Consider the following 72,089-nt stretch of genomic DNA (forward strand, 5'->3'; position numbering starts at 1 on the left):
GTGGGAGTTCATTATATATTCTGGGTACCCATTCTTTTGCAATCATGTGTTCTATAAATATTACAACTGAGGTTCTGGTTTACCCATTCATTTATCTTATTAATGATGTTCTAAGATGAGAAGAGGTTTCCAGTTTAAAAATAAATCTAGTTTATCAGTGCAACCTACAGAATCAAAAATAGATTTTTGTTATATAACATACAATTTTGTGGTTGATTAGATGTATAATAATTTATAAACATGAAAATGAGGTTTAAGAAGAGCCCTGAACTCTGTCTCAGCCATTTCCTAAGAAGTACCGGACAGGTAGAGAACTGAAAATTTTTACAAGCATAAATATAGATCATGGCTTTCTCATATATTCCCCCATCCATGCATGAATACTAAGGAATCTAAATCCTTCATGCATTATGCAAGGACTGATACAGAAAATCTTAAAACCTCACAAGAATGGAGTTCCACTTTATAATTTTGATTACTACTTTTAAAGAGCTGGCTCTTGAAAATTTGCTTGACATATCCAACAAAACCTCTTCAGTGTGAAAAATCAGTTGACTGAAATTACATGAACCACAAAAAAAAATGGAAACTAGAGTTATATAATTATGGTTGTCCTGGTTGTAATGTAAAACAATCAATTAAAAAGATTGCAAGAGTGTCTTTTCTCCTGCACACCAGGGAATAATACTTAATGATATGATAGACTCTTACAGAGGGTATTAACTAATGTCAATGAGGACTGTGATTTTTTTTTTTTTTTGCTGAGAAGACAATTACAAACCATAAATGTGTGTTTGACTCACTTTTATTTTAATACAAAGAGATTAACATAATAAAAACATTTTGTACAGAAATTATTTTGTTTTTTTCAAGATCCATGACTTTTGGAAAAGAGAAATAACAAATCTTAAGAACAGAATGGTAACTTAAAATTCAGGAATAGAAGAAAAGAATCCAATAACTTTCTCTCAAATTCATAATCATAAGAATGGACAGTCTAGTTATGAAATTATATTATGAGGATTCATTTTTAAAGAGTATCCCTTTGGTTTTTAGCCTGAAAAGGTATGACAGGTTCCATGTCCATTTGTCCATTTTCCACAAATACTTAGATAATACCTACTATATGTCAGATATATGCCAGTTCTGAAATAATAACAGAAGAAAACTAAGAAATTCCTTGCCCTTATGGAGCTCACTTTACAATGGGAAGAAATAGTTAATAAACAATGACATCTAGAAGGCATAAGGGGTTTAAAGAGAAATGAATCAGGGCATGGAGTTAGTGAGTACTGGAAGAAGAAAGAGCTCGATTTTGCTTAGGTTGGCCTTAAAAAGACCTTTCTTTTAAGGCATTTAGGCCTTAAAAATATTAAGAACAGAATGGTTGGCCTTAAAAACACTTTTCTTTGAGGACATATTTAAAGAAGTCATTCAACTTGCTTAAGGAAAAGTGATCAAAAATGGAAGTGAAAAGGCAAAAGCAGTGGGACATGATTATACAGCCATCTTCTAAGAATCAAGTGAAGCTGAAGCAGAGGAAAATTCTAGAGATATAGCTGGGGGAAAATAAGATAGTTTTTTTCTAGAAAACTGTAGACTTTTTTCTCTCATTGAAGCAGACAGACATGAGATGATTTGAGCAGAGAAGTGACATGATATGACTTTTATAATTCACTCTTGTTCTCTCCATGACAAAGATCATAGACAGTAAGAATGGAAGGAGTAACACCTGTTAGAGGACCATACAATCCAGCTGAGAGGTAATTTTGCTTTAGATCAGAAGGGATAACATTAGAAATGATGAGTAGATGGCTGGATAGCAAATCTGGAATTCAAGGGAACAGAATGGGGGGTCAATTTGAAAGGCCATGCCATAGAAATGATATTTAAAACCTCAAAAGTAGGTGAAATCAATTTTTTAAGTGGATAGAAAAGAAGACAGAGAAAGTTAAGAAACTAAGAAGTAAAGCCAGAGAGGCTGCAAGTGTATCAGGAAGAAGGAAAGTAATCAGCTGTCAAATGTTGCTGATAGATTAAGGCAGATAAGAATTGAGAAACGAACATTGGATTTGTCGATATGAAGGCCATCGGTGACAGGAGTAATTTTGATGGTGTGACAGGATTGAAGTCAGGAAATATAGACAATATTTTCTTGGACTTTGGTACAAAAGGGAACTGAGGAATAGAGATGGCAATTATAGATGAAAACGGATCAAGTAGGGGAATTTTAATATAAGAAATTACAGCAGGTTTGTAAGAAGATAGAAGTGGTAACAAAGAATGATTGATGACCTATCAAAGGAAAACCCAATCATAAACAATTTTCTAAATATACACTAATTTGCTTCCCTGTGTCCTGTCTTCAGAGCTAATCTTTGCCCTTTATTCATTCACCTTTGTGCAACCACTGCTGAACTTTATTAGATGCTTCTAGCTTTTGATCTCTGCCTCTATACCTGAACCCTGCTCTCTTACCTCAGTAAAGCTCACCTTCTTCCTTTACTAGACAATTCCAAAATATTTTCTTTTTACTTAGGTAAATACTCCCATTTATGAAATAAAATAGACATCAGTAAAACATATAGTAAGACACATTTAACTTAATTGTGCGCTTACATACTTCTGCATTATTTATAAGAAAACACTGGGTTATATTCCCACTAACTGTGGGAGCCAAGTAAAGAACATTTCTTTCTTTACTAGACAATTTTGAAATATATTAGACCATCTTTGGGAATACACAGTAGATTTCCCACTTTTCTTAAATACAATTTCTCCAACAGGAAGTGAGAGACGTAATCACTTATCCTCTCCATAGTATTATTAGTCCACCCTTGTTTCCTAATATATTTCATCTCTTCTCTTTTTTGAAAAACAGAACAAACAAAAAAAAAACTTTCCTGAGAGTAAAAGGAATAGGCCTTCACTGTGAAAAAAGGCACTAGAGAATTATAGGGTGGACTACAGAAAGAATTAGCCGAATTTCTACCATTCAATATTTTAAATGAATGCTTCTATTAATATGCAAACTGCTTAGCAAACAAGAAATCACACCTATAATTTGGACTTAAATGGTGAAACTATTATTTTCTAGTGATTATAAAATATTATGTGTTTTATAAGTTTTATATTACTTCATTGTACAAATACACCATAGTTGAGTTTGAAACGTTAAGGTATCTGCTGATTTGTTTGTCATTATAAAACAAACATTTTAAAGTCTTGTTTTATTGATCTGCTCTTAGAGATATTCCTTAGAGTATATATTCACAAATAGCAAGTGAATATGGTTAGGTTCTGAGTCATAACAGTTTCCAAAAAACCTTGTTTTCCAATTTATATCTCCATTTGCATCAAGTAGTAGGGTAATTATTAGTGTTTTACATCATTTTAATTTGTTGTAAATGGTATATCATAGCTATGATTTACCTACTCATTATTAATTTCTTTTAAATGTTAGACATTTGTCTTTCTATTTTTGTGAACAGTTCATGTACCTTGTCCAATTATCTGTGGCTGCATTTTGGACATTTTCCCCTTTATGAAATGGTATAATGTCTTTGTTAATTAAGAATAGTAACAATCTGTCACATTGCAAATGTATTTCAAATACATTTCCATAATTTTTCATTTTTTAACATTATTGATTTGAAGGAATTTACATAAAGCAAGATATATTGGTCATTTTTAGGCAATTTTATTCAGATTTATAAAACTTGTCTCCATTCACAAATTATTCATTTACATTTTCTGTTTTTTTTAGTTTCATCTTTTACATTTCATTTTTTTATCCTTTTATAATTTATTTTGATGAAATAAGGTAAAATCAAAATGGATTTTTATACTAGTTCATCAATAGTCTCACCAATACAATTTGACTGATCCATTTCTTTCACCTGATTCATCAGGATTCATTTATCATGCATTATATTATAGGGTCTGATTCTGGCAGAGCTATTCTAGTCCATTGATCTGCCAGTCTACTTTTCACCCTCTAATTACTACTGCTTAATCATTTAAATTACACATTTAATTATTCTAGTCTTCTAAAAAAATTTTTATCTTGTAGTACTAATCTTTATTCTTTTCAAAAAAATTCAAAACAGCTTACATCTGTTTGTTCTTTAAAAGTCTCCATTTCTGTTGTGGTTATATACAGTGATTAACAATATTAGCATTAAATCCAGTCTGCATAGTTTCAAAATGCCAGCTCCATACATCTAGCTCTATAAACTTAGATAAGTTATGTGAATTCATTAACATAAATATGTGGATATTTTCTCTCAAAATGCCTCTAGTATTTATCCAGGATTGTACATTCAATGATTCTACACTAATTGAAGTTTCAGCTCCAGAAATAGCATCACCAATGTGTAATGAAATAGGAATTAAACTGTCCATTTTTCTAATTGGCCAGCATAGGTATCTTTTCTTGCATATATTACCTTCCTTTTATTGGTTACTCTCCTCTCTTCTCCAATCATCAGCACTCTATTTTAATGAACCCCACATGTCAGTGAGATCCATGGTATTTTGAGAACCATTCCAGGGATTAATGTTTCAGAAAGTTGAGAAAAAGTGCAAATATTGAGTAAGAATTATGAGAGAAATGGGCTTCCAGAGAAGTATTAATCATGTTTAACTTGCAACAGTTAATATTCCTCTGATATGATAGGCTTCATGTGTATGATAAACTTTTATAGACAGAAAATTATGCCAGGCTTTTTTCCAAAATTTGGTTATCATTCACTGAGTTTCCCTTAATGGTTTAATATTTGCTTAGAGTTTTACAGTCCCATTCATTGGGTTATGTTGGAAATATTCATCTTTACATGATACTTAAGGATGGTAGTTTTTAATACATTCAGTTATCTGGGCAGTGATAAAATGGTCTTAACTAATAACATCCATCATCCTCAACTGACTGAAGGCAGGTGGTTTAGTGAATGAATTGTACATTTCACTGACCAATTTGCTTCACTTAGGAACAACCTCAGCGGTAACATGAAGTTTGTGGAGCAAAACTGCAAAGAAATACAGAATGGGCCAAAGACAGATGTGAAAAAAAAAAAAAAAAACCATAAAGCCAACATCTGAGAACAAAAAAGTGGTATTCAGCAAATAAAAAGAATCTAAGGTGTGAAAGAAATTGACTTCCAATAAGAACAAACTTTTTTAGGCCATTTTTAAGACACTTGTATGATTCACTTGTATGATAATTTCCACCACGTCGAGAACACAGTTAGGAACCAGCAATTGACAATATTCTAAGATTACTGTAAGATGACTGGAGTACCGTTTAGAGGGCATAATATGACATTTTAATATGCTTAAAATTGTTCTCCTAAATGGAAAACTTCGCTCTGAAGTTTGCCATAGCTGAGTCACTCATCTCTACAATAATCTCTTACTCTGAGTCACAGTGCTGCTCTTTACTCTCTTATTCTGACACTGTACGTCTGCTATCCTAGAAGTCTAGGGAAAATTTAGGGCTGAAGCATAAAGCTGTTAACCCATGAGCATGACTTTGTGACAAGATCAACTTCTAGCTATTTAAGGTACTGTGAGTATAACCCCAGGTTATAACCCCAGAAATCCAGGTTCAACTTCAAGTTCTTTGGTTTCCTAAATGTGTAATCTTAAACAAATATTATCCTCCCTTGAAGCCTCAGTTTCCTCATTGTGAAGCAGTGATAGTTGCAACTGGCTCCTAGGATTAAGTGTGACACTCTGCGAAATTATGTTGTCCTCCAATGTTTGACACACAGCAAGTATTCAGAATCATAGATGAACCTACATCTAATGTCAAAGAGATTCCAGAGTTCCTTTTTCAATTTCTACTCTCACTCAACCTAAGAGTTAATGTCCATACCAACATGGAGAGTATTGTTTATGCAGGGGATACACAGTTTCAGTAAATGACTTGTTTGTTACACATTAGGGATCTGCATAACCCTGACCTATATTTAGTATGTAGTCCACTTAGTGACAGGAGAATTCCTTTAATAAATGCTTCTGGTTTAAAAATAAGAGCAAACACAATGTGCCAGGCACTGTTTTAAGTGCATCACCTGTATTAATTTATTTAACCCACCCAATAAGGAAAAAAGAATAAATTTATTTTTTGTGTGCCTAAAAGCACTGACAGAGAATAGAATCCCTTATGTCTTACAAATGCTTCTAAATAATGAGAAGCCTGATTTTGTGCAGCTGTTCTTTGCATCCCCTTAGCTCCAATTTGTTTAAAGAATACAAGGAACCACTCCAAATCCAGGATGCAGGATTCCATAGAAATGGCCCAGGTGGCTGGCTGTTCAAGAGGTTAAAACACACACACACACACACACACAGAGAGAGAGAGAGAGAGAGAAAGAGAGAGAAAGAGAGAGAGAGAGAGAGAGAGAGAGAGAGAGAGAGAGAGAGAGAGAGCTAGAACTATAAACTTTTGCAGTTAAGAAAAGAAAAAGTCAACTTAATCCAATCACAATGCTATTAATCAAAACATTTTTCCATAATTCAGTGGGGATTAGAAAGAATAAAAGGAAAATTTTCTTCCTTTCACATTTTAATTTTGATTTTTTGCATGCAACAAATCAAGAACTTTATTTCTTTTTACATTGAAGGTTGGTATACTCTTTTCTCAGGTTTTCCAAGATGGTTAGAAGTATTAAAATATCTCATTTGAAGATCTCAAAGAAAGAGACAATAAGGATAGACTCGTGTTCAGAGAATTTAGTGGCATTTGTGACATGTTTACCTCTGAATGGCTGTGATTCTTGTGCATTTTTCTTGCTAACATTGTAGCCATTATATAAATGTTTGCTGTTTTATTTTTTTTACTTTAAGCTAAGAAATTTTTAAAAATTATGGTATCGCCCTCCTGCAACAGGCAACAAAGTATGCAGATAACTGTATTCTTTGAAACATAAGATATTCAAAGACATTCACCAGAATATGCAATGATTTTTAAAATCCAAATTTTTAAAAGCTTGTACATATTTTACAATATAAGGACATATCGTTTCTTTCTCTGTTATAATACCTCTTGATTCCTCCTATCACATTCTTTTTTTGCGATGTAATATTAATAGTCATTGTGCTGTACATTATATCCCCCAAGCTTATTATTTTATAACAGGCTTTCTTTATCCATTTCTTACACACACACACCCCCAAGTTCCTTGCTATATATTTTCAAAATATCTATCTCATTTTAATGCCTTTTTCATTGTAATACCTTAATACAAATCCAAGAATAATATTACTATTTTGTCAATTCCTACATTTCCACATATATCGGATTATCTCTCATTTGTATAATTAATTTTAATGGGGAAATTATGTACCTACCTGTAGCAGTAGGAAGAGCACATAGCAGACAGGGTGAAGGAGAGTCCTGGAGCCCACGGTGGCTTTTTCAGGCTTTTATTGAGTTTACCAGGTACATGGCAGGCAGGGGTGCTGGGGGGCTGGGAGGCTGGCTGGCCCCCAGCACAAGTCAAGGCCCCCAGCAAGTCTTCACTCTTTCTGGGTTCTCTGGCATTCTCTAGTGGCCTCTGCTTCTCTGCTGGTTCTCCTCTTCTGGTGTTTCTTTTGCTCTGCCACTCTTCCTGCTTGTTTTCTTCCATGACACTGCCCTTATAAGCCCAGTGTCAGCCCAGGTGTACTCACTTACGCAGGCCCACACCCCACTCCAGGTGCCCGCCCATAGGCATGCATTCTGGACCACAAGGATCCATCATCCATCCTAATGGCAGGAGGGCAGAAAAGCCTGACCATCATTTACCCTACACTACCTCTCTAAGGTTATCTATTTTTGCTAAAGATATTTGCATTCTATTGTTTTAAATCATTTTTAGGGAAAAATAATTTGCTATAATAAAGTGATTTTCAGTTGCTTAAATTATTCTGTATCAATATTGTAGGGTACAGTAAAAGGTATCAGGCTTTTCTGTCCTCCCGCCATTAGGATGGATGGCGGATCCTTGCGGTCCTGAATGCATGCCTGATGGCGGGCACCTGGGTAGGGTGTGGGCCTAGGTAGATGGGATTCGACTGGGCTTTTAAGGGCGGCGTCACAGGGACACCAGCAGAATCCAAGAGAGAAGCAAGAGAAGCAGAAGCCGAGAGAAGGCCAGAGAGCCCAGAGTAAAGACCTGCCGGGGCTGGGAGGCCTGCCAACCTCCTGGCCCCCCAGCGCCCCTGCCTGCTGTGTACCTGGTAATCCCAATAAAAACCTGCAAAACCACGGAGGACTCTGACTCCTCCTTTACCCGGTCTGCTGGATCCTAGAAAACCTGCACTGTGGTCTTCCTGCCCCTACAAATATGATATGTAAGACTCTAGCCACAACTCATTTCAAGCATAATTCTGAAATCAAGAATTATGCTGAATTTTGCTATATTTGGGTATGCAATTTTCTTTCAAATCCTGAAATACTTATATAAACATTAGTATTATTTTGATTAATAAATGGGAAATATTGAAAATTGAAAGAAAAATTTTTGAGTACTAGAAGAGAAAGAGGAAATGAGAAGCCTAATATACCCTAATATACAAAGGGACATTTTTAAAGCGTGTGGAAAGAAAGCATAACCTCAGTTAGGGGAACTGAAAACATTTCTATTTTGCAAATAGAAAGCAAAGACTAGAAGGAAAGATTTCAAGTTGGATAACTATAAAACAAAAGTTAGGATAAAGGTAAAATAGGGAGGCTTTTAGAGATTCTATAACCATTCAAGGAGTTTGAAGTTCGTCTTAAGTCTTAAGTGGTTATCAATTTGAGTGTGAACTGGAAACACCTGGAGGGTTTGATAAAACAGGATTGTGGACAACCCCTCTCCCCAGAGTTTCTGAGGTAATAGGTGTAGGGTGGAGGCTGAGAACATTCACTCTGAGGCAAAACATAGAATGAAGAATGAAGGGGTACCATGGTACCTCCAAATTTGCATAACCTAAATGATTCTGCCATCCACTGCAAAAAGACAAAGCATACTCTTAGTGTGAAAGGAATTTAATAGAATGAGTGTAGGTAGAAAGTAGAGAAGAAAGGATAATAGTTTCCCAATGAAACACCCAAAGTTACCTATCCCCTCATGGGTAAATGATCAGCCAAACAGGGTTGGCCCAAAGTGGGGCCGCTGAAACCCAAAAACTTGCCACAAGTTAAGGCACTCTCTGGCAGGGAACAATAGGAAAGGGGCAGAAGGAGTCAGGCAGGGGGATGAAAGGAGCACAATGGTTCTCTCACCATGCCTCTTCCAAGAATATCTAAATGTTTTGGCTCCACGTGTCTTCTTCCACATCCCCAAGTCTCTGGTGGAATTCCAAAGCTTACAAGCAAGCAGGACTTCTTCACATGTCTCTCTGCTCCATGTGCCTCCTCCAAGTCTTTTCTCCAAATCTCTTCCCCAAGTCTCCTGTTTTTGTTTCCCTCCGTCACTCAGACCACCTTTCATTAGGTGAGGCAGGGGACACAGAACCTCCCCTTTTAATGAAGATCCCTCTCTGTAACATTGAGATCAGACTAAGTTGCAAATACTCCTGTAATGTTCCCTTGGACAAGCAAAACAGAGGCAAGGATCTACTTACAGTATCAGATCATAAACTTATGGCACAAACAAAGCCTGGGTGAGCCCATGATGTCTGAAGCAGCAGAAGCACGGTTCTCAAGAGATGTGAGAAGAGAGGAGTAGAAGGGATAGCCCTAAAAGCTAGGCAGAGATGCAATGGGTCCCAGAGAGGTCAGCCATCAGAGAGCAGTCCCTTAGAAATGATCCAGCTGTGATTCAAGGCCAGGGTTCTCATGTCCCCAGAAGAGCAGTAGCAAGAACAAAGCAATGATTTAGTGTTAAGCAATAAGGATATTAGATCACCTAAATAAGGGCTATGGAGAAGGCAGGAGTGCAAGTAATAGAAGAGGTGAACTCATTGGTGGTAGATTTCAAGGAAGCTCAAAAACCTGATTATCTAGGCTGATACCCAAAGTCAGAAGGGCATCATCAATAAGAGAAGAAAATGCTGAGCTGTACAAAACTGGGGGAAAGCCAGGTCTTAGATCATGATAGACCACAGGGCCTAAGACATTTAGCCAAAGGTTATACATTCCAGGTGAGGCTAAAGGAGGATTTTAGTGGCTGGCAATCAAGCAGGGTATAATATTTACACATTTTTACACTAACACCTCTTAATTGTCCTGTTTCTCCTCCTTGTGAACTGCCACTATCTACAGGCATACATTGTTTGTTCTCAGAATAAAGAAGAAAGACAGTTTGCTAAAATGCATTTTTATGTTACGTTGCTTGTGTTCACTAATTAGTAGAGTCCATATAAAACTAAAATATAGTAAAACATAGGCTCTGTCAAATCCTAAATACAAAGAGAGAGCTTGAGTGCCCTAATGTTAAATCTACTCATTGGAATTATCAGAAATAATCAGTGTACCTTGTAGACCACATAGTAAATGAATTCAATGAAAGAAATTACAAAATTACCTGAATTAGTAACATCTTGAGTATGATGAGGAAACAGAACAATTTTGTTTTTTATATAGAGCCCTGTTTTTAGACTATTTCTACACTGAAATCCCTTATCCTTAACCAAAAACAAACAAACAAACAAACAAAAAAAACATGAAAAGTATATTGGTCTATTTCTTGTGCTGAAACATCATTTCATCCTCCTTATTTATATTTATTGCACTTACAAATACAAATAAAGTTAACTGGTTTTAAAGCAATAGACAATGTCAAGAATCAACTCTATGGTAATAATTGCGTGAAGGCTGTGATCTTATATGACTAAATCATGTACCCTGTTGCAAATCAATGTTACCCCAATTTAAAAAATTTAAAAGAAAGAACATAAGCTATCTATCTGAAAGAACTTACAAGGACCCAAGGATTTCAGACTGCTGCCATAGTAGTAAAAAAATAAGTGTTTTATTTTACCTAGCACTTTTTTTCTCTAGTACTCTGTTGTTTTTACCTAATTTTAGAGACTGTTTCTTTAAAAAGGAAAAAAATAAGTCATTCTTGCTTGGTTTCTATAGTAACAAAAACTAATTTCTAGGTTTCTCATGAGCTATGATCATGTTGAAATCAAACAGGACTCATGGGTCTTGCAAAATTCATAAAGTCCTGAACAAATAGGACTGCCATCTTCTGGAATTTTTCTGAAATGACAGATAATTGTCTCTGTTGAATGCTGCCCTGAAGATTTTCCTCCTTATATTTCTTCCAGTTATTTCTAACACAGCACAAAGACATGGCACACACACACACACAGTTCTCATCGAGTTGCAAATTAGCTTTTTTACCCAAAGGGGACATGAAGAAGAGAGACTATCTTAATGCAAATATTTGTTCCAGAAAGTTGGAAGATAAAAACCTTGAGTTCTGAAAGGATCAAAATCTTTCAACTTCAAGAGGTTACTTAATTGCTTTCGATTCAAAACAATTCAAAGCAGAAGAGGTTCAAATTCTACGTGTGATTATTATGACAGTTTTTCTCTCCTAGGAGAGAACAGAAGGCATACTAATGGAAGAGGGCATATAGGATCTGGGGACATCCCCCCACCCTTTCAGTTGACAACAGTGAGTTATGAGGTGTTGCTGAGTAAAACAGAGTTACCGTAAGAGCTGTCCAAATAACTTATGGCACTGAATCACAACACCATCTTTGGGAGATAATTCATGTCAACACTGAATGTTCAGTAATATGGATTTTCTCCAAAACACCATATTTAACAGGCAATGCCATTGAGAGGTGAATTTAATGGCAAAGTGAATTATTTAATAGAATTGAACTATACTCCAACATGGAACAAGGCTGATTAAAATGTATGCATAGTTGATAAAGTCATTTAAACTAAATACTGGTAGTGAGTAGCAAATAATAATCAATCCAAAATGTTAAGATGCCAGCCAAATCAAAGATTAAAGAGAGTAAAGAATAATCGAATTAGGATTTGTATATATTTCGATACTGACTTTTTATTATTTCAGACATAACAGTAAATTAAACTTTAAATGCATAAGGCAGATATTTATTCTGCCAGAATAGTTCACTGTTCAACATCTTTTCTTTACAATATTAGGCACAATAAATTACTTGAGTGAATGATTACTTATTCTTATATTGAGAAGATATTACCAATCCTAAAAGAAAATATTCCATTACTAAGTACCATGCAATTGTGGAATTTCACCAAGTTAAAATCATTCCATGAAATCTTTCATTTATGAATTGCAAGATTATGTATAGACTGTCCCAAATGTGAGGTACAGTCTATTCATCAATAATATATTAAGTGAGATAACTAGAAAATATTATAATATGCGATGGTGGTTGCAGTAGTTATTGATTCCTTTTAAACAATATTACTACCATTTGCCTCAAGTAAAATTGACTCAAAAAGACCAAAATGAGACTTTAAAGCACTTTCTGCCAGATCACATTTCTATGAGAAGAATTGAAATATTATCAGTCATTTTTGCTCTATGATCAGTGTGATATTCTGTCCCAGTATGAATCCATAACTCCAATCCATTTCTAAATGCATCTGGTCACTTTTCCCTACATGACTATGGACATTTCTCTGCAATAGCTGAGGCTATTGAATTTCTTTTCACTATGTAGACTTCACGGTCAGAGTGCCCTTGCTCTCTTTCCAGATCAAGTAATTTTCCACTTCACAGACTCTTTCAATAAAAGAGCTAATTGTACCAGTGAGAAGTCTTAATGCAATTATTAAAATACAGAGTAAGTACTTAGTACAACTCTGAATAACCTGCTGAACATCTTGTGTGCTCGATTTATATTTAAAGTATCTTTTTTACTCACCCCTTCTTTTATTCTCACATCCAATACCAAAGATCAGGTCTTTTCATCTGCTCTATTCCAGGAAATAGTCTCCAACTTGCTTCCTAATAAACCATCTTCTATACTACTTTCATATTAGTGAGCTGATGGAATAACACTGACTAAAACATCCCAATATCTCAAACTTGGCGATCAGCCTTACCTTGCACACAGAATCCAGTCATCACATACCTTTCAAACTCTGCACTATCTGATATCAACTCACCTTCCTAATTCTCATTTCTACAATTCCATCTGCAAGCTTATGCTCCCGCCAAAATAAACTCATTACCATTTCTAAAACGCACCTGTTATATACTATTCCTTACACCTGACATTTCCTCATCCCAAATGTAAACTTATTAAATCCTTGTTTCTATCATGGTCCCACATAAATACTACCAGGTCTACAAGCCTCTTCTGATAGCCAAGCATCAGGGTACTCTCGATTCCTAAAATTCCTTTTTTTGTACATCTCCTACAATATCTAATAAATTTATCACAATATTATAATCATCCACACTTAGTTTTAGCCCCACCCAAAGGGTGATGAATTCCTTAAGTGAGCTACAAAATTCTCATTTACCCTTTTGTATATAAAATCAACAAACATTTATTGAGGACATACTAAATACCAATTCCTATGATGTGTACTGAGGAGTAATACTTTAGAGTTATGCATGAACCAAAGAAAATTCTTGCCTACATGAAATTCATATTCCAGTGAAAAAACAAACTGAAAATCCACATTCCATTGGGCAAAAAAGTAATGGATGAATGAATAATAAGCAGCCTAGAGGCTGGGAATAAGCAGTATTTACTCCTACTTAACCAGGATGGGAGCTTCTGGGTATTTTTGGGGTATACACAATGCATATGTTTTACTTGTTTCATCTCTGCTCAGATATGACTGCTACTCAGTGGATAACTTTACTTGATCCCTCATGCCACAGAATGGCCTTATCTGATGTTGATACACTGCAAAATCGTTTATGTTTAACAGAAAAGGACTAGGTCTAGCTTGGGTTCAGGCCAGTTGCTGGATGTCAAGGGCTATTTTTCTCACGGTTTGTTCTCTTTAGTTGCAGTGAATTGCCATGACTTCAGTTTGGTATGCATAGTCAACCTTCCTCCAAACCTCCACAGGGTAACAGCTGCTGCCCCCTTAGAAGCGGACATACATGCCAGGTCTTGGATACCCCCCTCTAAAAAACTTGAAGACAAAACAATTCAATATAGTTGAAGGCTAACTCTCACACATTTCAGGCAACGTGGCCCTGATAAGACCTTGCTCACAGGAAGAGAGAGAGATTTTAAAATTCAGGAGAACAAAGACTTTTCCTCTGGCCTGGGAATTCTGCAATTAAAACTAACCTCATCAAATAGAAGTACTCACAGTAGCCACTGTGCGGAGTTATAATCGGTTTACAAGAGCTTATAAGCTTAAATTGTATGGTTAGTACATGCATTCCTAACTATTTGGGTATGCTAAGTCATTATCACATTAAAGTCCAAAAATGTGTCTTGAGAAATTGAGCTTTGAGATTACCCTCCCTCAAAAAAAAGGTTATTTCTAAATTGAGCCATAGTAAAGAAGAAGGGAAATCTATCCAGAAAAATATTCTGACACTGAATTTGTATACCACTATACATTACCAAGATAATTGTTTCTTACAGAGACTTTAAAGATGAGATACCACAGTGCTTACATATCATCTTACACCATGTAAAACTTTGTTATATATTATGCTTCTAGTGCTCTATGGTGGATGAGAAGCTAATACAATTACATATGGCAATTATATCTCCTAAAAGGGAAAGAAAAAAAGATCTTGGTAAATACTGAAAAGTAGATAGACGTTAAATATACCTGTTCATATACAAGTTTTCTATATCTTACATAAGGTAACATAATATCAACTCGTATTATACTATTAAATGTTAAAGATGTGTATTTATCACTCACTCAATCACTGAAAAATAATGCAAGGGTATATGGATAAAAAGTCAATAGATACATTAAAATGAGAATCTAAACATATGTAAACAATCCAGAAAAAGCCAGGAAATGAACAAGGAGAACAAGCATAGCATTTATTATTAAATGGTAGAGATAAATGCAAAGATGTTAATAGAGGCATTACATGTTAATAGCATTTAAAAGAATGGTGGCTCCCCATCTAGCAGTCAGTGAGCCTGGGGTAGAACTGTGCTCATCAGCTGGGGTGAAATTTTTCCATTTTTTTATGGGGAATCATTCTTAGCTGAATTATCCAGCCTGTGGATTAGTGTATCTAGTACATTGAGAAATTTATATATGTCTGTGTGTATTCATATATATATACATATATATACACATATATATATAATTTTCTTTATCATTTCCAAATTTATTGTCTCTAAGTTCCCAAATTAATATTGAGTGTAATATGTCATACATCATCTTTTTCCTTCTAGGTACTTGTTCCAGCAAGGGTTTTGGTGAAAGAACATAAAAGAGATGGGACCTCCTTGGTGGCGCAGGGGGTTAGAATGCAGCCTATGAGGCTGTCCGCAGCCACTGCAGTATGTGTTCGATCCCCGGCCGGGAGCTACCCACATGGCGCAGCAGGCCTCTCCTGACTTGCCCGCTGCTCCACCAGCAGTGTATTTCAGTCAGTCTGCCTGTTCTGTTCTCTGGTGAATCCTCACCCCCACACCTCTGGCCTGTACCCCAGTTTGTGTATGCATAAATAAATGAATCTTAAAAAAAAGAACATAAAAGAGCAAGATTATGTACACATTTTGCACACAGGTGCCAGTAGCCCTTTCTCAAGTCAGGATACCTACACATCTTACCTTCCACTTGGAATACTTCTGAATATCCTCCCAGGCACCAAAGCCAATCATAAGAAACTCAGTCAAAGTTTGTTCAACCTTCCCATGGGCGGTACATTGTCCCACTCAATCAAATGAATTGAGTTTACCTCTGCATCTGAGATGACTTCTATTTTTCACACCTGAAGAAACAGGAGAACTTGACAAACAAGAGCTTTTAGGTCTTGTTTTTTCTATTTTGTCCTAAATTGGGGAACTTTCCAGATTGCTTCCTGGATGGGGCATAATACAAAATTTATGATACATCCTAATTTGTCATAATGGAGTTCAGAAGAGGAAAGAGAAAGTTGTTAACAAGATAGGAGAGAAAAAGACAGCCTTTCCCCCACTTCCCCACACCGCCACCCCCACCCATGACGGTGTTGGCAGGAACTGTGTGTATGAGTGTGAGTGGTGGTGAGTGGTGAGTGTCAGGGATAAGCTAAATATAAGAATCTTTTCAACGGGCCTCCCTGGTGGTGCAGCAGTTGAGCACTGGGCTGCGAAGCTGCCCCGGCCTCTGCAGCGCCGGTTCGATCCCTGGCAGCCAGTGGGGTCCCACATGGTGTGCAAACCTCTCCTGCCACGCCCGCTGCTCCCCTCAGCAGTGTATTTTGTCGGTCTGCCTGTTCTGCTCCCCGCTCTGGCTCTGGTGAATTCTCTCACCCTCCCGTGCTTCTGACTGTACCCAGTGCTTGTATAAATAAACAATGAAATCTTAAAAATAAATAAATAAATAAATAAGAATCTTTTTAAGCTGGGTGGGATCTACAGTTATGCTAATGACACCAAATGGAGCAGGAATTCATCCCTTAAGCAAGTTGCATGGACCCAGGGATCTAACATTAGCAGCAGAGATAGAGGGTTTTTCTCTAAGGTAACTTTTCCTACTGTCAATTATTTACATAAATAAGATCTCTGGCTTGTTCTGGTGGCAGATGTGCCCCTGTTTCAAGATAACATGGAAGCAAAGAGGACTGGGAAAAGTATACACAGAGTGGATACTATTTGCTGATATAGATGTGATTCAACTCCTACTATTTGAGAACAGGTTGGGAAGGAATAGACTGCTCCATTAGAGTAGATTGTCACATAACTTTTGGTTAGGAAGTGATTAGTGTATTATAATGTAAATGCCCTGAGTTTTAACTGTATGCTGTGACTCATGATTGTAATAGTATAATCATAATATTTACTTATGAATTTAATATTTACAAATTTGAATTATATTTGCAGATACTTTGATAGACATCATCCTTTGTTTTCCCTCTCCAGGCCTACTCACCCCTCTTCTCTGCTTTAGGAAAAGTAATCTGAGTGACTGTATACATTTTTATTCTACCTCCTAATTAGATTTGGCTAAGGGGGAGCCCAGTGGAAGGTTGCTACTGGAGTGAGGGAGGGAAAGAAGTAAAATCTGGCTACATTTTCTCCCAAACTGCTCCCTGTTGGGTTTTTGGGTTGTTTTAAGCTAGTTGCCTCTTTCTGCAGTCTTTTCTCACAGACAATTTTTGAGTCCTTTCTCTTTATCTCTTGAATCTACAAGTGAATAGAAAAAAGAAAAAAATGCAATGAATCCATAAGAAGCAACCACACTCAGAATTTCTTATCAAACCTATAGTTAGAATGCCATTTTACTAGGCAAGGTTTAGATCTAAGAATAGAATCAGGGCCTCCCTGATGGTGCAAGGGGCTAAGCACAGCACTGTGAAGCTGTCCAGAGCCTCTGTAGCATGAGTTCGATCCCCGGCTGGCCAGGGAGCTACCCACATGGTGCAGCAGACCTTTCCTGACTCACCCGCTGCTCCCCTCAACAATGTATTTCAGTCAATCCACCTATTCTGCTCCCCACTCTGTCTATGGTGAATCCTCTCACCATCCCCTCCACCCCACACCTCTGGCATGTATCACAGCTCTTGTATGCATAAATAAATAAATCTTTAAAAAAATAGACTCAGAAACTGTATTAGACCAGCAAAAGACATGGCCTGTTTATCCTGATAGACTTGACTTCCCATTTTTTCCAAAATTAGTATTTTTCCCTTCACTAATATTTTACCAATGTCTAATAAGGGCAACTTTATTCTTGTTTTCATTACTAAACACAAGAATTATTTTTTTAAAAAGAGACCAGCCATGTTTATTGTCATCTATATTTCCTGTGAGTTAATGAAACAGTCTCTGTAGATCAGGAAAACATCTGGCATCCAGCTGGAGAAAAAACAAGAATTATAATTCTGGCTTTCCTCAGTGCAGTCATTTCATTATTCTCCAGATTTTTTAGGCAGCATGCATCCCAATGGATTAAAAAATATATATGGATGGGTGAGATGATGGTAAATCATACAAAGTATAGAATTTATAGCATTCACGATTTCAGGATTTTTGCTACAAGAACTAAATCAGAAAAACAGACACTCGTTATAGCAAATGCCCACAGTTGACCCAAAGACTCTGGCCTTTGTATTCTAATCATTCAACCATAAGATTTAAACTAGAAAATATTTGATAGGTATTTCATAAATTGTACACATTAGCTCAGAAACTAATTTACCAGTACTTTCATATGATCTATGATTATATTACGCAATGATTCTATTCTCATTTTTGTTTTCTTAGTAGAACCATTAGTCAGAACAGAATGAGACCATGTCTTAGTTATAAGTGAAAAGAAAAGAAATTTTTCATGAAGATTTAATGAGTCAGTGAACCACCTTTAAGAAAGAGTAAAGTTGGGCCTCTCTGGTGGCGCAAGGGGTTAAGGACAGCACTATGAAGCAATCCGCAGCCTCTGCAGCATGAGTTCGATTCCCGGCCTGCCAGAGAGAAACCCACATGGTGCAGCAGACCTCTCTTGCTTCGCCCACTGCTCCCCTCAGCAGTGTGTTTCACTCAGTCTGCCTGTTCTGTTCCCCACTCTGTCTCTGGTGAAGCCTCTCACCCCCCACACCTCTGGCCTGTACCCCAGCTCTTGTGTGCATAAATAAATAAATCTTTAAAAAAAAAAAAAAAGTAAAGTCTTGGTCCCAGATTCCAAAGCGACTTTACCTGTAAGAAAGATTCTCAGGGCTCCCAAACAGTTGTTTCCTGATGAGTAATTGTGAATTTTCATCTCAATTTAAAGGGTGTTTAAGAATCAGGCAAATCTGAAGACATGAGCCCACACAGCTTGCAGGGAAATAAATCATTTTGCTTTATGCCTTTGGCATTTCCCCAGAAGGATATGCAAATGATATTTTGTAAGAAACTCCAAGCCTACGTAGCCCAAATATACAAACCTGAAAAATTCTGTTGGTGTCTGACATGGTGAAAAGCATGTTTATATTTGTGTAATAGTGCAGAGGATATAGGTAAAGTAAAAGACAATGATAAACCCAATACTTCATAGAGTTGAATCAATTATTTTCTATTTGCTATTCAAAATAAGTGTTTCCATTTAGTTCCATAAGAAAGAGGGGTGCAGGGCGATCCTTGAAATGTTGTAGGAAATGTTTCCATTCTTTATTTTCATGTACCCTTTTTGTCTCCCAGTCCAGCACAATTCAACCCGTTAATTACTCTATAATTGCATGGTGAGCACCAACTACTTTCCAGGAACTGTTTTCAGTCCCAGGGATATAATGTACATCAACAGTTGCCCACTCTTACAGGACTTCATTCAAGAGGAAGGAGAAAGACCATACAAGTACAGAAAGAAAACAAGATAAGTGCTATAGGAAAATAAATCAGAACAAACATAGGGAGCAATGATATTAGAGTGACTATTGTGGATTGTTTGATTACAGACTCAAATATAGTTTGGAAATAGAATCACAGGAATTGATGAATTGACTGTGGAGGGGAACAGAAGGACGAATTAAGGATGATACTCCTGAGTTTCTTTTCCTTCAGTAAATGGTGGAAGGCATGACATTTACCAAATGTAGAAGGAAGGGAGAGTCAAGTGCAGGAACAATGAGTTAGCTCTAGACATATCAGCTTAGAGATGACATTGAAATATCTAGAACAGATATCCACACAGGCAGAGAGGTTGGCAGATCTGGATCCTAGTTTACCACCCTTTTCAAGACCTGTTGAGCAACTATGTCCCTTGCTCACGGGCAAATCTGATTTAATGCTTGAACGTGTGACAGTAATTACCCTGACAGTAATTCAGCAACTCCCTCCTTTTCTTCTCTTTCATTTTCTCTCTCTTTGGTGGAAATCTTCCTCTCCCTACTTCCCAAAACAAGTATTCATGTCAGGATTATGTTTCAGCACAGTTTGCGAATATCAAATGATTCAGTATTTGATCTTAAACATATCCACTCTGCCAAAAAAAAGGTTCCTTTCTACCCCTTCTATACTAACAATAAATGAAGGTGAGTCACCTTCCATCAGACTCCTTTCCCCCCATGCACGGAATTCTGACATCCACTACCATAGCAAACCCATATTCATCCCACCTTTCATTTAGTTGACTGATTCTACTTAAATCTTAGGTTCCTGTCCAATGCCTTCAGTACAAAGTAAAACAGTAAACAACATCCCCGTGATTTGTTTTAAAAGTCATGGGACATTTTAAAACAAGCACTACTAACTACAATGATAAAGGACATTTTCTTGAGTTTTCTGAAATCTTCATAAAAAGAATGCATTGAAGTCAGTACTTTTTATGAAAATTTGAGAAAACATGCCGTAACAAAGGAATTGTTTCCTTATATGTGACTTCTCATGAAAAAGGAGAAACCATTATTTTCATTTTTGTTTTAAACTAAAAATAACAATATATTAAGACAAAACTCAGAAACATAATTAATGGAAGGGTTTTTTTCTGGGTATTTTTCTTTATGAAAGAAAGATAATTAAAATGTTTTATATGATAGCTTTTATGTCTTTGTCAGCATGGATATAAACTTTAAAGAGATAAAATAATAACAATCAATAACCTCTGACTAGTCAGTGAACATTCACTTACTGAAAGAAACAACATTCAAAATAAGTTCAAGAATATTTGTTCAATAATGTCATAAATTCTGAGAAGAAAAGAAAAAAAATCATGTTTGAAGGGATTCTAATTTATTTTGAATTAAATTTAAATTTAAAGTAAAATGGGACAGGCATATTACTATACCAAATGGAATTACTAATACTCCAATTCTTAACATTTCCATAATTTGTGTGTTGCCAAATCATAAATTAGGGGTTTAAAGAATACTACTATCAAATCCCTTATTCATGGCATCTGATCTTCAAAGTTTAAAATAATTGAATGAATATCAATAATAGCAAAATGCATTTTTTCATCAGGTAAGTTTTTTAAATTCAATCATTTCATAATATGGGTTTAACATTTATAGTATTATTTTTCTTAACTAATACTTCAAGTTGGCATTCATTTACCATCTCAACACAAAATAATAATAATAATAATAATAATAGAAAAGAAGAGCATCCTACTTAGGACAAGATACTCAAAGCCACAGGTAAATCATCCTAATGTGCTCCTAGAAATCCAAATGGCAGACTGACTGAAGCAATTATAATAATACCTTAATTAATTCTAGAATAAGATGGTTTGTCACTAAATTGAAATGTAGACAATTTTGTCAATTTCAAAAATTTCAAATGTTTTCCGATAAAATGAAACAAATTATATTTGAAGCTAAGAAAGATAAAGACTTGAATAGTGAAACTGGGTCATCTGTGACTTTTTAAATTTTATTCTTTTGAAGTACCTTTGGTTGCATGATTCATCTGAGACTTTATTACCAGTTTAAAATTTTGAATTAATGTAGAGAAAAAACAAAATATTTCTCACAAGTATTTAGCAGAATTCTACTTTTGACTTAAAAATTATATAACTACCTTAATAGGAAATTATATTTCTAGTGATACTGAGATTTTGAATAACTTAGAGAAATGTTAGTAAATAAAAATATATAATTATGAGAAAATTTGAATATAAATGATCCTTCTGACTTCAAAAATGTGTTCTAAAGAGTGTAGAACTTGACTCTTGAATGTCTTTCCAACCTGATGTTATCATACATTATTTTCTTTGTTTTCTGTTGTTTTGTACTTGCAATAAAAAATACACACTACATAAAATTTACCATCTTAACCATTTATAAGTCTACAGTTTAGCAGTTTTAAATACATTCATATTGTTGTGCAACCATACAACCACCCACCCCATAACTCATCCTGCAAAATGGAAACTCTTTATCTAGTAAACAATAACTCTCCATATCCCCAGCCCTCTTTCTGTCTTTATGATTTTGACTGCTGTCTCAAAAAAGTGGATTCAGACAGTATTTGTCTTTTGGTGACTGGTTTATTTTTTAAATATATTGTCCAGAAGATCTATCCACATTGTAGTGTATTGCAAAATTTGCTTCTTGTTGAAGACTGAATAATATTCTATTGTATGTATATATATACCACATTTTTCTTATCCCTTCGGGAGTCATTGGATACTTAGATTGCTACCACATTTTAATTATTGTGAGTACTGCTACCATGAACACGTGTGCATCGTAATATATTAATTCAAAAGATGCCAATATGACAATTTAAAACAAAACAAAAACCTAAGAGGCATTAGAAGCGTTCAAACATTCAACTTTATTTTGTAATTCTTGATTTTATTTCCTAATAAATACTCCTAGAGAACATGTGTCCTCCTATCATGAGCAATGAGATATGCCAAATCATTTTATTCAAAAAGTCATACATAGCATTAATATGCTTCTTGGAAAACTGCCTGGAGAAGAGAAACAAGCTCTAACTTTTAAATACAAGCTCTAACTTTTAAATATACAGCTTATACAGCTTATTATTATAGCTTAGTCTGAAATACAAAATTAATGCAGTAAGGTGGAACACACCTGAAATCCAAGATGCATTTTTATATGATGCTTGTTAATTCCAAAAGATATCTTTGACTTTGCCCATAAGCAGAAATTGCACTGCTCTTGGTAATTTGCTATTTATTTTCAAAAAATTATTTTTTTAAATAAAAAGTGCACAATGAACTAAATTTCCCATTGAATTTTATTAAGTATTTTGTTAAATATCTACAAGATGGCATGTCATTGACCACTCTTCATGCTTTGCCAATGAAAATAATTATCTATTTGAAAACCATGAATTTGGAAGGATAAACAAGTCCAATGGGGAAAACAATTTCAAAAAAGATGATTTATGTAGAGTTTCACTCTCATAGAACCATGTTTACATATTTCTTTTATACATGCACATAAATAAACATGTGCAAAATAGTAAAATATTAAAAGATGGCTCATACTGACAAAAGTTTACACTTTTTGACTTGAAAATGCAACAGAATACCACACACTCAAAGCAACTACATTTCAAATATTCAGCAGAAGATCAGACATTTTAAACATAAATTCATGTTTCCCAATAAAATTTTAGCAGCATATGAAAACAACAATTTGAACATTCTGGTACTTGATTTTCAGAGCCATAATACCTCAAATGATTGCAGGTTTCCCATTTCAAATCGTTCTGTTAAGTGCCATTAAATATTTTGCAAAATACTTCATAGGACCCTAAGTAAGTTAAATTTATATTACTATTTTACTATGAGAAGTAATGGATAATTTTTTATCTGTTTAATGCCCAAGAGGAGAATTATTTCCCAGAAATGAGATCTTGGTTAAATATACTGCTTCAAATACAAATTACCCACAGCAGATTAAGATTTGGCTCTGTATATAAGAAAATTTCCTGTTCAAATTTTTGGTGAGACACAACATATGGAAAAAATAGAGCTCTTGGAATAACTTGGCAAAATGGTATAAATGCTGTAACCACAGTGTACAAGTAATGTCTCCTCCAATGATCATTAAAAATGCAAATATAACCACACTTTCTTCTTTTTATCCTCTTCAACTTTACAAAAATGGCTTTCTGCACCATTTTGAAAAAGTCTAGGGAAAACATGCATGCATATTAATTTATTTCAAGTTAAAATACACATGCTTATTCTATGAGAAGGCTGATGGTTGAACATTTCATTTTTCAGAAACTTAACAGAACTATTTCTGGAATGTTCAATGGAGTCAGTAATAAAATGTTAGTAAATGGGGAAATTATACGTGTTCAAAATCCATTAACTGTTTTACAGCACTATAGAATCATATAAACATTTAAGACAAATTCTAGCAAGTAAACACATAAAACATAGTTTTGGTTTCAAAAATATTGCATTAATTTTTAATTATTTATCTTTCCTCTTTTTGTATAACATGAACAAAGGAGAAATTTGGAGGCAGAAATTATAGATTCACACTTTCATATATGAAACTTATGTTTTATAAGATAATCACATGAGTGACCTAGAATTAAAGCTAACATGCTTACCCTAGGAATGGAACAATAAATTCAGAAAATCATTCCTTTTTCTCCTCCAGGTAACCTCTACATTCCAGGAAGGAAATTGTTAACATGCTTATTTCTATCTTCCAATGAATTATCTGAATTCCACACTCCTTGGCAGTATTGGCTACAACTGAAATGTATGAATTTAAAGTCAGATAGACAAGACTTCAATAATAAACTCTTTCACCCCTCTTATCTACAATTCACCCCCAGTGCCATCATCTGTAGAATTACAATACTTCCTGCCATGTGAGCAAGTGTGAGACTTCCTGTAAAAGAGATAATACAGGATTTGGTATAGAGTAAAGGTTTAATATATTTTACTATTTTACTACATAAGGAAAGATCACTTTATAACATGATTATATTGTAGAAGCCACTGTTATTGAACACATGCTATTTTACCAGGCACTGTATGAGTACTTTGCATGTATTACTTAATTTAGCCCTTAAACTTTAAGCCCATTTTACAGATCCAATTACAAGGAGTTCTCTCTATTTCCAAATATCCCAAGTGTCTGATCCTTTATATTTCTTTTGAATGATTACAATTTTAAAAGGAAATTTTCAAAAAATAACTTCTTTACTAATATTGAGAATGATAACTTGGTGAGAATATCCCTCAATTGGGGCAGATACTATCACTTAGTCACTGTTTCTTGCTAATATTACTTTGAATTAAAATACTAATCGATGGAATTATATAAATTAGTATATTGATTAACCTTGTAAAGGTCTATTTTTAGTCTACTCTTATTTAACATGCATAATTTAGTATTTCTGTACTATCATTTCATAGATAATTAGGGATTTGGCTCTTTTAACTTCATTCTTTGATGATAAAAGAAAATCTTCTAATGCCCAGAAGCAAATATAAATATTTCAGAAATAATTATGTACACATAGGGTCTCCCCTGGTGGTGCAGCGGTTGAGCGCTGGGATGCGAAGCTGCCCGCAGCCTCTGCAGCTCCGGTTCAATCCCCGGCTGCCGGCGAGGGTCCCACATGGCGCACAGACTCTCCTGCAGCGCCCGCTGCTCCCCTCAGCGGTGTATTTCATCAGTCTGCCTGTTCAGTTCCCCGCTCTGGTTCTGGTGAATTCTCTCACCCCCCTGCGCTTCTGACTGTACGCAGTTCTTGTATAAATAAATAAATAAATAAATCTTTAAAAAAAAAATTATGTACACATAAACTAAACACATATAAATCCAACTGATACAAAAGTGTAAACTCTATTTTTTTTCCTAAGATTTATTTATTTTTTTTTTATACAAGCACTGGGTATAGTCAGAAGCGCGGGAAGGTGAGAGAATTCACCAGAGACAGAGGGGACAGCAGAGCAGACAGACTGAAGAAGTACACTGCTGAGGGGAGCAGCGGGCGGCAGGAGAGGTCTGCGCGCCATGTGGGACCCTAGCCCAGCGGCCGGGGATCGAACTGGCGCTGCAGAGACTGCGGGCAGCTTTGCAACCCAGCGCTCAACCACTGCGCCACCAGTGAGGACCTGTAAACTCTAATTTTAATATAAATCCAGTTTGGGTATCTGTAAGTGCGTATAAGGCACAAAGTGTTCACTTAGGAAGTGTGTGATAAAAGCAAATATTTTCATCAAAGTATATGTATGATCACACATCATAGAACTTATGCTAATATAGTAGCTCTCAGGTAAATATTCCCAAGAAAATGAATATTTGGAAAAATGGTGAAATTCACAGAAATCACAACAGTTAGTGGATTAGGATTATAACCCAGCAGTATAGTGCAAGAGGCAAACTCAAATAAAGTTTGTACAGATAAACTTCAACCTGCTCAACTTATGAACAAAGTTGTAAGTAATGTCCAATTTTCCAAAAAACAGGGATCAGCAATAAGAGTAATAAAAATAGACGCCAGAAAATTCTAAAATGCAAACAAAATTTTTATAATACTGATAACATTACACAATCAGTTGTGATTATTGTTAATTTGTATAAAAGGAAACAAATTTGAAGTGCAATTATTCCTCTATTAGTGTCATTACAGAAAGATGTTTTAATCAAAATATGTGTAAGTAAAAATTTTCTGAAAACACATCAAATATCCTATTTTATAATATCCTCTTGAACTTTAAATTCTCAAAATTTTACAGTTAAGAAGTATGCATACAGTTTCATTATGTATTTATTATGTTTATATACCTTATATTTGTGTATATAAACCAATACATATGAAACTAAAAGGATCTTACAAGATATACATGCTTGTGTCCCATAATCTTTCATATATTAAGGTGATATATCTGTATATTTCTACCACCACTTAACAATAGCATTAAGATTTTGTGTTGGCCAAGGAGTGTTACCCTGATGGTCATGGTTATTTAGATATTATGGAGGAGCCCTGCAAGATGTATAAAATACCCAGAATCAATATAATATTTGTGGCAAATATTTTTCATCTTTCCAATGAGTGACTCTACAACTGTCTCAAAGGTTAAAAAACTATTCAAAACAAAAGAAAGCCACATTGAGTGACGGAATAGTGGATTCAAGTACAGTGGTTTTAAAACTCACCTTTCTCACATGGCTGTGTAATATTCTAAGTTTCTTAATATTTCTGAGCCTGAAATTCTAATCTATAAACAAATATAATGAGACATATTTCTGAGTTGGATTTACCTGAAGCAGTAAAGCCTAAATTAAGGGCACAAGTAACATGTTCATATGATCAAATATTTTTGTAAAATTTGCAAAATTGTTTATTTTTAAATTACATCATCCTCCAAATTATATAACTTCATACACTACTTCAGAGATGTTGATGATTAAATTAGATAATTCATGTAAAACTTTAGGATTATTCCCATAGAACACAGAAAATACTTGAATAATGTCCATTATCATAATTATCAACTATCATAAATTTGCTTGGGTTTGTTTTTCCCATTGCTACATATGATTGAGAATATCGTATCTTAAATATCATAGGATAAGTTTGTTTTAAAAAGTAATTAGTATACTAAGTTTTCTGTTCAGAATAATTAGAAAGAGAACTAGCATGAAGTATGTTAATTCAAACTTTGGACTTATTGATACATACCTTAAGAAGGGATAGTTTTTAGAATTCAGTCAACATCATCTTTTCATTTTGGTAAAATATTCCAGACAGCTATTCAGAGAAAACTGTGATACCATGAAGAGTAAACTTGCCTTATCAGATAGCTGCTGCAAAAGAATAAATGATTAAGCTCACTACATTTACACAAATCTTGTCATATCTACACAGAACTATCCAAATAGGGATAGAGCAATGTTTACAAAGATGACCATGTCAATTTCGGAGTCAAAGTTTTACAGTCTGGGATATTTGATACATATTTTATACTCATAATGAAAATCATATTTCTATATCTACTTTACTATTCATAGTACAAATATTATGCCTTTTAATAACATCCCTAGAAGTTCAGATATTTGCTAATTCTATAAACTATGGCTAATCATGCAAAGAATCACAACAAAAATGATTGACATGTGACTAAACTCCACCTTCTGAATTTTCTATTATTTTATTCAAACAAAGGAAATAGATACATGCTCTAGTTAGGAATAAAATTCACCAAGAAAAAATATGACTTGTATTTCAAATATTAAGAGTGTGATTATTCTTGCTGAATCATTTAGTCAACACAAAAATTTATTTCATGCTTCAAGATAAAACAAATTTAAAATAAATATACTACAGTTGACTCTAGCAACAGTTCAAATCCTGAGGCAATATTGATTTATACACATATAAGATTGCCTTTCAAGTCATTTTAATGCAAGCAATAAATGTGTTTTAATGTAAAGTCCTGTGCAGAGAAAAAATTTAACTGTGATTGTTTTCCTTTTCTGAGTCAATCATGATATGAATTAGCTGAGCAATAGTAGTAAGAATGAGAATATTGTCTAATTCTGCTCTATTCAATGAAGACAGTAAAGTGAGTAATTTCTTTCCAGGTAATGAATTGAATGGTCAAAGTCACAATGCCATTTCCTGCTTCATGCTGTGCCCATTCAGCAACACGGAATTGGTCACTATGTTCTTGGCATTGCTTTTCAGAGATGTCATACGCACTGCAGAAGAGCTGAGAACGTAGCTGGTTGATCTCTCTTGATAGGACTTCCTCCCACAACAGAGTTGGCTATTGAAATGCCTCCTGAAGCTTTCGCTGAGTAGATAAAGAGCAAATGGATTGACGCAAGAATTGCAAAAACTCAGAACTCGGGCAACTAAGGTGACAATCATGTGGCCTAGAGATGGATCGATCCTATTATAGTGGAAAGACCTATACATGTAGAGGATATGATTTGGAAACCAGCAGAAGACAAAGCAGCCCACAAAAACCAGCACAATTTTAGCCAAGCGTTTTCGCGTTTCGATCTGCAAATATAAGAAAATAGTTGCATTGGTTAAAAGGAAAAGGTAGCCGTCCAAAAATACAAAAAACATTTTCCTCATCAAACTAATGATTTTAGCAGTTTGATAAACCCTATTTTGGCCACTACACTATTTTACATTTAAAAATATTAGACAGTTTATATAAGACTTCATGACAAACTATTAATAAATGTGTGTCACTATGCAAAATGGTGATCTTAAAAAAAAATCCCTAAATTTTATTTTCCTTTTGCTTAAAGTCTTATTGTCCACTATAGATATAAATCACTTCTGTTTGTATTAAATCCATTGAATTAATGAAGTATGAAATATATTCAAGTTTGGACTGTATTTTATTTATTTTTTTTTTTATAGAGGCATGTTTTTATTTATTTATTTATTATATTTGTTTGTTTGTTTTGTTTATACATGCACTGGGTACAGTCAGAAGTGCGGGAGGGTGAGAGAATTCACCAGAGCCAGAGCGGGGAGCAGAACAGGCAGAAGGACCGAAGCACACTGCTGAGGGGAGCAGCGGGTGGCAGGAGAGGTCTGCGCACCATGTGGGATCCTCCTCCGGGGCCAGGGAGCAGCCGGGGATCGAACCGGCGCCGCAGAGGCTGTGGGCAGCTTCGCAACCCAGCGCTCAACCGCTGCGCCACCGGGGAGGCCCTGGACTGTATTTTAAATCCTGGTTTAGAAATAGAAAAAAAATGATCCAAAATAGGGACTGACTATTTTGAACCTTACTTCACAAAAAGGAAATTGAGATTTTAAACTCCTGACTCACATAAATCAAAAGCATCTTAGCTAACTATCAATTCTATAAATATTATTATGCTGGGTTACCTTTAAAATTAAAAATACATTCTTTCATTTTTCATAAGCTTCACATACTTAGGATTACTGCTTTATAGGAAGTCTTCAGAAATGTGATCAGACAAAATTAAAATAATGAAATTAATGTTTTTCATTTTTAAACATCTTTAACAAAGAAACAGTACATAAAACACGTTTTAATTTTTAATTAGCATATGGTATTGGTAGGAAAAATTACAAAATTGAATTAGGCCAACACTTCTGCACCAACACATCTTTTGCTCATTCTCACACCAGAGCCTTGCACTCTGGGATCCTACCCAACCTCAGATCCTAGGAAATGTCCTATAGCCCCTCCTGATGCATACTTCTTCCAGACTTCTTGTCATCTTCAGTGGACTAATGGGAGAAGAGGCAATAACTAAATGAATTTATACTTAAAATGGGGAACATTTTCTGTTTTATTATATTGTTCTTTGGGTAAATATTTGCAAATAAAGAAAAACTTCAAAGACATTAATTCCTAATGGCCTCACACCCAGATAACAGGTAACCTGGGTCTCAGTGGGCCTTTACAGAGCTCTGACATGGTCACGTACTAGTGACCTGGTTACATCCCCTCCAGGTGAGGCTAATGCCTGTCACAGAACCCTCTGACTCTGTTCTAATCATCTCCGGTATTAACAGAACATTAAATAGACCGAAAAAATAGTGCATCCGACCAGCAGACCTCCAACACACACCTACCAAGCTTACCTGTTTTTGGGTATGCTCGTTGTATTCACCAGGAAGATCATGTGCACTTTTAATTAAGGTCTTTGCAATATGGTAATAATAAACGCTAATAATAGCAAGTGGTATGAGGAAATAGACCAAGAAGATGAGCACTGAGTGTATCTTTGGATGTAATTCATCTGTCTGAGGGTAGGGTATACACGCTGTGAAGCTGCCGTTTTCCGAGCTTCCGATGCGAGCCACTTCTGAAAACACAGCTTCGGGAACGGCCAGCAGCACCGATACTACCCAGATACCCACGGCCTTCACGCAGGTCCACAGCACCGCCCCAGATTTCTGGATGTCCATGGGGTTGACAATGGCTCTGTACCTGGAAGACAATATGTTTCACATTACCTCTTGAAAAAGGAAAACTGATAGAAGAAAGGACGGAAGGGAGGGAGGGACAGGGATGCGCAGAAAACAGAAAGAGAGGAAAATACAGTATATTGTCATTTCCAAAATTTCCGTAATTTGCTTACCTTTTACAAGTTTTATTCCTAGAGCGACATGTTTTTTTCACTACTATCATTTATTGAATATTTTTATTCAAATGCTTATATTTTAAAAATATTTATCATGACAGAAATTGCTATAACATGCAAAGCACCTAAAATAAAAAATGCCCATACAATAATGTCAAATTCTTCCTGATACTCTTATGTAGTTTCTGAACCTAAGGACTACTATTTTTTAAAATACATTAATAAATTCTACAGACTAAACTAGGATTTTCTCCAAAATCCAATCATTAGACTTGAAAATGAACTAGATTCTGTCTTTATAATTCGAATTTGTTTAATGTCAAGAAACTCTGAGATCCTCCTTGCTCCCACCTTATATCATTAAGAGAAGTAAAAGAACCACACTCCAGGATACAGCTCAGCTACACACATTAAGTAAGTTGATGGTGGAAACCAACCAAAATTGTATGTAAACTTCAAATTATTTGTATATGCCTCAAAGAATTTCATATTACAATATACCTAGGAGGTTAACAAGACACACTATAAAGTGCTTTACAAATCACCTGAGACAAATATCTCTAAAGGAGAACTAGAAAATAACCAAAAGGTATATAAAGAGAACATAATTCCTATCCATGTATTAATACCAAAAAATAGATACGTTTCTTCATTAATTCTTGTTTTGACTCTAGATTATAATATCTGTGTAGTCTAAATTTAATGTAAAAGTTAATTAAATTTAATAATATTACAAAATGTATAATGGAGATTAGATAATTTTTAACTCATATATAGACATCAAAATGTCTTAAAATTGCCATCCCTACACAGTGGATAAAATACAGGCACGGTGAGTATTTTCATTTGTTCTTTACCAGAAAAATATCACTTTGTTCTTAATCCATTAATGTGTTTAATGTAAATGACAACAGACTTTCAAAAAAAGAAAAAGGACAAGCCTTGCTGATGAAGGCAAAATGTTACAACTGGCTAGCTAGTCTGTGGCTCAAGGAATTGGAAAAAGCTATGCATGGCAGAGAGGTCATCTTCATTAATTTTACAATAGGCTGGTTTTGTTCTGCACTTCAATGCCTGTTTTCTGATAGTTAATTACATGTGGAATAAATACAGATTTAAATCAGTGAGTCATTTGTCATCCTGACACATAGTGATACTCTAGGAGTCTTTACACAAGAACGCACAGTTTGAAAATGCTTTCACATTAATCATTTCATTTGACAAAATAATCCTATGTGGTATAACTGAGTAATGCTCCCATTTTACAGAAAAATTCAGCAAGAAGAAGGCGTTGAATGATGTTCAAGTGAGCACAGAGCCAACAAGCAGATGACCCTGGATTTATACATGCTTGTGATTACAAATACCACAGTCTATATTTTTTCAACTAATAGCATATGCAGAGGCTGCAAATGAAAGTATGAAATGCTTCATTTATTCTATTCATTTTTAGACGTTTGGCCTCCTTGTACTTTTTAAGATATATTTATGCATACAAGAACTGGGGTGCAGGCCAGAGGTGCAGGGGGTGAGAGGATTCACCAGAGTCAGATTGGGGAACAGAACAGGCAGACTGACTGAAATACACTGCTCAGAGGAGCAGCGGGTGAGACAGGAGAGGTCTGCTGTGCAATGTGGGTCAGCTCCAGGCCGGCTGGGGATCGAACTTGGGCTGCAGTGACTGCAGATAGCTTCACAGTGCTGAGACTTAACCCCTTGTGCCACCAGGGAGGCCCCCTCCTTATACTTTTAAAGTCAATGGTTATTTTTCCACCTCACTCCAGTGAGAAGGGCCCAAATCAAAAAGACTGGATGCAACAAGTGTTGGTGAGAGTGTGGAGAGAAAAGGGAATCCTCATATGTTGTTGGAGAGGATGTAGAGTGGTCCAGGCCCTATGGAAAAAATTTTGGAGGTTTTACAAAATAGATCCAGCAGGGCCTCCCTGGTGGCACAGAGGTTGAATCTCAGGCCAGTCATTGCAAGATGAGTTTGATTCCCGGCCAGAGAGCTGACCCACAGGCACAGCAGACCTCTCCTGTCTCACCTGCTGCTCAGCTCAGCAGTGTATTTCAGTAGATCAGCCTGTTCTGCTCCCCACTCTGTCTCTGGAGAATCCTCTCACCTCCCACACCTCTGGCCTAGACCCCAGTTTTTGAATGCATAAATAAATAAAATAAATCTTGAAATGTCTCCTGCTATTAAAAAAAAAATTAGATCCAGCATTTCCAAGCCTAAATATCTACTCAAATAATGCAGAAACACTAACTTGTAGGAATATGTGCCCTCCTGTGTTCACTGCAGCACTACTTATACTTACAAGTATCCAAATTATGGAAACAGCTAAGTCCCAACAACAGATGTGTGGAAAAAGAAGATATAGTATATAGACAGGTTTTTTTAAAATAAAAAAAGCTATACAATAAATGAAATTTTATCATTTATAGCAATATGGATAGAACTGGGGGGGGGGGGTTGTGCTAAGCAAAGTAAGTCAGAAGGAGAAGATTAAATACCCATGATTTACTTAGATGGAATATAAGGAAACATAACAAAGAAACAGACAAAACTAAATCAACACACCCCCTAGAAATCTGACTACAGAACTGAGGCTACCAGAGGAGTGGGGGATGGGAGCAAAGGCAGTCGGGTGCCCGTAGAATATGGTAGAGGATTGTGGGTGCTTTAGTGGAGTGTGTGGTGTGCTAATATGCATCTGAAAAGATGTGAATATAACCTCTAAATCACAAATTGTGTTCTAAATCATTGCCTTAATTAAAAAAAATAGTTTTTAAAAATAAATAAATAAGGACAATAGTGTTTTTATCCAGACCTAAGTTGTTACACTGTAATTATGTTCTTTCAATTCAATGATCATTTTTGCAGTAGAGAAACTAAGCCTCAATAGTACTAGCAAATAATGTCCCATATTCTATTTGGTCATCTCTAAGAAATGCATTTTCTTATAGTCTTTAAAAATATTGGTAGTGATCTCTAGGTTGTGTTTTCACAATCTAAAACTGGTTTTGAATGAAATGTTGAATATTTGGTTTTTTTTTAAAATGTGGTTCTTGCCCCAATTTTAATTTGAGTTAAACCAATGTCATTAAACTGCTAATTTTCAAAATAATACTCCCAAATTTTCACAAATGGTAAGAAGAAAGTAAAGAAGCTCTACATTTGGATGTTGAAAATAATGCATAAGAAAAAATCAAAACTTCATGACAAATAGCTAAATCAAATGAAGTGCTAGGAAGATATAAAAGCTAAATGTTTATTCCTGCTCCCCATGAAATCTGTGAAAAACTGGAAATAGAGAATACTACTAGGGACCTCAATAAATCAGAGGTGATCACAAAGAGTATGCTATAAACCTAATGTATCAAAATAATTAAAACAACAAGTTAAGAGACAGCTCATTAAGTTTGGAGTTAGCAATATTTAGAGCATGGATTGAAAATTATAACCTTGGTCACATGGATACAAAGGAGGATAAAGGAACAACAACAAACAATAAAATAAGGAATTTAATGAAGATACATTTCCATTTGAATTGAAAAGAAACAAATGAACTTTGAAAATACCAGGTTGTCTACTGGGAGCCATGCTACTCATGTCATCTGACAAAGGTCCGGGCATGGGGCAGATTTCTGAAAAGTCAGGAATCTCGTTAGCTGACTCCTAGATTCTCCTCATTTGTTGATGGCTAGTTTCTACCATTGTTAAAATACGCATTTAATAGTAAAACTGTAAATACCGTTTAATCAAGTACTGAACAGCCAATTTGATGGCAAATGGCACTGCGTGATACGAATATTACATTTTTTATAAAATTAGTAGTTTTCTGCCAAAAGACACTAATTCAACATTCGGCCTTACAGTAACAAAGTGAAAAAACTTCTGGGAACAAAAGGCTGTAAACATATCTTGGCCAAAGTCTTTAAGAAAATTTCTGTTAATCCAGGAGGCCCATAGCCAGCTCCTGTTAAATTTTTCCTGTTTGTTTAGTGCTAATTCCCCTGGATGTAACAATTGATATGGTAGCTGTTAGAGTATGCATTCAAGAATAAGTCAACAATAATTTTGTTACTGGTTAAGCTAATAACCATAGCAGCACAAATAATGCATTTGGAAATAGTCAATGTTACAACTACTAATATGTCACGTATTGACCATTTCGAAAACCAAAAGCTATAACCATCTCAGACCCTGCCCCTGATGAAATATTTGTAGTTCCTTAAAACAACAACCAACAATCTTACAGAGAATGGAAATTTCCCTTGATCTTAGTTAGATACGGAAACTAGGCTGACTAGATAAGTAAAGGAGTAATAGGTAGAAAACTCTTTTGTTAGATTAGGAGAATTCCTCCCTTAATTGAGAGCTGGGGGCTAGGTAAGAGTCAGGGCAGCTTGCCTGGCATTAATGCCCTCCAGGCCCTTGGTTCCTTAATATCAAATCAATATTAAAACAATACACTGTAGATGATAATTTCTATATAAAAGCCTTGTTTTTTGCTTTAATCATTTGGTTATATGTTAGTCGAAACTTTATAGGTTAGTTAGAAAATATCCCTTTGCTTCCCCTAGCCCTTAGTTTATCGTTCGCCATGGCAAACATAGAAATGTTAGTTGCAGTCACATAGGCCTTTTGCTAGTAATAAAATTACTGTTTGGTTGTTTAAAGTAAAGGACTATTCTAAGAACATTTGTTTAGCAACTGTGCCTTCTTTTAAGACAAAGAATAATAAATGTCACAACCTCTGCAAGAAGGCAAACAAACCCTTGGCCGCTCTTGAAAACCATGTGATGATTGTTATCTTCCTACCTTAATGCATATGCTTATGCACTCACGGTTTGCTTGATATGTATAAATAAAGGACTGCTGTGACCCTCAGCAGGATGATGCCTGCACCCTGACCGAGTGTCTGCATCTCCTCATTTCCCCTCCCCATCATTATCTACAATTGTGCCAACGCCCTCCCATCCTTCAGGAACCCCTGACACCCAGGCTGTAGCGGCTGGCTCGCAGCAGTTGTCAGTATATTTGGAGTGTGGGTGGAGTTCTCCAAAGAGCTGAAAATAATCTGTTGACTGAATAAATTAATGTCCAAATCCTACATTGATTCAAAAGTAAAAATAATGATAGAATATAAATATAGCATATAACCATTTGTCTGGTGCTAAATACCAGAGCAATGTTTCCCAGAAGAGAGAATCATCTACACTTCATATCAATATCAGGATTTTCAGAAATGCAATAAACAAAGAAGTACCAACTAAAAGATTTTAAGTAAGAACTTGTTGAGAGTAAGAAAATAAAAACACAATTACAGTTATGAAAGAGCTCAGAAATCAGTTTTCCCTCCTAAGCAATTGGAAAGACCAAGGAAAATTATAATTTTTTTCTGACACACACAAATAAGAACTATCTGACTGATGTTAACTAACAATAAGGAAGATGTTGAACATCACTGGCTTCGTGGTTCAGCCAGAACATATCACTGCAAAAGACTGATAGGCACATCCTTAGAAGGTTTTTGTTTCCACTGAGAAGTGGACAAAATAGAATCAATGTAAATTATTAAATGAGAGAGTTGTCTGAGCTGTGATATCACGGAATAGTGTGGCAGATAGCACACAGAAGAGTGTACTGGGCATCCAGTTGCTTCACCAAATACCAGTGTTCCTTTTCCTCTTTGTTTTATCTCTGTTCAACATTAAGGGAAGTAAAATGCTCTATTTAAGATCCCCCAGTTCTCAGTTAAAGACATTACTTTTATTTTGCACTTGAGTAAGACACTGTCTTATGGTCATGTGCTTTGTGCTGTTTCATCATTTTCTCCAGCTGGAACATTCGGATATAACAGATGCAGGGTTAGCACCCAGATGCCATAAATCCCAGCCTGGTGCATTCTCTCCCTTATTCTAGCGTACCCCAAAGGTTTCAGAACCAGGTGATGAGTGAATCTTCAAAAACTAGAAAGCAATGTATTAAGTTATGGCAATACTGTGGATAGCGTGAAAATTATACAACACTCTCTAACTCTGTGTGAGATTCCTTCTAAGCAGACAGGAAAAAGAACTGAGTTAAAAATATTTGAGATTAATGATTAAAAGATATCCAGTGCATTGGAGTTGGTGATAAAAACTTTTATTTAACAAGAAAATTTTGAAATAATATCTAATAAATTAAATACAGATTATAATTCATATTTCTATTGCTATCTAAAAATAATTGAATACTTGATATGCAAAGTAAATTTTCCTTTTTCTATTGGGAGATAGAAAAAACACTGAAAAACTGACTCACACTTTGTGAAGTACGGGTCACTTTATATTCTTCAACTTTAATTTTCCCTGTAACTTGTTTTCCTCTCTTAGTCCTGTTGCATGTTGCTCATCTTTGTTTTTAACCAACCTTAAATTCTTTTGTAACAGATTGAAATTAAATAACTCATCACTTTGGTCACATAGTTTTCTGTAGGTAAATGTACATTTCTTTCTCAAGTAGGTATGGCCAGTATGAACTCTCCAGAAAAGCTGAAAAGCACACTTGAAGTGTCAATTTCAGCATCCACTGAAGACATCTTACTGTCCAGTGCTATGGACCAAAGAAGAAAGCCTCTCTAATCAGGTTAGTCAGTTACTGTTACCTGAGCTTTAGAGAGGCATTTTGGTGAGAAACAAGCAAACAAGATAATGGCACTCCCACTTACCACTGGGCAAAGTAGTAAAAAGCTTTACAAGGCCTAGGGAGTATTAGACCTCAGGCCTACATTCAATCTGTTTCCATACTTTAACAATTATACCAAAGATAATACTTGCTTGCATTGGTTTAATATCCAAATAATATTAATCATTCAAGATTCTGTGTATACTAACTAGCAAACAAAAGCTTGAAATTATAAACATTAGTACTTTCATAAGGCTTTTTCTAATACTATGTTTTCATTCAATTAAGAATTGACTGCTTAGTACCAGGAGAATATCACATGATATAATAAATTTATTAATTATATCAGTTTATAAATGTATTTTAGCTGGCAGTTATATAAAAAACAGAATAAGGGACAGATGTCTTTTATGTATTTGTAAATACATAAAATATATAGCTTATAGTTTAGCACTAGGAATCTGTGGGAAATTTTTCCTACAGAGGAAAAAGAAAAATTCTACTCCTAAGAATTATTTGCATTTTATTCATGAAATTTTAGAGGCCAGTCTTCAGGAATCAAACAAAGAATATTCTCAGTCTGGAAGTGCAGCTACTCCAATAGACAGTGAGGGAAATATCTATGAGATCAAGGTGTCATAAGGAAACAATGTTTTCCTTATGGGCCTCCACCTACCTGGTACAACAGCATACTGTCCAACAGTAGGGAGTATAAGTGTGTGTGTGGTGTGTATGTGTGTGCGCATGCGCGTGCACATGTGTAAGGAAGCAAAAAAAAAAAAAAAAAGATACATTTTCAAATAGAAACCAAACAATCCATCAAGGAAAGGTAAATATTAAATGGAGAGCACCTGTTTCACCATTTAAGATCATGTCTCACGTATGGCTGATCCCTCTCCTATGCTGTTTCTAGCCTCTGAGATACATGAACAGGGACACAAACAATCATTCCTGCGAACACATCAGATGAAACTCCTCCAAAGCGTTTGGAAAGTCAGGAATTAATAATCACAAGTGCCAAATAGTGTCACCCATCCCACCCTTTGGTCATGTCAAACAAGGAGATGTAGGCGTCAAGGGAATCATAAATATTGTGTTCCTATTTCAAGATCTGCTCTCCAATGGGGCTGTCACAGTGAAAGATACCACCTAAGTCTCCACTTTACATTGGGGTGTGTTTTTCCAAACTCTAGTTATCTCCCGCTTCTTTTTCTAACATTATTATTTTCCAGCTCTCTACCTTTATTTTCTTAGACAAAGATGCTAAGTGATCTCATGAAATATGTGATTTCACAAAGGATTGAAATGATATTTAAAATCGTAAAAACTGAGTGGGTTAATTGGCTTTTTTAGCTTTCCTATTGTTACATTTACTACTTAATTTTTAATTCAAGGTTTTTCTTTTATTGTGCAGTGCCATTTTATGATCTTTTCTATTAAATGAATCAGTTTTTGCAAAAAAAATTCCTTTTTCATTCTTGTGTGCTTTGTTTTAAACTTTTTAGCTTGCCACTAAATAGGAAAAACATTAGAAACTTCTTATGCCTGGGGAAGTAATGTGGCTTAATGTTGAAGAGTGAAGGTTTTGAACTGGCTTTCAATGCTGGTTCCATCATTGTAAGATCATGAAAATGTTGCTTAATTTCAAGACTTACCTTGCTTCACTTTAAAATAGTAATAACAATAGTGCCTATTTATATGCCTACTTCATATGTTCTGAGGATAATAAACATACCAAAAAACCCAGCACAGTCATAAGTGCAACTAGTCGTGTACTTGTTTCCAAATCCACAGAAATCAAAATATTTGGTAGCACAAAGTATGAAAATATCAAGAACTAGTCAATACTTGATTATCAAGGCCTGGAAGAAGTTACAAATGTAACCAATGTGTACAAAAGCATCCCTAACTAAGTGACTATTGGAATGCGTTGTAAATTTAATCACCAGGAGTCCTGATTTCTTCATTTTTATTTTCAAAGCACACTGGTGCGCAAGAGTAGCCTCTGAACTAAGTAGAAGAGGCAATCCACCTTTCTTTAACTCTATTATTAGAATAGTCATGTGAATTTACAAAGCAGATAATACATCAAATCAAAGAAAATGAGTAATTATATGAGGAATAGCATTTTCTGTAACCTTGGAAAGAGCCAACTCACCTTTGTGTCTTCAGGACAATAGGAAGAGGAAGTTAATGCGAAATAAACTTAAGTCCTGTGTCTTGCAAATGAACACTTTAAAAGTTAAAGCATAATGACAGTAATTTTAACTTTTAACAATTGTAGTGATAGCTATTCACTAAGTTTCATTCTAAATCATTAAGTGGATTTTTTTAACCTTCTAATTAAAATGGGTCCCATAAAGAAAAGCAGCTTAAAAATCACATTTTGATTGTGGAATGCAAAGAAAACTTTTTAAAAGATAATTGAAATGATCCCATATAAACATAGTGAGATGTATAATTTACCTGACACCCAATTTTATAGGAATATGGTTTTAGAGAAGACATTATATAAACTAAAAAAGTCAATAGTACTCAGTTTTAAAAGATGATGGCTCTGTGCTCTCCCACTAAATATTGCTTTTCCTTTAATGAAGATTAACCCTTCAATGCCAAAGTAATGCACACACCAAAGTTACAATGGATGCATTTTCATTAATAACTGTGTAAATTAGAGGGCAGTAACCACCTCAGTATTCCAAGTTAAGTTGTTAAATTGTTTATCTAAACAAGTTAAATTAATACCCCATCCCAAAAGGAATTAGAACACAGCCCCAGGCAGTAATGCTTAATTGAACCTTTGGGTCCCAATTCCTCTGCCAGCATCCCCTGCGGCTTAACTGCCCCCCAAAGCATGAGTATAGAAAGCCTAGTGTAGAGCAAATCCCGGCTGGATTGTTCTTTCAGCACTGCCAGCCTGCTGGGGGCCTTGACATTCCTTGGACCTTAAATATCCTTACCTGGAAAATGACACAGTTGAACTATTTTACCTGCAAGATAGAATAATGGATACTTCCCAGCCTTAAAATAAATAAAAAAGTAGATTTGATAGCAAAGATATATTTTTACAGTATTGTTATAAGATACTAAAATTTAGTACCTACTTGGGGGGTGGGGGTGTGCAGGGGAGGCAGTAACTTGAGGTATTAGAAAGCAAGAAAAATGTGTAAAATCATCTTTCTGAAGAACATTTATAATTTTTTTTTGCTTCAAATAAATAACAGAATTTGGTTAATAAGTGCAAATGATATTTCCCCTTATTGGGGAAAAAAATCAAAATCAAACATTTCTCTAGCATTAAGGCAGACATTCTTACCTATCAGGTCATTCGACTATTAAATAAGGAAACTGCACGTCTGAGGTTTTAGAGACACACAAAACACACAAGACAGCTGCATGTTGCCCGTTTTTCCATAACTTTTTTGTGAAATGGATAATAAAGATTCCCAACGTGTGGTGTGTGGCGGGGAGACGGCTATGATAAGCAATTTTAAGTGACTTTTCAAACTAATGAATTTTAATTATTTTTCAAATAACTTTCTATTCTTTTTTCAAGGGCGGGCACATCTCAGCCCATTTTGAATCCTTTCACTCTAACAGCAGAAGCGCACTCTCCCTCTCATCCCCGGGTCCTTCCTCTCGGTCCCCAGGTGCATCCTCTCAGTCTGTCTGCACCACTTTCTAGTTGCCTGTGCCCTTACCGGTCAGCACTGAGGGCAGTGAGCGTGAACACGGACACCCCCACGGAAGTGAGCTGGATGACCGGGATCAATTTGCAGCCCACCTGCCCGAACATCCACTCGTCAAAGAAGTAGCGCGAGGCGTCCACCGGGACGCAGGTGAGCAGCAGCAGCACGTCCCCGGCGGCCAGGTTAGAGATGAAGATGTTGGGGACGCTCCTCATGGCGCTGTTGGTGATGAAGATCTTCACCAGCAGGATGTTGCCCAGCAAGCCCACCGTGATGATGAGCAGGTAAAGGGACGGGATCACACAGCGGATCACCAACTCGGCGGTGGTCCCGTCCGGGGCTGGCAGGAAATCCCTTTCGGACACCGCGGGCATTAAACCGCTCTGATTAGCGCCCACAGTCTGGTAGAGGTTGGAAAGAGACTTAGGGGGCATGGTCTCCCTTCCAGGAGAGTCCGCTGGAGTTTTCATGCGCCCAAGTGTTCTGGAAAGCGCAACGCACTGGATTTGGGCTTAATCAATTTCCCTCTCTCCAGGCAAGTTTACAGCCCGCGAGGAACGCGCCACCCCACCGGTCCTGAGCCCTAGCACAGGCCAGGTGAGAAGTCCGTTCACCGCTTCTCAACGCAGCTTCACTTCTAGAAGGGGCGCATTCGCTCCCGGTGCTTGTTAATTAAAAAAGGAAAAAAGGCAATACAATTGCGTCTTTGTTCCAGTCTTCAATGGTTTGTTCTCGCCTGCAACTAACTGCAAACAGTTCATTTGTGAACAAAAATATATCCCTCTGGCATTAATCAGAAAACCTGCCCTTATTGTTGTCTGGGAGGAGAGCGAGTCTTGCTGTCTGTCCTGTGAGCCACAACTGAAACACTCCAACTAGTGTGGGGCGGCTGGCACTTTGCTGGTCCCACAGCTTGCTCCTGTTTCTGCAGTTCCTGTTGTATTGTGTGCAGTTGGAGGGAATCTGAGTCCTCTCTCTTCACACACTGAGTCCATATATGCATCTATCTTTATCAGCCTCTAGCAGAAGTTCCAAACAAGAAAGCCCCTCACGAGCCTATGAGGATTTTTGGGGGCTGAGCTGACAAGTCCCTGATGCTGTAACAATGAATTTAGGAGAGAGAAGGGCTGACAAAGGATGAAGCAAATGAATGGAATTTTCTCCTCAGTTTTCTTTCCATTATCCACTTTTCTCACTCCATATGTGGAAACTCCTACAACTGCATATTATTTTTAAACTTAAATTTTATTGAAAAATAGATAAATAAAATACACACATTGAATGTAACACTTAAACTAACCACCTTCAGCACTCCCCAAAAGAACTTCTATTCATTTTGCTTTTTATCATATAAGATTTGATTGCCTGATCTTGCACTTTATATAAATGGAATTGTTCAGTAAGTACTCTTATGTCTAGCTTCCCTCACTCAACTTTAATCTATGAGACCAATATGTGTGACTTTTTCATTGTTATATAGTATTCCAGTATAAGTATATCACTGTTTATTTGCCACTTCTAATATGGACTGACATTTAGATTCATGATAGTTTGAATTAATTTCAATGATGTTTCTAAAAATATTCTTGTATGTGTCTTCTGGTGCATTTTTGAATAAATCCCAGATGTGGACTTGCTAAGTCACAGTGATTAAGAATACTCAAATTAGACAATTTTAGAATGAATTTCAACATTTTTTTTCTCTTAGGAGCTTGTATAACAATATCCATTAAGGGGCCTTCCTAGTGGCACAAGGGGTTAAGTCTCAGCACTATGAAGTTATCACCAGCCACTGCAGCACAAGTTGGATCCCAGGAACTGACCCACATGGTGCAGCAGACCTCTCCTGTCTCACCTCAGCAGTGTTTTTCAGTCAATCTGCCTGTTTTGCTCTCCACTCTGTCTCTGGTGAATCCTCTCAACACCCCCCACCTCTGCCATACACCCCAGCTCTTGAATGCACAAATTAAAAAAGATAAAAAATTAAAATAACCAATATCTATTAAGGCTGAATGTATGTATGTCTAATGACTAAGTAATGCCATACCTAAGTATATGCTCAATATATAACGATACATTATTTTGAGTAAGATGTCCCTGTAACAAAATGATTTCTCAAAATTAATATAATATATATAAATATACCCACTTATATTTATATATATTTATCAGAATCTAATGTAAATTTGATACTTGTGAAGTGGCATACTTCTGAAGTTAACCAAATAACACTTTTTTCATTAGGAAAACAAAAACTTAGTTGTTAAAGGATAAAATTGTATAATAACAAGAAAATCAATCACTATATACAAATACCTACCTGTAAGCCAATAAAATATGTCAAGCCATTTGTAAAAATTTAAGCAATTTTTCACATGTTGCTGACCAAGAACAGAATTTAATTATCAGTTAAATTAGACCAGGTAAACATTTGCATTGTAATCAATTTTGTTTTCTAACTCAATTACAAAACCTTATTTTACTTTTCTTGGATTTTATTACTTATTATTATTAAGTAGAAGTTGGCTAAATGCAATATTCATATACATTTGAATATATGTATATGAGCATTCCATTCATATTTATCACTTATATACATATATATGTAAAGACAATCTTACATATGAGTTGAGTAGGTCTAGAAATTTTATCTTCAAAGTTATTTAGGTTTTCTCTTTTTTTATTTATTTATTTTTAAGATTTATTTTTATTTATTTATACAAGCAGTGGGTATAGTCAGAAGCGCGGGAGGGTGAGAGAATTCACCAAAGCCAGAGCAGGGAGCAGAGCAGGCAGAAGGACCGAAGCACACTGCTGAGGGGAGCAGCAGGCGGCAGGAGAGGTCTGTGCGCCATGTGAGACCCTCCTCCGGTGGCCAGGGAGCAGGCGGGGATCGAACCAGCGCTGCAGGGGCTGCGGGCAGCTTCGCAACCCAGTGCTCAACCGCTGTGCCACCGGGGAGGCCAGGTTTTCTCTTTTAATATCCAATCTCATTATACAAAGTACATTAACTAAACTACCAAAATAATCTTCTGAGTTATGAAATCTCTCAACTTTACAAATGCAACTATCCTATTTTAATCTAATATATAAAAACATATTGTAGTCTAAATGTTGTAGGAATATGTGCATTATCTTCTGATTATGTCTATATGATGCTAAACATTTATTTATTTATTTTTAAAGATTTATTTATTTGTTTATACAAGCACTGGGTACAGTCAGAAGCACGGGAGGGTGAGAGAATTCACCAGAGTCAGAGCGGGGAGCAGAGCAGGCACATTTACCAAGTACACTGCTGAGGGGAGCAGAGGGTGGCAGGAGAGGTCTGTGCGCCATGTGGGACCCTCACCTGGCGACCAGGGATAGAACCGGCTCTGCCGAGGCTGCCGGCAGCTTCGCAACCCAGCGCTCAACTGCTGCGCCACCGGGGAGGCACGATGCTAAACATTTAGATGTTAGTATATTTTGTGTAAAAACTGGATTAACAAATATCCAATTGTCTAGTATTGTGGAATTAAAATATCTGTATTATGGAATCTATATATGTTTACTCAAAGACTTGGGTTCCTAAGAGCATGGAGTATAATGAATGTCTTAATTATGATGGCCTTACTGATATACTATTAAAATATATTACAAAATCAATATAATTATGAATGTATTATTTAGACACATATAGGCACATGGGCATTATCTAATTTGTATAAAATCAATATACATCAGAAATAAATATGTACTAAAGGGATACAGTTTGTTTTATTGTAATCAATATGCCCCATATATTTGGACTTAATTTGATGCTTAGGCTCCAATTTAGCATCTTTATGATCCTTAGGATATGATTTAATGTTTATAAATATTCTGTGAGGTAGATATTTGCATCTTGATTTTACATATGAGACATAAAACTGAAAGACTACATGCTTAATTTCATATAGATTTCAGTAAATTTGCATTTTGAAGCTTATTATATTTGACTTCAAAGCCTATTATAACTCCTTGTTCCCAGAGAATAAAATTGTCTAGAAAAAATCTGATTTCTATTTAATTGAAGAATATATTTTAATGCTGAAGTACATAGTCCACGACCTGCAGTTCCTCTTTCTGAAGTTTCAGTTACACATTTTCCACTGATATCCAAAAAATATTATGTACAATAAAATATATTGTGAGATAGACAAAATACACATAATTATTCTATAGTATATTATTACAATTAATATTTTACTATTAGTTATCATTAATTTCTTCCTGTGCTAATTATAAATTAAACTTCATCATAGGTATGCATGTGTAAGAAAAAAATAAAACATACATGGTTCTGTACTATCCACTGGGAGTCTTGGAACATATCCCTCTCAGATAAAGGGAGACTGTTCCCTTCAAAGTTTATAAAATATGGATTGTACATTCCACTGCCATGTACTGAACAAAAAATGTTCAAAACTATAAATAAACATTTCTTGCTATTTCAAGTTCATTCAAAAATTCTGGAAACCTCAATCAAAAATAAGTTTCTGTCATTTTAAACTAAACCAAAAATGACACAGATAATATAACAAGTGGATAATGTCACAAAAATGTTACTGAAGTCTTATTCCATGTGTTTGAGAAGATGAAAATATTAGCAAATGTAAGGAGAGACATGGAGAACATAAAAAGATAGATGCATAGATGCATAGATAGATAGATAGATAGATAGATAGATAGATAGATAGATAGATAGATAGATAGATAGATGATAGACAGATCGACAAAGGATAGATATGGAATCCCATTTGATACAACTGTTGCACTTCTGGGTATTTACCTGAAAATTTAAAAAGTACTAATTCAAAAATATATACACACCCAATGTTCATTGCAGCACTATTTGTAATAGCAAAGAACTGAAAACAACTTACGTTGTTTATCCTTTGGCAAATGGATAAAGAAGATGAGGTTTATATACAGAATGGGATACTATTTATCTATCAAAAAAATTAAATCCTGCCATTCACAACATAAATGAACATAGAGGAAATTATGCTTAGTTAAATAAGCCAGATAGAAAAACACAAACACCATATGATTTCATTCATCGAAGTTAACAAAAACAGAACCACAACTTATGGGGTTTTGTTGTATAGGGAAAGCTGAGATTTGAAGGAAAATTATATTTTAATTGTTTATATTAGAAAAGAATCAATAACTTTAGCTTACATCTTAAAAATCAAGAATAAGAATAGAAAATTAAAATAATCAGAAAAGTAAACCATTTAAAAAGCAAACTTCGATGGGAAAAAAAATCAAAAGCTGATTAATTGAGGTTAATAAAGTTGATATAGGGCCTCCCCGGTGGCGCAGAGGTTGAGCGCTGGGTTGCGAAGCTGCCCGCAGCCTCTGCAGCGCCGGTTCGATCCCCGGCTGCTCCCGCCCACCGGAGGAGGGTCCCGCATGGCGCACAGACCTCTCCTGCCGCCCGCTGCTCCCCTCAGCAGTGTACTTCGGTCCTTCTGCCTGTTCTGCTCCCCGCTCTGGCTCTGGTGAATTCTCTCACCCTCCCGCGCTTCTGACTGTGCCCAGTGCTTGTATAGGTAAATAAATAAATCTTAAAAAAAAAAAAAAAAAATCCCCTTTAAAAAAAAAAATAAAAAATAAAGTTGATATACCTCTAACAAAACTGATCAGAAAGAAGATAGAAGACACCAGAGAAAATATTAATAATGAAATTGTGAAGTCAGTATATTGTGTAGATATTAAAAGAAAAATAAATGTTCTTTTAGGCAGCAATTATACAAAAATTGGACCTATACAGAGAAGATTAGCATGGCCCCTGCATAAGGATGACATGCAAATTCATAAATCATTTTATATTTTTCTAGTAGGACTATACCTGAGGAGAGAAATTAAATACTTGTCCAAAAAATTAACCACAATATAAGAAAATAAATGAATATGTTTAAAAATAAATAAAAGCTATCTTGCTAAAAAAATTCTCTGACAAAAACAAAAATGAAGGAAAATCTATTCTAGCTGTCCGCTGATAAATCATTAAAAGTAAGTTTTGGTGAGAGATCGTGTGACTTTCAGCACATACATCATTATATGATAGTTGGATGCAATTCAAATAATTAAGTTATAATTCTTTAATAAAATTCTTTCCATTCTCAAAAAATAAAGAAAATAAAAATAAAACTATACAACTAAGAATTTTATGACAACAAATTCAACAGCTGAGATAAGATGGACAAATTCCTTTTAAAAGAAATAGGCCAGGGCCTCCCTAGTGGTGCAAGGGGTTAAGTCACAGCACTATGAAGCTATCCACAGTCACTGCAGCACCAGTTCAATCCCCAGCGGCCAGGGAGCTACCCACATGGCACAGCAGACCTCTCCTGTCTCACCTGCTGCCCCCCTCAGAAGTGTATTTCAGTCAATCCACTTGTTCTGTTCCCCACTCTGTCTCTGGTGAATCCTCTCAGTGCAACCCCACACCTCTGGCCTACACCCCAGCTCTTAGATGCATAAATAAATAAATCTTTAAAAAAAAAGAAAAGAAAACTTCTTTCATAGTATGGAAATGGAGGGAATATTTCCCAACTTATTATATAAGGCCTGTATTATAATAAAAGCACATATTAAAAGGAAAAAAGAAAGGAAATGATAGACTAATATCTCTCATGAACATACATATGAACATTCTTAACAGAATGTTGTTACAGAATTCTGTGTTTCCTTAGGAATCTGCCTCACCCTACTTTCAGTACTCATAGTTTGGGTGGACCTGACACCACCCCAAATTCTAGGACTGATTATGTGACACAGTTTTAAGGTAATAAACATTAAGTGTCATTTGTCTGGATACAAAAAAAAAAAGGAAAGGAAGGAAGGGAGGGAGGGAGGGAGGGAGAGAGGGAGGGACTCAGTGGCACAGGGTTAAAGACACAAGGCTATCAAGCTATTACCAGCCACTTTAGCACAAGTTCGATCCCCAGCCAGGGAGCTGACCCACATGATGCAGCAGACCGCTCCTGTCTTGCTTGCTGCTCCCCGCAGCATGTATTTCAGTGTATGTACTGTTCTGCTCCCTACTCTGTCTCTGGTGAATCCTCTCAGCCCCCACAACGCTGGCCTACACCCCAGTTCTTATATGCATAAACAAATAAATCTTTAAAAAAAAAAAAAAGAATAATATAGCCTGACTAAGCAAGGTTTATCCCAGAAATGCAATATTGAATTGTCATTCAAATGTCAGTGTACTTCACTATGTTAACAGACTGAAAAAGAAAAGCCATGTTAACATCTCAGCAGATAGGGGGGAAAAAGCATTGGACATAATCCAACATCTATTCACAAAGTTCTCATTTAACAAGAAATGAAAAAGAACATTGTCAACATGATTTTTAAAAAGCATTTACAAAGAACTTTCAGTGAGCCCTCCTGAAATAATGCTTTTCTCCTGAAATTAAGAACAAGTACCACCTGTACTCAGTATTGCACTAGAGGTTCTAGCAAGAAAAGTAATGAAAATATGCACAGACTTGTTAACCTATGTGATTGAAAATGGGTGGGGATTGGGCTACTAGAGACTGGTAATTCCATTGCCAAACTAACCCTGGACCTACTGGACCTACAGAGGGATAGAATGTTAGGTAAATAAATAATACAAAATAAATAAAAGAAGGTGAAATGAAACAGAAGCAAGCAAATGAATTACTCAGAAGAGGAAAGTAGATAACTTTGAGCCTTGCAATATACTTTGAGAAAATAAGAATTCTGGATCTTACCTTTGATTCTTTTTTTGAATATTTAAATGTTTATATTTATTATTTTTATTATTATTTTATTTTATATAATTCTTACATAATTTTTCATCTTTGCACAATGTGTGCATTTTCATTTTGGTTATATTCCCCATACAATTCCCACCCCCCTTATTTTGACCCTTTATCCCTCCTCTCCCCTCCCTCCCCCCAGTAGTGTGTCTCTGGTCTACAGTTGCTTGTTGTGTACCCATTTGCCACACTACATGTAAAGCTCAATAAAAGCCTGAGAAAGCCACCCAGGGCTCCAGGACTCCTCCTTTACCTGATCTGCTCGGATCATAGCTCACTGCCCATCCTGCCACTACATCATTGTAGTTTGATTTGCATTTCCACTTTGGAGAAGTTTCTTTTTAGCTCTTCTGCCCATTTTTCACCTCAAAAACATCTTTACAGACGCATCACCCAAAGCAGTGATAGTGAAGGCAAAGATAAATAGCTGGGAGCACATCACATTAAAGAGCTTCTGTACAGCAGAAGAGACAATAGCCAAAACAAAGAGAAACCCCACCAACTGGGAGAAAATTTTTGCACACAACACTAATGATAAAGGACTGATCACAAAAATCTACAAAGAGCTGATGAGATGCAACAAAAACAAAATAAACAATCCAGTTATCTTTGATTCTTAATCCCATAAAAACAAATCATTTTGTTGACTAAAGCATCTGCCATTAATGTAACAAAATGCTATGGTGTGGGAAGCAGCAGACCTGTGCAATATTATACCTAGAGCAACTTATTTCATATTTATTTAATGAAACCACAGAAACTCGTGTTAAACAGAAGGACACAAATGTGGCAAACTTTGTTCTCATTTTAGAGTTTACATGTACCCAAGAAGGGTCCCTTCTTGGGACATTTCTGAAAATGTCTTCTCCCATCTCAACCCTTAAGGACCTTATTTAATAGTTGAGTTGAACATCACAGTGTAACTGTAAATTTTGGCGATGAACTGATACGAAAAATGCTGTTGTAGTTGTAGAAAGTTGTCTGCTTCTTATTCAGCATGTCATAAGTGCTACACATCAAAACCTGGGGGTCATTCAGAGAAAACAAGTCATTGTTCTTGCCTTCAAAGATGGAGTAGTGGGAGAGGCTTTGCTCAGGGAAGACAGATTGTAAATGTTGAGAGCTCCAAGATTCTTCCTACGGGAACTGACATTATTTATGGAAAACAGAGTATGGGGAAGTTCAATCTGACAGGCTCTCTTAAAAACAATGGAGATTATGATGCCAATAAGTTAAGAGGAAGCTGGTAGCTGCACAAGAACAACAAAGTAAATTATAACTCAGCTGTAAGTTTACCAGAAAAGAACTGGAGTAAGAACAGTCTTCCCAGGGCTGGAACAAATGTCAAAGAGTGTCCTTAAAAACTGTTCTTGCAAAGGGGTCTTACTTTAATTGGATTATATTGTGAAGCAATTTATGCTTCCAAGTCATTATTAAAAGCAATAGAGTAATCATCCAGCAATTAGTGGAGACTAACAGCTGAATATTATGCCCACAGATGCCAATAGCTTAATAGGGAAAAGAAAGTCAAAGAGAACACTGCTAAAACCACTTTGTCCTAGTTTAACTACACACATGCCCAAGTCTGTGCCCCCTGCGGCACATCAGAGGCTGCACAATATGGGGGGGAATGAACATCATTGAAATAGTCCAGTCTAGCCACTGAACAAATAAATAAGAAACGATGACTGTAAGTTGAGGGGAGAAGAGTCAGCAGTGTTCTATAATGTATTATCTAAAACGTTTGTCTTTCAAAAAAAAATTATGACACATGCAAAGAAATAGGAAAGTTTCACCTAAATACAGGGGAAAAGCAGATGACAAAAACTATCTTTAAAAGGACACAGTTGTAAGTCTTAGAGACTTAAAAATTTTGTAAATATGTTCAAAGAAGTAAAGAAAAAGAAGGAAACTATGATAATAATGATTCATACCAATAGAGCCTATCAATAAAGAAAAAAGAAATCTTTGGGAAAAAATGGAAAATTTAGAGTTGAAAAGGATAATGAAGCATTCATGTCAAGGCTAAAAGCAGATTTGAAATTGCAGCAGTGTCACTGAAATTAAAGATAAATTAATGGATTATGCAATCTGAACAGAGTGTTGGGAGGAATAAAGATAAACAGAGATTAAAGAGGTTTAGAACATCTTTTTACATACCAAAATATGCATAATGGGAGAACTAGCAGTGGAGGGCAGGGTAGAAGCATAAAATGTTCAGAAAAATAATTGCTAAAAGCTCTCAAATTTGATTTAATATATTAATCTAAATATTGAATAAGCTTAACAAATTCCAAATAAGATAAATACAGAGTTCCATAGCAAAGTAAAAACATTTAAAGACAAAGATCAAATCTTGAAAGCCACAAAGGAAAATAGTTTGTGATATGTTAGATTAACAATTGACTTCTCATCAAAACTAATGGAAGCATATTCCTCTAATGGGATGACATAATGAAACATTTAACGAAAAAAAGTCAAAAAAGAATCTTACATTCAGTAAGACTATCCTTTTAAAACAAAGATTATAACTACATACCCAAAAACAAAAACAAAGATGTTTTGTTACCAGAACTATCTTACAGAAAACACTAAAGCGAAGTTTCCAGTCAGAAAGCATATGACCCCAAAAGTATTCAAATTCACATGAAAAAACAAAGAATGTAGCTAAATGCAAATATAAAAGACATTATATTCTTATTTCTTCTCCTTTTAATTTATTTTAAATATCAATGGCATAAAACAATATGTATATAATCATATATATATTGTGTGAATATGACAAATCATAAAGTATATTCATTCTTGTTTCTTCTCCCAGCTTCTCTAAAAGATATGAATTAAATGAAATAAAAATTATAGCAATGTATTTGTTGGACTTACAATATACATAAATGTGATATGTGTAAAACATTAACAAAATAGGGGAGAGAGAAAGTAAAGCTATCTTGGAGTACTGTTTTTCTCACTAGTATTTAGTATAAATCTGAAGTAGGTTCTAATAAGATGAGATGACAAGTTGTAATAAAATAACACAAAACATATAGCTTGTAAAAATAAAGGAATTAAATGTTAAACTGGGAAATATTTAATTAACAAAAAAAGAAAGTAATAAAGGCCTAAAAGAACTAATATGATTTGACAATAACAAGAAGAAAATGGTCACACAAATTCAACTGTATAAATAATAATGTAAAAGAGAATCAAACAATTTAGTCAGCAAGTAAAGAGTATCATATTGAATAAAAACACAGATCTAACTCTGCTCAAGACACACTTTAGATTGAAAGATACAAGGTGAAAAAAAAAAAACATGGAAAAAGATATATGTGTAGGGCCCTCCCCGGTGGCGCAGCGGTTGAGCGCTGGGTTGAGCGCTGGGTTGCAAAGCTGCCCACAGCCTCAGCAGCACGGGTTCGATCCCCGGCCACCGGGTGAGGGTCCCACATGGCGCACAGACCTCTCCTGCTGCCCGCTGCTCCCCTCAGCAGTGTACTTTGTCAGTCTGCTTGCTCTGCTCTCCGCTCTGACTCTGGTGAATTCTCTCACCCTCTGGCACTTCTGACTATACCCAGTGCTTGTATAAATAAATAAATAAATCTTTAAAAAAAAAAAAAAGATATATGTGTAGAGTAACCATTAGAGAGCTATATTAATACAGATAAAATAATCATTAAGCAAAAATGAAACCAGAGACAAAGGATATTTTATACCAATAAAAGGGTCAATCCATTAAAAATATTAAAAAATTGGGGGCCTCCCTGGTGGCACAAGCTGTTAAGCACCTCACTATGAAGCAAACTGCAGCCTCTGCAGCACTTTAATCCCTGGCCGAGGAGCTACCCACATGGCGCAGCAGACCTTGGTCCTGTCTCGCCCGCTGCTCCCCTCAGCAGTGTATTTCAGTCAGTCTGTCTCTTCTGTTCCCCACTCTGTCTCTGGTGAATCCTGTCAGTCTCCCGTGCATCTGGCCTGAACCCCGGTTCTTATATAAATAAATAAATAAATCTTTAAAAATATGTATAGATATAGATATATAAATAAAAAAGTCGTAAACACATATACACCTAACAACCAAGTCCCAAAATACATGAAGCATATATTGACAGAACTTAAGGGAGAAATAGACAATTCAACAATAGTAATTGCCTAAGACTGGACAGAGAAGGAAAAAGGGGGAAGATGCTAATGGATATAAAATATACAAACATTTTTAAATAATTGTGATGATGATTACACAACTGTGACTATATTAAAAGGCATTTAGTTGTATACTTTAAATAAGTGAGTGGTATGGTATGTGAATTTCATATCAATAAAGATGCAAAACAAGGAAGAGAAGGAAAATTTCATATCAATAAAGATGCAAAACAAGATAAATAAGGTTCATTAATTTATCATGTTTACAGCTCAATTTGTTTATAGAAAACCTATGAATTCCCTAAATTGTAGAAGTTTCTAAATAAGAGCTATAATTCACATCAGTCATCTTGAAAGCTTTGGTTCCATGGATAGATCAAAATAAGCCAGGCTCTCTTGTAGAACTTGTGGACACAGAAATAAATTTTAAAAAAAATTTCCCTGATAATCCTACTTCAAGGTTGATTGCCTATCTTAAAAGACCTCTCCCATTTGGAAACCATTTCAATTCAACTCTGTAGAATTGATGAAAGGTCTGTGGTGATCCCCACAATATACTAGTATCCTGAACTCAGAGAACAAAATCTTTTACCGTGGAAGAGGTCATCTCTATTGGGAAGAGACCATGAATACAACAGTCATAATTTCTGATTTTTTGTTGATGTTTGTTTTTTGGCTTTTACAACCAAAAAAATAAAAACATTTCTTAATGAGAAAAAGTTGCTTTGGTTATATAATAACATGGTTTCTATGAGTTTTCCAATTAATAATGTCATTTAATTAAAACGTTGAATAGACCTCACTTATGTTTAGTCTCATAACGTTAGTCCCTTTAAAGGGAACTACTTTGAAGTAGTTTTATCTATCCACTGGTTTCAAATAGAATTATAAAAAATGTGAAATCATTCATTTTATGAAAATTAGAACATAGAAATAAAATCAGGATGACTGATTTGTTCTGGAAAAAAATTGAATATTGAAAAATTTAGGATGCCAAAAATGTCAATGACAACTTAATCCATGTAGAAATGTTATTTCAGAGAATAAGCCTTACTATACTCTTAGTAAACTCCACTGAATCCCTATTTAAAATTCAGCTCTTTCACTCTTGGACTCTCAAGTAATTTGCTCAGAAGCCACCAAGTTTCGACCTAACACATAAACGAATGTTGCTTATGTTGTTTAATTGTTAAATTGACAAAATAATCAGACACTTCATTCTTTTCTAATCAAATAATATTTTCTTATATCTAAAAAGTCTACTTACAAAACTAAACCAAAATTAGCAATAGAAATCTGATTACAGAATTGAGCCTACCAGAGTGTGGAGAGGTGGGTGTTTGAAAGCAAAGTGAGGATGGAACCAAATGGACTATGGTGGAGGATTTGGGGTACTTCGGTGGCTACATGCCGTGTGGTAGCATACATCTGAAGAGGTGTGATCCTCTACACCTAAATCATATGCAGTGCTGTAAATCAATATTATCTGAATCAAAAATTAATACAGTCTAAGAAAAAATAAAAATTGTAACATTGAAAAAATATGTAATATCAAAACAAAAACAAATTTCATTCAGCAGATTAAAAAAACAAAAAGTTCATTAATTGTCACAGTGCAGCCAATGTTCATTCTGAATATATTCAGTAGATCCACAGAACAAAAGAAACTTTCCAACTCAGAATATTTGATGTGGAACTGGTAAATGGCATCCTTCAAAGACAAGCAAGACTATAATCTCTTGGGATTTAGTAGCTCCCAAGATTATAATTTTATTTCCTTATTTTGTGTTTATAGGAATCACAAGAGGATGCAGTTTCCCCCTCTTTCAGCATTCCTCTGGAAGACAGTATACTAAGCAAACAAAGAGCCTAGTTTTCAGTGGAAGAAGGTACTTTATTTTTTCAACAGTTATAAAGTAGACAAGAAAGAGTAAACATTATTTTCAAAAACAGTATAAAGTAGGGATTGAATAAATCTCTAAAATCATTTGATGTGGCATCAGCACTCCTCAAATGAGAGACATTGTGTTCGAGTTGTCTTTACCCCAACATCCTTATTACTAAGCTCAGTAATAAATCTTCTCTGACAATAGTTGGCAATTCACTATTTAGTGTCTCATTAGCACCATCTAGTGAGTGTTGTTCACATTCTGTAGACTTCAAATATTGTACGAGTCAAGGGCAGTAATAGAAAGAGGAATCAAACCAAAGTAACTGTAATAGAATGTTTATACCTCCATTCATTCTATTGGCATTATAGCAGCAGCAACTACCATCATTTACATACAAATATATCAAGTACATAAATATACTTATTGGATTTTAAGAGACTTTACCTTGATAAAAGCAAATATTAGTAAACCATACCTGCTTTGCCCATCTCACAGATTCACAGTAAGAATTATATAATGTATGTGAAAATTTTTACAGACCACAACACATTAAAAAGGTAAAACATATATATATTTTTTTAACCCATAATGGAATGACATTTCAGCTTTATTTTTTTCCAAAAATTTGTAAAGTGTCAAAATTGAAATTATGATCCAAGCTAGATTTCTACCTTAGGTAGAAAACTGGACTATTTCCTTTCATTGGCCAGAGGTTTTCTATGTTTGTTGGTTTGGCACCTCTTAGTGTTTTCTCATTTCTAAAGTAATTTAGGGGGTCCTTTATAGCCTGAAATATTTTTTTTTGAGCTCTGAAAAATATATTGAACCATAACCACCGAACATTGCATGCAAAGGTTCATTCAATGAAAATGGAGCTGGCAGTTCAAGCTTCAGATTTGCTGAAACTAAAGAGTCATAAAGAGCTTAAGCACCTGAAGAACTTAATGTGGTTAAGCATCAAGTTCATTGATTTTCAGCTATTGGTAGTTTATAAAACAGTATGACTTTGACGTAAGAAAAGTTCCTCTCGCAAACTTTAGTTCTTTCATCACCTTTCTGTAGATCTTGTCTGAAATAGTATAAAATAATAAATAATGAAATAATATATAATAATAACATAAAAATTATATAAAGCCATATTTATGATTAAAAACACTACCTATATTTATATTTCTCTACTCTATACACAATCCAAGTAGAATACCAGGATTGAATAATCAAAGTGCCCACACATGCTTTTTCATTTGCAGTTTCCAATCATATAATAAGCAGCTTACCAAATTTGGAATCATCCAAAAACCTCTAAGCCTTTAAATAGTGTCATTTTTACCAGGATTATCAATTGTGCCTGAAGGGTTCTTTTTCACATAGAAGCTTTGAAATTTTATAAATATAAACATAACCAAAACTTGGAAGTCATTCATACTCTCCACATGCAAATATGTTAATATTTAACAGAAATCTTTTGGCCCGGTTCCCTCTTACATTCACATCGTCCTGGCTGTCCCTCCTGATTCCCCCACAGGTTTCTCAGCATGAAGAGCCCAATTATGAAATAGGAAAAGCTCCACTCAGAGCTGATACATGCAGTTACAAAGTGCTCCAGAGAGGTTAAAAGACTGATATGAATTTGGTCCACTGAATATAACCTGCAGCGATATTGGCAGAGAAGACAAGAATTTGAATGAGCCTAGGTTGGAAAATAAATTACCTTGTCGTCTTGAAGTCAATCTCCGTGGGTCAAGGCTAAGGCCCTTTTCTTTGGTGTTGTGTGAAGAATCACTTCCATTGCTTTTTTTCCCCAGATAACTAGGTAGTTTTGACATTTTTGTGGTCAGTAATCTGATATTTTTTCACAAATTGTCTTTCAGAAAATGGAAAGTGTTCTCATGAGTTGAATGGGAATGATTGATCATACTAACAAATATCTTTCTCAAAATCCATCATAACTTTAAATCAAGGTCAGGGTGTTAATAATAGTACTATTTTCCTCTCATCTATTTTCTCTCTGGGTTCCTAGCTAATGTCTAGGAATGTCAACAACAGAAGAAAATAACATCATGGTTCAAGAAATTCAGTCTTGTTAATATTTAAGAGACACTGACCTGATAATGGCCATCAATAAACATTTCAGTCCAAATAAAAAAAGAATAAATGTATTTTGTGTCTATATATTATTAATTTTCACACCACAAACTTTAATTCAAGAAGAAAAAAAAAGACTAAGGATGAGATAGCATAGCATATGATAATTGTATTAGTCAGAATTTTACTGATTAGGATTTATATGTCAAATATCCAACTAGAAAATCTGCACGTATTGTCTCATGTCATATTTTTAGCAACACTATGAACTGCCTATTATTTTTAGCAACACTATGAACTACCTATCCTTATTTTACAAGAGAGAAGCTGTCTAAAGAAATAAAATAATCTGTCCCAGGTCACTCAGAATCACTATACCAGAAAAGAGAACAGACGTCTAGTAAATCTCCATTCACCAAGGCATGCCTTGGAGCAAGGACCTACTACATCTGCATGGTTAAGAGATACTGTGCTCTACCACCAGGAGCTCTAGTAAGCTCATCCAACTGTGTGCCTGGGGGACTGTCTCTTCAAATGGAGTGAGATTTTCTAGCTTATATAAAGGTATCTAGTGACCTAGAATTAGCCTGTGTATTGCCAAATGTCCTAAAAATTCAGAAAGTTTCATACTAGTTTTGTTGATCAGGGAAGGGATCACAGACAACAGATATTTTTGTCAGCTTAAAAAAAGACTAAAATGGGGCCTCCCCGGTGGCTCAGCGGTTGAGCGCTGGGTTGCAAAGCTGCCTGCAGCCTCTGCAACGCTGGTTCAATCCCCGGCTGATCCCCAGCCATTGGAGGAGGGTCCCACATGGCGCGCAAACCTCTCCTGCCACCCGCTGCTCCCCTCAGCAGTGTACTTCGGTCCTTCTGCCTGCTCTGCTCCCCGCTCTGGCTCTGGTGAATTCTCTTACCCTCCCGCACTTCTGACTGTACCCACTGCTTGTATAAATAAATAAAAATAAATCTTTAAAAAAAAAGTTTAAAAAAAAAAAAGACTACAGTGTTAACAGTGATGATAGAAAGTATAATGGAAAGCAAAGTAGGGCATTTTGGGAAAATGATTCACAGGTGGAAAAAAATCAAAGCACATTTGACAGTAAGATCTATTCTGGAGAGGGTAAAGCATAGATGTTTTTCCTAGGAAGATGAGAGATCAGACTAAAAAAGCCAAATTGTGTACTACTCCAAATGATCAGTCAGTTAAGGTATGTGGTCTGTGATCACTAAGATTTGGTAAGTGATAAAAGGATCCTGAGGGCAGACAAGAAAGCCATGCCTAGCACAATTATCCTGGCTTTGTGTTATAAGGCTTTGGGCAGATAATACAGCAATAAGAAGGAAAGTGAGTCAATATTTTAAAGTTCTTAGAGATAATATTTGTAGGCGGGGATTTCAATTTAACAATAATTTCTTTTTTTAAGATTTATTTATGCATACAAGAACTGGGGTACAGGTCAAAGGTGTGGGGGGTGAGAGGATTCACCAGAGAATGAGTGGGGAGCAGAACAGGCAGATTGACTGAAATACACTGCTGAGGGGAGCAACAGGTGAGTCAGGAGAGGTCTGCTGGGCCATGTGGTAGCTCCCTGTGTGAGGATTGAACTCTGCTGCAGTGGCTGCAGATAGCATCATAGCTTGCATCTTAACCCCTTGCACCACCAAGGAGGCCCTATTTTTAACATTAATTTCTTTTATAATTTGACAGAGATAATGATTGTCAAAAATTATATAAAGACCTTAAATTGTGATTTAACAGGAATATTAAATCAAAAAGCTTCAATATCCATTGCTCTCTGTAACCTCTTTATCTCCCAAAATGATATACCTACCAAACACATATGTCTTCAACCTACATTTAGTAAAGGAATATGTATATAGACTAGTTTGCTCTGAGGTAAGGAGAATTATTAAATTCCTGTTTAGACACAGATACAGATCTTCAAGGTGTTCAAATTTTAGAGCCTTTTATGAAGAACTCATACTTTCAATAGAATCATATTTCCACTCTTCATCTTGAAATCCTAGTACATCATTAATGTTTTTGAATTCTGACATATCAGGAATCAGGAGATGATCCCATTCATATCTGTGATATCATTTGATTCCAAATTGCTATCTGCCAATTCCAGAAGTTATTGCAGCATGATCTTGCTTTTTCATTAGATCTCTCTGTGTCATTTGACAACTGATGAACAATTTCAGCCAAGCATTACTTAGATATTCTTTTATTCTCCTATTGATTGAAATTTCCATTTATATTCCAGTGAGATATTTTTTAACAGATCTATTGGCCAAAAAATAATCTTTCAGCTTATTACTATTACTTTAAATTTAATCCACTGTTATCCAAATAATCTAAGAATTATTAACTTTTTATTAACAAGATTATTTTAAATAATTTATTAGTTTCTAACATGACTAATATTTTTAGAAACATGCCACCTCATCAAAATTAATTTAGAAGTCCTACAATTTATAAATAAAAAGGACATTAGCCCCTTGTAACACAAAACTATATCTTAAAATGTTTGAATCTCAAAAATATAAAGCATGGATTGGTTTCCATTCACTGTAGTGTGTAAGAGTGCTCGTGATAATAAGGTCACTAATGGTCACTAGACATTCACAGGACCTTGCACCACAACTTGGAAAGTAAATATTCCTAACATATATAATTGGAAAAATCTTTCATTCTGAAACTATCAGAGAATATATGATAGTTTTACTTTATATGAGTCATAAAACTTAAATAGTCAGCGACATATTAATATAATCATTTCAAAAATGGTTTCAGATTTTACCAGAACCAATACATTTGCATCCCTAAATCTATATTAACATTTTAAAGACAAATTAGCACATCCCAAAACTTAATCAGAAAGAATTTCATCGGAAAATGGACATTAAAATTCCCTTCTAAGGAAAGCAAAGGTGGTTTATATAGTAGGTGTTCATAAAAGGCAAAGGCATTAATCAGCTTTCAAAGGCTAAATTTGTCTCAAACTCATTATTATTCAAAGCAATGAATTTTCCCTGGTAACATGTCACAAAGGGAATAAGTAAAGGAAGTTCTAATGATAGCCCAGTAATTTACTACAGGGTTTTAATTCAGTAATGTGAAGTTCATGCACATAAGACTGATAATATGCACTAAAATTTGATTCCATAAGTATTTTGTAAATTAAAGGAATGTTATACATGACAATCATACAAAATATGATTGAATATCTATTGAAATTAAGAAGCAGTCAGAGTATATTTCCTTTCAAACATACAACAACCGGTAATATCCCAACACTAAAGTATTCAACAAAGGCTTTTAGAATTCTCATTATGGAATTATATAGAATAAAATATTAAAAAACATAAAATAAAATTCTCATGATGTCCAACATTGAAAAATTGATGACTTATAGAATTTATATTGATGAAAAATGTGGTGTATTCAGTGATGAGCACTGACAGAGAAGTATTATTAAGATAAGCTTTCTGAGTTTGCCTCTACAGCAAGTATTGTCACAAAACCATTGACTATCAGATGTTAACTTCCCCTCAGATAGTTTTTCACAAAACAAATAAACAAAAACAAACAAAGTTGGTATACACAAATTTAAAATTAAAATTTTTCAGAAAGATGAATATAATCCTCTATCCAAAACATAAAGGATCCAGGAACAGAAAGAACCATAATGGTCACTAACTCCTTGGTATTAAAGTAATTTGAAATACCATAAAAATTTGAGTATGTTGAAAGCTATATGCTAATACACTCGTGTGTAGTCATCAGTAAACTATTACTAACTCGTTCATGATAACTTCAGTAAAAGGTTCTCTAAGTCAGATATATAAGATAAAGATTGTCTCATAATGGAAAAATCTGTTCATTGAAGAATTACTTTAATAAGCTTCAGCTATATCTAGATTCAGAAGAAATGCCCATATCTTCATGAAGATATTTTGGAATATGTAGATTATGCAGAAATTGCCATGAGGTCTTGAAGATTTGGGGAAGTTGATGTAAATCTGAGAGCCAAGAAATATTCCATCATGTGGCTCATCTGAGAGGCTACTAGCTCCTCGGCTTCCTAGAGCTATTTTATATTTTTATTTTTGTTTTACTTCAAAAGGGACATACCTCTTTTCTACACTTTTCCCATTGCCTACCTTCCTCTAAGTTCATGAGCAGCAGGCATGAAATAAATTCAGGAACCTATGAATTACAAAGGTTTTCAGTTTAAAAAGAGAACATTTCCATGTCTGTTTGGGTAGAAGAAGGTTCTGGATTTGAGCCACAGAAAAGGAAGGCATAGGAAGTCCACCTTAGCAGTTGTACAACAGTTCTTGATTTCAATACTTCTAACTCCCAGACCTATGTTAGGTCCCAGAGAGCCAGAGCAATAGATTTCTGCTTTCAGAATACAACACTCTCATTGTGTATGTTTCACACCCATGCTCCCTAAGTGTCTTGGTTGGTTACACAGATTCTGAGATAATGACGTGAGCAGGAGGCTTACTGAAAAGTGCTTTTAGGAAAAGCACTTCATCCAATAGGGAAATGAACAAGGCAGGACTAAACAGATAAAGAAATGCATGCAATGGGGTTACAATTGAAGTCTTGGTTAATCCAAAAAGTAGCCCTGGAGCTGGAATGTCCCTGTAAGGTTGTTCTGAGATAGAATTATGGGAGCAGTCAAGTGCTTCCATTTGGAAAGGGACATGAGCTTGGGTAAAACACTGCTCTACAGTGAACGGCTATGCTCAGTGATAGATGTAGTTGTGAGTTGCCAGTATTCCAGGCAGCAACCACTTTAACATTCACCACACCACAAAGGGAGATCTGACTTGCTCAGGCTACTCCCATTGAGATAAGAACACCACTAAGCATGGCCTTCTGCATCCAACCTATTTACCATCTACTTAGGTTGCTGCTCTAAAAGCTGGTCCAGTTAGTTATGGCCGAGTAAATTGTCAGGCTTTCATCCAAAACATAAAACACAAAGAATTGTCAAGAATTCTTGCATAGTAGACACTTAAAGATTTACAGGTTCATCTTTAGTGCAAGAAATGACGAACTGCTCAATAACAAGTACACTACAATATAACAACATTGTGTGTTGACTTGGTATGCCTGGTACTATGTTAAATACTTTCCATAAATTGTCTCATTTAATCCTGATAGTTACCCTATGACACAGGCAATATTATTTTTATGTTACAGATAAAAATTTGACACAAACAAAAAAAACTAAAAAATGTATCCACACAACTGGTAAGTTATGAAAGTTGAAGGGTTTCAAACTCCTTCATAGTAAAACTATCTACATAACTAAACTATCTACATAACCTGACTTATTATGGACCATATACTACTTGATACTCTGTTGACTTTTTTTTAATTTATTTATTTATGCATACAAGAACTGGGGTACAGGCCAGAGGTGCTATGAGGATTCACCAGAGACAGAGTGATGAGAGGATTCACCAGAGACAGAGTGGAGAGCAGAACAGGCAGATGTACTGAAATACACTGCTGAGGGGAGCAGTCGGAAGAGAGGAGAGGTCTGCTGGGCCATGTGGGTCACATCATTGGCCGGGGATCAAACTCATGTTGCAATAGCTGCCAAAAGCTTCATAGTGCTGCAACTTAACCGCCTGAACCAGGGAGGCCCCACTCTGTTGAGTATAAAGTTAGGTCTACTGACTGCAACAATTACCAATATTACAAATATTGCAAAATTGACAAATTTACTCAGGTCACACAATCTTAACAGCTCCAGAATGTTGTTGAGAACCACAAAACCAGTTTAAAAGGCCACTTTGGTTTCTTACAGAAATGGATTCATGAGGGTTGAATTTTGGCTTTTTTTTTTTTTTTTTGCCTCTCTGTGCTAAATAACTACGAAAGTGGATCAAAAAATATGTACCATTTTAATGTATGAAGAATTCACTGGAATGAGACAGTCATTGGAAAATAAGCATCACAGGGCTGAGAAAAGCTGGAAAAATGAGATAATCCCTAAGTACATGAGTTTATTGCCTGGAAGCAGTTTTCAGCCCATTGTGTGTGGAGGGAGTGAAAACCCTAAAACAGAGTCCAAGGAGGGAACCTCCAAACAGAGGGAACTCCAGAAATCTGCAGAGTCCACTAGAAGCTTTGGTTCATGCATGAGAAGAAATTTCCCAAGGCCAGAGAAATTTGAAGTGCAAAGTGGGATGAAAAATGTACCTCCACAGCCAGAGTGGAAACACCTCATAACAGTGTGTATCTTATAAAATACTCAGAAGCACATTACTTTAGTTATAAACCTAAATTTGCCCAATACTACAAGTTAATCTAAACCTATCTTAACAATGTTTCACTAAATCCTCCAAAATATCCAAGTGATTCCAGTAACCCATCTCAAAAGAAATTCTAACAATATTAAAAGGAAGACAATAAAATACAGTGATCAACAAAATGCCAGACATCCAATTAAAAATTACCAAGTATATATAAAAGCAGGAAAATAAAAATCATAGTGAAGAGAAAATCAATCATTAGAAGTGAATACAAAAGTGACAGATATGATAAGACTAGGAAAGAAAGACATTAAACAGTTATTAATATATGTTCCATCTCCCTTTAAAGGGGTTGAGAAAAATATTAACATAATGATTAGAGAAATGGAAGATTATTTTTTTAAAAAGACCCAAATTCAACTTACAGAGTAGGATTGGCTTTAGAAGAGTTGGCAAATTACTTCTCAAAAATCCCAAAAGGTATTTCAGTTTGATGTTTGAGGCCAGAAGAACTGAGTTGCAATCAATCTTTTCTGACCTTGTAGCACATGAGCAACCACAGATAACATACAAATGAATGGGCATGGTTGTGCTTCAATAAAACTTTATTTTACAAAAGGGATGAGTGATTCACTTGTCCTAAAGAAAAAATACAAACTCAGAGATAAAAAAAAAAAGCCCTGAATAGAATTAACTTCAGATGAGATCAATTAGAATGAAAGATCAGTAAAATTAACATAGCAACTTTTCACAGTGCAACACAATGAGGAGGATTTGTAGAGGATCAGATACACTTGTCACCATAGCAAACAGTCTAGCACATATGTAATTAGCATACCCATAAGTGGGTTCCCAGAATAAGAGGAGAAGGGGACAGGAAAACTATTTGAGGAAATAATAACTGACTGATTGTTCCTCAAATTTGTTGAAATCAAGCCCACAGATCAAGATAACTCAATAAATCTCAAAGAAGATGAGAAAACCAATTAGAATTGTTAGATGATTTTCCCAAAGCATTTTCATTACAAACTATAATTCAAATACATGTTTGCTGGGGCCTCCCTGGTGTCACAGGGGTTAAAGACAGACAGCGCTATCAAGCTATCACCAGCCACTGCAGCACAAGTGCAATCCCGGCCAGCAGCGGAACAGCCCACATGGTGCAGCAGACCTCTCCTGTCTTGCCCACTGCTCCCCTCAGTTGTGTATTTCAGTAGATCCTCCTATTCTGCTCCCCACTCTCTTGTGAATCCTCCCACCCCCCACAGCTCTGGCTTACACCCCAGTTCTTGTATGCATAAATAAATAAACCTTAAAAAAAAAAACCAAATCCATGTTTGCTGATTTAAGAACCCAAGTTTTTGCCTGGTTTACATTTTTCCTCTCAAACCTGGTAGGATGAGACTACTCTCCATGAAAAAATAAAAATAATATTCCTTGAGAAACCAACTATGTGTCAGACACTGCGTTAGATGTTATCTCATATACCCTCTCATCTAAAGACGGAACAGTAAAATAGCATTAACACAGAATGCTTAAATAACAAGCAATATGGTTAAAAAAAGACACAAACAGGTCTGCTGGATTTACAGGCTGTGTTCTATATAGATTTGGCTGCATGGATGGAGTATCTAAAAAAAGAAATAAGGCATATGCATCCATAACTAGAAACCAAGCTGTTTAGGAATATTTAAAATATAAATTCAATAATAAAAGGGAGAAATTAAACTTTTGATTTAATCATTATATTAAGTAATTACTGGCATCATAAAAATTACTGACAAATCTCAGACCCAGTGCAATAGCTCCACATATGGTTAGGCTTAGAATCATAAAAATCATAGAATTGTGAAATTATTTACAGATCGTAGAATCCAGTCTATTCCTTGTGGAAAATGGAAATGAAACCCAGAAGTTAAATCATTTGCCTAAAAAAATCATTGGTTATTGACCCTTTCTTCTAAGTCATTCCCAATTCCATTCCAGAAAATATAAATTATTCATGGAGAAAGACAAACCCAATTTTGGCAGGTCATGGATTTCAATAAGTTGTGAATTGGTTAAGGATTGTGATTTATGAATTGAGGCAGCTATCCAGATTGCCTCATCTCAACTGTCCTTCTGTGAAACATACTATTGTGAGTACCTAAATTGACCTCTATTCCATCCCATTCAACAGTCACTGGATAGCTCACAGGAAGGAATGTAAATGACCTTAACAAAATGCAAAAATCTGAGAATCCAAGAAAGTTAGAAAACTTACAGACAAATCATTTCTTATTTTCCATCTGGATAATGTCACAAACAAGAGAGTTTGTGATCATATGTTGAATGGTTACATAGAAATCCTGCCCCCTTTTAAGCAAATTCTCATTGTACACATGTTAGCTATAGACATATGTACACACATATGCACACAGAGTCACAAGGCTTTTACAGATGTCCCATGAAGGTGTAGGGGAGGGGGCACATTGTTCTCATACCTGCCCAACACCTTACACAGTATCTACAGGTAACTATAAGTATTGTAGGTGCTCAATATTTACTGACTTAATTTTAAAAATGAGTGGAAAAGCACAAGTACTTGAAAAGACATAATACTAAAGCAGTACATGCAACTTGATTTTAAAGTACTAAGAGCAGATCATAAGTAGCAATAATAAATAACATTTATGGATTGATTTCATGTGTGTTACCCAACATAAGTAGCATTTTTCTTCATTTTTGTTTCATTCATTCTTGTCTTGGCTTCTCCACAAAATTAGAAATTTATTCCCTTTCTGGGTAAGACCACATAGGTCATAGAATTGTGTCATAGAATTTTTTTGTGTCATAGAATTGTGTCATAGAATTTTTTTTAAGATTTATTTATTTATGCATATAAGAACTGGGGTGTAGGCCAGGGGTGTGGAGAGGTGAGAGGATTCACCAGAGACAAAGTAGAGAGCAGGACAGATCTACTGAAATACATTGCTGAGGAGAGCAATGGGCAAGACAAGAGAGGTCAGCTGTGCCATGTGGGTCATCTCCCTGGCTGGGGATCTAACTCATGCTGCAGTGGCTGCCCAATAGTTTCAGAGTGCTGAGACATATCCCCTTCACTCCCTCTCAGGGAGGCCCACATAGGTTATGCTTAAATGTCTTTAATCTTATTAGGATACCAAAATGCTTGTAAAATCATTGTACATGGGGCCTCCCCTGGTGGCGCAGTGGTTGGGCGCTGGGCTGCGAAGCTGCCTGCAGTCTCTGCAGTGCTGGTTCGATCCCTGGCCGCCAGCGAGGGTCCCACATGGCGCGACAGACCTCTCCTGCCATGCCCGCTGCTCCCCTCAGCAGTGTATTTCGTCAGTCTGTCTGTTCTGTTCTGTTCCCTGCTTTGGCTCTGGTGGATTCTCTCACCCACCCCCACCCCCACGCTTCTGACTGTACCCAGTGCTTGTATAAATAAATAAATAAATCTTAAAAAAAAAAAAATCATTGTACATGACTTCCAGAACTTAGACTAGTACTGGGAGATGATAGTATTGACTAAATGTCAACAAGGTGTATGGATGTGTAACAGTAGTGGTACAGTAGGAGCTAAGAGCTTGCCACAAAGCCACTAGTAAAAGTACAGATACTGGTCACATTGTAAAAAAAAAAAAAAAGGACATCTGGTCTCTCAATTTTCTTCTAGAAGGAAGTAGTCTGAGAAAATTCAGATTCAAACATAGCCACTATTTTTAATGATAAGGGGAAATGTTTTCAACCAAGAACACGGAGGATACAATCACAAGTTATCAGCAGTACTGTTATTTCTGGGAAGATAAGAATATCCACCGGTTTCTCTTATCCAACAGGGTCATTATTTGGCCAATTTTAATTCTTTCTTATCCAGTATAACACTTTGATTCAGCAAGGCCACTGTCCCTTCCCTTTTGGTTATAATTGCATACCTCATGCAGTCACTTCTCAATTTGCTGAGGAGAACAATGAGATTGTCTGTAGTTACCACTCTCATAGACCACAGACCAAACGAAGATGGTAAAGACAGGTGAAGGAAGAATTGACCCACCATTGGCTCCCTGGCACTCTAAGTGGATGACAGATAGCAAGCAGATCAATTAGAAGGCAGCTTCTTGTCTGGTGTGGACCAGCTGACCCTTAATACCCATAACAAAGTCTAGCAGATGATTAGTTTCTGAAGGAAAAAAGAAAGGGAAGGTGGGATTGTTCATGTGATTTGTGCTAAGTCCTGATCTTATCTTGGTTAACAGTCTCCTATCCTTTCCTTTAGAACAGAGATCTAACTGCAGTTTTTTCCATGCCTGTGGTATGCATGAAACAAAAAGACAAATAGCAAAACTCATCCAGTAATATCAAATGATATAATAGTTGTGTTACATCATAGCTTGGGTTACAATTTCTTAAACTTCCCCAAATTTAGTCCCATTCCTTGGAAGTAAACGAGAACAAGAAATATGTCCCCATGTACTGATCTTTTCACACACGCCTCAATGGAAGCCAAAGGAGGTGTGGGGAGGGGAAGAGGTCAGGTCATCGCAGAGAAAACTCTAAGCTTGTGTCCAGTGATGCACATATTGGCCCCTGCTGGACTGGCTTCTGGCTTGGCTGGCACTGCTGGCTGACTGGCTGTGCTGGCAGAGCAAGTCAGCAATTACTAGAGCTGACCACATGTTTTGGGTTTGTTTCTTTGTTTTGTTTTGGGAGAGAGAGAGAGAGGTAGAGAGAGAGAGAGATGGAGAGAGAGAGAGAGAAAGCTGGAGGGGAGAGAAATTTGCAGTGATAAGTATTTTCTGCTGTAAAAGTCAAGAGAAAACACAAGAGTTTGATTCTGGCAGAAGCAAACTGGCAAAGTGGCTAAAGAATTAACCCCCTGGAATGCCAAGAGAAATCCCCCAGGATGTGAAATTTGTTACACTTATCTCTGGCGACTTCCTTATTCCCCTGAGGTTTTTCCTATTCCATTCTGACCCTAGGAGCTCTCCTTTGCCTTGTGACTCAATATGACACCACATTCTAAAGCAGAGATTCTTGAACAAATATTTCATTCTATTTTATTTTATCATACATGAAAAATTTGTAAGTAGTATCTTTACAAAGTTCTTTCATATAATAACATCTTAATTGATCATGGTATTTTCTGGCCAGAGATATTTGTATTGTCTCTTTTCCACAGTGGAAAATTGAGTTTCAGAGAGGTTCATATATGTGCTCAAAGTGATTTAACCAAAGTAGAATCCAGGTCTACCAAATACAAAACTATTTCCCTTTCCACTGAGCCAAGCAGCTTGTTCATTGAAGGAATTACTTTTGCATTTAGATAAAATATAACTTATTTAAGACAAAAGTTGTAAATTAATTATTAAACAAGTCCTTCTATAGTTGTATCACTAACATGAACAAATAGAGCAATTACATTTTTAATATCATATTCACACTGTTTTCTTGAAATATTTAGTATTAAATGATATGGTAATATAGCCACCAAATAAATAAAATATGTGATGAAAAATATAGTGTTTGGTTTCCTTGTTTCTTTTTGAAAAAAAAGTTCTCTGTCCCATAAATATCCTAGCACTATAACATCTATACAAGATTATTGAATTATTGAATTATTCAAGATTATTGATTATTGAATTATTAAGCTGAACTTCCTAAAAAACCTATGAAATTATTTCAAAAACAATTTCATATTAATCAATTGCCCTTTTTTTAATATGCTTGCCTTTCAGTAATCATTTTCATTTGATATAATTTACAATCTTCATATATGACCATCTTCTGTTGTCTTACTAGGAAAGGAAGTAGGTCAAATAGATTTCCAATTTTTTTAAGCATTTACCAGTCTATGTTTGATATCATGAATTTCTAAAATTAGGACTTTTAATTTTACAAGTTGAGGTTTTCTCCACGCAAAAGCACACGAGAAAATTCTACCTACCTTTACTCAACAAATGGCTTCCGAGCTTCAATTATTTAACAAAAAGAGTCTGTATACAAAGATAATCAAACTTAGAACTTTTGTGAGATGATATTCTAAAGAATTCTAAAGGATCTAGAAAAAGCTACTAAAGTAATTAAATTTATCAAGTTAATATTTCTATAGTGTAATAAAAATGAAAATCAAATTTTTAGATGTTATTTGCAATAACACGCAAAATAATGAAACACAAAGGGATACATTTTGCCAGAGATGTGCTACATCTGTACAATGAAAAGTATAAAACAAGGCTGAGAAAAATTAAAGATGTTTTAAATAAGTAGAGCAATAAATGGCGTTCATGGCTTGGAAGGCTTAATCTCATAACTTTAATCATTCCAAATTGATTTGTAGATACAATATAATCCCAGTCAAAAATCCCAGCAAGCTTGTGTGGAAATGAACAACTTGCTTTTAAGATGTAAGACCAAAGATCTAGGATCACCCACATACTTTTGAAAAAGCAAAAATAAAGATAGGATACTTACCCTACATACTCTTAAGACTTACTGTAAAGTAATCAAAAACTGTGGTGTTGGCATGAGGATACATGATTGCAGGAACAATAGAGAGAGCAGAAAAAGTTCTCCACATATATATTGCTTGTTTATCTGATTTTAATTCACCAACAAAATTCAATGGTGCTGTGGAACAATTACACATACATGTAGAAAAACTGAACTTCAATTTTTATCTTCATTCCCTGTCTCAGCCATGTTTGCATAAATCGACCTGGCTAAGTCGTCTGAGTATTCTCTTTCACGCTTTTGCTGAAACATCTAAGGAAAAATGTTCTCTATTTTGGGGGATGCTAAACTGATAGACTGTGAGTCTCATGATATTTAAAGTCAAATTTCTACCAAATACAGTATACCCAAAAGATAAAGCTATAGATAGAAATATGTCACCCTGGTTACATGGCTAAGCCTGCCATTCACCACCAACATAGTTGTGATCACAATTAGGGCAACAATTTTACTGTGAAATGATCACACACATGCTGGAATCCAGGGGATGATACAAAACACTTCACTTTTCTCATCAAAGCACCTGTCAGCCTGGTCTTTCTCCCTTTCCTTCTTCCTATAGTTGCCTACTCCCCCCAGTTGCCATAATTCTAACCCCAGCCAGAGGCTGATGTCAGGCTTTTCAGCACAGATCAGAGCTGAATGGAGGGGCACTTCGATCTTTCCTCATAGTGAAACAGTAAAGTCTCCATTGTAAAACATCAATAAGAAAAACAACCTCATGTTGTCAATATTTACTTTGTTTCATAGCGTAATTTCAATGTGCCTTATGCTAACAGTGTGTCTTATTTTTCTCCCTCATATCAATTATCATTTCCCGCAGGGACAATAGTATAAAGGAAAAAGAAAGCATGGGTTGGCAGATGGAGTAAAATCCAAGCCTAACATTTCTCTTGCTTGTTTGCTTTACCCCTTTCTTCCTAGAATGAAGAAATGAGAAAAGAAATGCAAATGAGAAAAGGACCTTGAACAACCTCCAGTCCTAATGGGAAAGAGAGGAGAAAAACAGGAGGGTGCCACTTTCACCAGGAAATAGAACACTATTTTTTTTCCAGACATAGGATAGGTAGTACAATAAAGAAAAAATGAAAGAACGTTGTGTTGGTCTAAGGAGACATGAAAGTACAATAACAGGGCCTCCCAGGTGGCGCAGCGGTGGAGCGCTGGGTTGCAAGGCTGCCCGCGGCCTCCACGCCGCCGGTTCGATCCTCGGCTGCTCCCCGGCCACTGGAGGAGGATCCCACATGGCGCGCAGACCTCTCCTGCCACCCGCTGCTCCCCTCAGCAGTGTACTTCGGTCCTTCTGCCTGCTCTGCTCCCCGCTGTGGCTCTGGTGAATTCTCTCACCCTCCCGTGCTTCTGACTGTACCCAGTGCTTGTATAAATAAATAAATAAATAAATAAATAAATAAATAAATAAATAAATAAATAAATAAATAAATAAATAAATCTTAAAAAAAAAAAGGTACGATAACAGTGGTTAGGGTCACAGACTCTGAAACCAAAATGCCAGAATTTTAACATCAAGCACTCATGTAGAACATATAGTCAAAACTATGACCTGAGGCAAGTTACACAAATTCTAGGTGTCTCATTTTTCATGTCGATAAGTAAAGAAAATGATAATACCTCTCTTATAGGGTTTGGTAAATATTAAATGAGCTGATGTAAAGCAAGAAACATGCAGGACACACAGTAGATGCTCAGTAAACATTAACAAATTATTTCTGTTTGGTTATGGCAGAGGAGCAGTGAAATAATTTGTGGTAGCCTTAGTCCTACAGCACAGAGTGCCAGCCTGACCAAGTCTGGCTTGACGAGAGGGAGGAGATGGGCCTCCCTGGTGGTGCAAGGGGTTGAGCACAGCAGCCTCTGCAGTGCGAGTTCGATCCCCGGCCAGGGAGCGACCCACATGGCATGGCGCAGCAGACCTCTCCTGACTCACCCGCTGCTCCCTTCAGCAGTATATTTCAGTCAATCTGCCTGTTCTGCTCCCCACTCTGTCTCTGGTGAATTCTATCACCTCCCTCACCTCTGGCCTGTACCCCAGTTTTTGTAATCATAAATAAATATAAAAAAAAAAAAGTGAGAAGGGCTTGAAACTATATACCAGAAATGGTGTTTCTACTGATGATGTACTGGTGATTCACTAGGACATTGATCCTCAACCCCAGGTCTGCACTAAAATTTCCTAAAAACCTTTTAAAATTACTGATACTGGGCCTCCCCGGTGGCGCAGCGGTTGAGCGCTGGGTTACGAAGCTGCCCGTGGCCTCTGCAGCACCGGTTCGATCCCGGGCTGCTCCCCGGCCACCAGAGGAGGGTCCCACATGGCGCGCAGACCTCTCCTGCCACCCGCTGCTCCCCTGAGCAGTGTACTTCGGTCCTTCTGCCTGCTCTGCTGCCCGCTC

The 72,089-nt window shown here is 35.8% G+C and overlaps 1 protein-coding gene and 1 non-coding gene across 2 annotated transcripts; one reads left to right on the plus strand and one right to left on the minus strand.

Moving 5' to 3' along the window:
- Positions 1-28,074: 28,074 nt before the first annotated feature.
- Positions 28,075-41,520, minus strand: NMBR (neuromedin B receptor). The gene is made up of 3 exons (XM_037521000.1): positions 40,962-41,520; positions 30,085-30,433; positions 28,075-28,512 (listed from the first exon to the last, which is right to left on the minus strand). The coding sequence occupies exons 1-3, from the start codon at positions 41,417-41,419 to the stop codon at positions 28,111-28,113; spliced, it is 1,209 nt and encodes a 402-aa protein (XP_037376897.1). The 5' UTR covers positions 41,420-41,520; the 3' UTR covers positions 28,075-28,110.
- Positions 41,521-46,708: 5,188 nt separating this feature from the next.
- LOC119253579 (U6 spliceosomal RNA) lies at positions 46,709-46,812 on the plus strand. Its single transcript, XR_005127118.1, has one exon. It is a non-coding gene; the product is annotated as a U6 spliceosomal RNA (small nuclear RNA).
- Positions 46,813-72,089: the final 25,277 nt, after the last annotated feature.

This window comes from Talpa occidentalis, unplaced genomic scaffold (genome assembly GCF_014898055.3).
Source record: "Talpa occidentalis isolate TD23 unplaced genomic scaffold, MPIMG_talOcc4v2.1 talOcc4.2, whole genome shotgun sequence".
Lineage (NCBI taxonomy): Eukaryota > Metazoa > Chordata > Mammalia > Eulipotyphla > Talpidae > Talpa > Talpa occidentalis.

Coding starts and splice junctions, on each gene's coding strand:
- NMBR (XM_037521000.1), bottom strand. CDS start 41,419: ATGAAAACTCCAGCGGACTCTCCTGGAAGGGAGACCATGCCCCCTAAG. Junction 30,434..40,961: donor ACTGCCCTCAGTGCTGACCG/GTAAGGGCACAG, acceptor ATTGTCTTCCAG/GTACAGAGCCATTGTCAACC. Junction 28,513..30,084: donor ACGAGCATACCCAAAAACAG/GTAAGCTTGGTA, acceptor TTATATTTGCAG/ATCGAAACGCGAAAACGCTT.